The 72,089-nt window shown below is 37.2% G+C and overlaps 1 protein-coding gene across 2 annotated transcripts; it reads left to right on the top strand.

Annotated features, from left to right (window-relative positions):
• The first annotated feature begins 6,234 nt into the window (after window positions 1–6,234).
• On the top strand, window positions 6,235–56,920 carry LOC111374022 (transformation/transcription domain-associated protein-like). 2 transcript variants are annotated; one of them, XM_022996628.1, is made up of 35 exons: window positions 6,235–6,493; window positions 6,611–7,380; window positions 8,003–8,128; window positions 8,211–8,296; window positions 18,870–18,978; window positions 19,494–19,589; window positions 19,728–19,790; window positions 19,893–19,952; window positions 26,282–26,350; window positions 27,681–27,765; window positions 27,924–27,976; window positions 28,053–28,151; window positions 28,232–29,464; window positions 29,949–30,944; window positions 31,024–31,359; window positions 32,348–32,606; window positions 32,727–32,949; window positions 33,036–33,423; window positions 40,873–41,022; window positions 41,145–41,366; window positions 41,476–41,697; window positions 42,383–43,036; window positions 45,719–45,979; window positions 46,071–46,418; window positions 47,440–47,852; window positions 47,931–48,360; window positions 48,757–50,055; window positions 50,214–50,474; window positions 52,683–52,973; window positions 53,057–53,536; window positions 53,810–54,241; window positions 54,938–55,216; window positions 55,555–56,106; window positions 56,192–56,404; window positions 56,673–56,920. In XM_022996628.1, exons 1-35 carry the CDS (start codon window positions 6,436–6,438, stop codon window positions 56,790–56,792), a joined length of 11,736 nt encoding a protein of 3,911 aa, XP_022852396.1. In that variant the 5' UTR covers window positions 6,235–6,435; the 3' UTR covers window positions 56,793–56,920. The 2 variants fall into 2 exon arrangements, with proteins under 2 accessions (XP_022852396.1, XP_022852397.1); XM_022996629.1 differs by having other exon boundaries at window positions 27,684–27,765.
• The last annotated feature ends 15,169 nt before the right edge of the window (window positions 56,921–72,089 follow it).

Raw genomic sequence — 72,089 nt, forward strand, 5'->3', positions numbered from 1 at the left:
TCCACATTTGCTCCACTTAGTTAATGGATTATTAGATTTGGATTTTGATCGAGTTGTTGAACTGAGATCTTGAATCTATCTCTGTAATTTCATTAGATTCATATCGAATCGGATTAAAATCCAATCTATTGACAGCTTACTGTCACCGTATATCTTCGACAGTCGACCTCCACCATCTACACCCAAACTTCATGGCCCATTCCACCACAAACTTGTAATGGTGACTCCACAATCACCCTATAGCCATCCTTATTAAAAACTCCAAAAATCAATTAAAAAATTTAACAAATAATTGTGAAGAAATTATTAGATTGGCTACTTAATACCGATGCTACAAAAAATTCGAACCTATAAAATCCCGCGCTTGACGATGGAAGATGAACCCGAACAGAATCTCTGATACCCGATTGTACGTCCTTGTCGTCCCTCCGATACTTAAGTTAGAGATAGAATTTATACGTGAGGCTACGCACTAAAATTATGGAAAAAGTGTACCTAAATAATGATCAAAGTCCTTGTATTTATAAAGGTAGATGGTACAATCTTAGTAGGATTGTGCCACCTCTACTCTTATCTTGTGGAAGATGTTAGAGTTCTCTTGTATCTAGGAGTTATAGATTGAATAGAACTTTGAGATTGAAGTGTTAGGATAAGAATGGGATTTAGAAGGTGGAGTTTTTTTAGGTCATGTAATTGGTTTATGAATTAGGCCAAGGAAACAACCCGAAGACACAAATGTCTGTTGTATGAGTTTATGGCCAACCACTCTTTAGCTCGATCATTTTTCAACCAATTGTTATCAAATTATAATCCTAGTAGTCGAGCAAGTTGGATTTGAATATAGAGTCTTGATTTTGTGGAGATAGAATTCTACAAGGTCACGTATCCTTAGTTAGAGATGAACGAACGCATCAAGCCAAGGTGTAATAGAGTTGATATGGAGGATGAAGACTAATGACCCAACTCGACTAGTGCAATTTGGGTACCCATAACTCGACCGTATCAATCGGGCATGCACTTCCTCGAGGTAGACCAATTTTTACCATATCAATGGCTCCATGCGTTCGTGTAAGAGGCTTGCGCCCAATGGTACTATTGCGTGAACATCTGGGGACGAGATGGACTAATGAGTTGAGATCAGTGCTTGAAATGACAATTGCTCAAGCTTGACTTTTGTTAGTATCTTTTAAATTGTTCTATACGAGACTCATTTATGCTTTTTTAAAAAAATATTTCTTTTCTATTTGTTTATTTAAAGATGAGGGAAAATTAGTTATTTTACAATGCTCTAATGAAAAAATAGATGGCAAGGACCTTTTTATGCAAAGAAATATCAATCTCAGGCTCTAAATGTAAAAATTAAAATGATGGGAGAACTTTGAGCAATGAAGGAAAACGATAAATATGTTTTACACCAATTATCCATATTTGACGGAAGATATTGATGAAAATAAACAACTAGCCAAAAAATGTCAAAATAACAATAGAGAAGATTTGAGCAGTGAGTACAAAACTATGAGAACATTTTTTTGTTAATTACCCCAAATCCAAAATATTATTATTAAATATAACTCTAATCTATTCAATTATATATACGAAACAATTGATATAACACCTTAATTCAGGTGTGAAATGCTCTATAGGATCCTTTAACACATGCATACTTTATGAGTCTCCCGTTTATACCCCGTTGAACAATTTTTATTTTTAAATTTTTTTTAAATTATTAATTTTAAAATGAATAAATAACTTAAATATGGGAAAAATTCATAATTAAGAATTTTAGAGGTTAACTATAACCTATTTCAAAAGTAAGAATAAATGTTTCAAATTTCAAAAATTAGATTTTTTTTAAATTTTATTTATGATTTAATTAATTAATTATATATTAGTTAATTAAATATATTACGATCACAAATCAACAATTTAATTAGTTACACATTATTTTTCGATACAACCACATAAAACACCACTTCGTGCGCTCTAGTAGTAGATCTACTTTGCAATCTGCCACTGTCTGATCAACCACCACGGCTACCTCCACAACATCGCTACCACACTAACATCATCACCACAATCACATAAAACACCATTTTCGCACACTCTGGTAGTAGATCTGCTTTGCAAATATAGTCACCAGCGATTCGCTCCTTTTGGGGTGAAATGGTTAGAGGCTGGGTGATGGGGTCGGGCGACGACGACAGAAAGGTGAGGAGTTTGAGATTGTTGGAGGTGAAAATGTAGAGAGAGTGGATGGGTGATGTGTTGTGTATAGAGAGAATGGAGGGAGGCGATGTATTGGTGTAGAGTGGATAAATGTAGAGAAAGATAGGAGAGTGAGAATTAATTAGGATTTGTGATGTGTGTATATTGGAGTATATATATTTAGTAAAACTATTTATCTTATAAAAATATTGGTAAAAAATAAAATTTCTGATTTTTGAATAATGAAACATCCAACTTGAGTTTGGAATACCAAATTTTAAAGTAGGGTGTGATACAATTTCTACTTGAAATATTAAAAGGATAATAGCAATGGACATTATATTTGAATGGGCCATGAAAATGAATATGTGGCCTTTTAATTTGTAGCCCATTAGTGCACTTAAGACCAAGGCTTTATACTGTCCCCACCCCATTTCCCAATGGGAAAAGTTCAAAAATCAGGTGTCAAGTATGACACAATTCAATTCTCAAGTCTCAAATTTAAAAATGCAGAACTCAGATATTGATTAATTAATTAAATATATTTATTATTTAAATATAATAAGATCACAGTTGCACAACTAATGGTCATAGATACACAATTATAGGTCACAAATAAAAAATTCTATAGGTTACAGACTGTTTCGTTGGTCACAGATAAAAAAAATTATAGGTCACAATTTATCCATCGGTCACATATTTACAATTTTGTTGGTCACAAATTATTTTTTAGTCACATATTATCGAATTTTAAGGTCACAGTGGAATAGTCACAAATTTTATGGTCACAGTTTATCACACCCTACCTCGTCGTGACACGACACATCACCACCCACAGATCTGCCACCGCCACTTGCAACCACCCTTGCCTTGTGACCGTCCCCAAAATCACAAGACCACCACCTGCACCACCGCCACCGCCATCACCATCACCATCGTCTGCCGTCACCACTAGCATCTTGTTCCAACTTCCAACAACCACCAACAACCACCCACAGCACCCAACCAGATCTGCAGTGCCATGGAGAAATGCCGCCGGTGCACACTGCCAACACCACGCCATCGCTGTTGCGAACACCCACCCACCCACGCACCCGCATACACACACCCCACACCACGCACACACACAACCGCAACCACACCATTACCGTCGCGATCTGAACATTGAACCTAAATTTCGGTCGATTGGGGGCATTGGAGGATGAATTAAAAGCATGGCTATGATCGTCTGGGCAAGGGCTATTGGCCGACAGTGGTCTGCGACCATGGGTGTCACCGGAGCCACCAGAATTGGAAGAAAAAGGCTGCGTTTCGGGGGATAGCGCAGGCGGACAAGAGATCTGCAATTCTGATTGATTGGGTGGCTTATAGGATGAATTGTGACCATGTTTGGGATCGTCTGGATGTGGGCTATTGGACGGCAGTGGTCTGTGACCATGGGTGTCGCCGGAACAGGAGAATCCGGCTGAAATAAATGCGGCAGTTCGAAACTTTGGCCACGATTTTCTGCAAATTTCGGCGAGTTGGTGGCCGGTGGTTAGGTGGAGGTTGTAGAGGGCAGTGAGGTGAGTCTATTGGTGGTTGGGTCCGGTGGCCAAGGTCGCAGGAAAGTGGTCGGTGGCGCTGGAGTTGTGGTGAAGTGGAGAGAGAAATGGAGAGAAATGAATGAGAAAGGAAGTGACGAGATTGATTTGGGGAATTGATTAGGATTTTTAATTGAATTGGTTCAATTAACTATATATAATACCTGATGTTTGCATTGATAAAATTTATCCCTGAACTTTGAATTTGAACTTTTAAATACCTGGTTTTATGTAATTCCCCTGTCCTCTTTCCCAATTAGTCGATAAATTCTAGTCTCGTTTAGGATTGGTCCCTATAGGGAATGGATATTCTCTGCCTCTAATTAAATCACTACAATATATTAGCATTATTAATTTTTAATTTAGAAAAAATTAAATTCTCGTAATTTAATACAAGCATATGTTACTATGAATAATTCTTGGTGTAAATTATGAACACCATCGGGCCCACCCGGCACCCCTCCAATGGGGGGGCGCCATGTGTGCATTATGGGCCCCATTATGGTGTCCATAATGTACACCAAGCATGGCCCATGTTACTATAGTTTTTATAACTAGCCTCAATAGTAAGGACCACCTTTACCTGATGTAGAAGATCGGCCTAGGCCCTGTGATGGTCCTATGTATGGCCCTTACAAGGCTAGAAAAAGTGAAGGTACAAAAGTTTTAAATTTTTTGGCAGTTTGAAAACACAACAAAATTATAAGGTCATTCCTACTTTGACACTATATTTGATGAGGCAAAGGGTCCAATCTTTGAAACCCTTCACCATATTGTCTTTGACTAAGCAAACCTAGGGAAAAGGTCTCTCGATGAGAAGAAAGCTTTAGCCATCAAAGCATTTTACGATAGGAAAGCAAGTTTGTAGATTTAAATACTTTTTTCTTGTTTTGATGTCATGTACATTCATACAGTAAAGCTCCAGACACAATCAAACCTTGTCCTTGAGTTCCTTCAAACTATATTGTAAAATGAGTCATAGTAGCATTGACTCAACCTTTTCAACGAGTCAATTTTGACTTGTGCTCGGGGGTCAATATGCCGAGCAAAATTGATATTCCACCTCTTGATGGGCCAATATTGTGGACAAGCCAAGCACTTGATGGTCTAGCGGTCTTCACACTTAAGATTAGGGATTTTAATTGGATGTTCGGGTTTGGTTCTAGAAAAAATATATTAGGAATTGAAATCGAGAACTAAGGACCAACTGGGTTTGGTTTGATCCTTGGTTCTTGAATCAAAATTGTGGGTATTTAAATGGAGCTGATTTTTTATATAATAATTTATTTATTTTTATTATTTTTACAATTTATATACTGGGTAAAAAAAAAAAAAAAATTCAAAACCTAAAAATCCTACTTTGAGCATTAATTTTCTAAAACTCTAGATTCTAGCCGTAAGAAATCAAAACTGGCCATACTTTTTTGTCTCTTACCTTACATCAGATTGTTGTATTTCAAATGTTAGTCGTGTTAATCTTTGCAATTTTGGCTTTTCATAAATCAAAAAGTTCAAGCTAAGTTTTAGCATAAATTGATAAATCAAATCATTCATTCTTTGCAACTAGAGCTTTTTTCTCTCTTACATTATTTACAAACTTAAGTGCATTTTAGTTTTTTGTAATGGTTGACAACTCAACCTGATATGCCTTTTCAGTTATTTTGGGTTCATAGTTGTCTTTTGAATTATGATTTTCCCTTATTATTGAAACAGAGCAAGTTCAATATCTGAACTGTATTTCCTTGATATTATATAATTATGTATCTAATTAGTATTTTTTTTTAAAATTTCGGTTCATTTTAAGAATAGAGAATTTAAACATTGTTTGTAACTAAATTATAGGCTCTAGCATGTCTTGCTTATGGATTGAATAAATTTATTAAGAAAAAAGAAAATTTTCTCGAACTATAATTTAAGTTTTGATGCTTTAATTTTCTCCTCTTTTTACGGTTTTTAGTTTCCACCATTTTGCTTGTTGAATGTTTCTTAATTGAATTTTCTTCCTTGCACAAAATATTGTCAAGTATTATTGTGGGAGATACATGTATTGAAAAGATCTATATGAAAATATTTATAAATGTATATAATGAAAATCATTGGGTACAACCAAACACGAATTAAAATTGACGGTTCAGGTTTGAGTTTGATTTCAATAATTACAAGAATTTGAATTGTTCTATTTATGAAATATTATAAGTATAATGGATGGTTTGTAAGTACACCTATGTAGCATTAAGCCTTTGTTTGGGTTCTATTTTTCAAATTATAATAAAAAAAACAGTAATTTTTTAAAAAATGTGTGGTTGAAAAAAAAGATTTTTTTTTTAAAATTTACGTGTAATATTATTTTATTGAAAAAGTGTGTACGAGGAAAAAGATTGAAAAATAAATTTTAATTTATTGGGGCAAAATACTTATAAATGTGTAAATGAGGAAGAAACTGAATCCGATGGAGCATCCCTTCCAAAGGGTGAAAACCTGAGCTCTACATACCATCCTTCCCAATTAGGTTGCTCGATCATCAATTAAAACCTTCGGCAATTTTTCACTCTATATACTGAAACCCTAATCCCAATTCCTCCCCAAATTCCCAAATCACCTCTACTGCAGGTCCTTTTTTAAGCTTGATTTTAAAAATTCATCCACCATGAGGCCCGTGCAGAATTTCGAGCAGCACGCTCGCCACCTGATCGAACCAGAACTCCGTAAAATACACTCTTTCGCTCTCTTTATAATTGTGTATGCGCTTGTGCATAAAGGCGCATGTATATTTTATTTGTGTTATTGATGCTATGCCGTTTTGTTTTGGGGTTTTGGAACAGCAATTCAGGCGAGGCTACAATTGGCGATGGAGGTGCGGGACAGTCTAGAGATATGTCACACCGGGGAGTATTTAAATTTCTTGAAATGCTATTTTCGCGCGTTTTCAGTGATTTTATATCAGATAACCAAGCCCCAGTTCGTAGATAATTCCGAGCACAAGCTCCGTAACATTATAATTGAAATTCTCAATCGTCTGCCCCACAGTGAGGTTCTCAGGCCCTTCGTGCAGGAGCTCCTGAAAGTTGCGATGCATGTACTGACGACCGATAATGAGGAAAATGGTTTAATTTGCATTAGGATTATCTTTGACTTGCTTAGGAACTTTAGGCCCGCGTTAGAGAATGAAGTTCAGCCCTTTTTGGATTTTGTTTGCAAAATTTACCAGAATTTTCGGGCAACTGTTAGTTACTTTTTCGAGAGTGGGGCTTTGGTGGCTCCACCGCCAGTGCCAGCATCTACCTCTGGGTCTGTTGGGTCCTCGTTCGGTGGTGATGATGTGAAGCCCATGGAGGTAGATCAAATGGGTCTGCCAAGTAGTTCTGCTGGAGGGGCTGCAGTGCAGCTCAACCCAAGTATAAGGTCATTTAAGGTTGTTACAGAGAGCCCTCTGGTTGGTATGTTTTTGTTTCAGTTGTATGGCCGGCTTGTTCAGACTAATATCCCACATCTGTTGCCATTGATGGTGGCTGCAATTTCGGTCCAAGGTCCAGAGAAGGTCCCAGCTCATCTAAAGACTCATTTTATTGAGCTGAAGGGTGCACAAGTTAAGGTGGTTATAGATTTTATTGTTGCGAGGTTTGGGGATTATGATCTTCAATTGTTTTCCTATATTTAATGTTTATATTCAGAAAGTACAATGGTGCAAGTTGCTTTCTTGTCATGATAAACGTGCATATGCTCCAAACATGATGTAGAATGGACTTTACCCACAGAATATTTTTCTTCTACCATCTTCAAATTCTACTTAGCTATGGGTTAGTCGCTACATTGCTGGATTGCTAACACTTATATCTTCTCGTTGTCTTTGCATTTGAAGATAAGACTTGCCTGTATTCCTCTTTTCTTGTGTGTTTCTCTCTCTCCTTCTATCATTACTATGAGAAGAATTCATTCATATAATCTGCTATTTTCCTACCCCAACTCTCAGGCACGACCTGGACTAATCTCCTACCATCCAAAACCAAGAAAAAAAGTAAAAGAAGTAGAAATAAAAAAAAAAATCTCAATACCTAGAGTAGCCATTATTTTGGTTTCTCTGGAAAATCTCATGACTTGTTCTGTGCTTTACTCTGCATGCAAACTGGGAAAAATGATAAACTCTTCCATGACCACCATCTCTACAACTATTGTTTCTTTTTCACTTCTTAGTGATATTTTGTGGATATCTGCAGACTGTTTCTTTCTTAACATATCTGCTGAAGAGCTTTGCTGATTACATCAAGCCACACGAAGAAAGCATATGCAAAAGCATTATTAATCTGCTTGTGACATGTTCTGACTTGGTTTCTATTCGAAAGGTTAGTGCATTTCTTGCACTTTTTGGTTCTCATCGTCATTCTTTATTCACTAGAAAGTGATATAAGAAGTTTTTGGCTCCAGGAATTATTGGTAGCCTTAAAACATGTTCTTGGGACAGATTTCAGGCGGGGTTTATTTCCTCTAATTGATACGCTCTTGGATGAGAGGTACATTTTTTTAGTGAACAGAGTTTTTGCAAACATTTCGATAGTTTTTAGCGTTTCTCGGTAATTGGGAGTAAGATTCAACCATCTATGCAGTGGCATGCTCATTTGGCCTAATTTTACACAAAAAGTATCTTCATTTGCAGCGTGAGACAAATTGCAGTATCTGTGATGGATTTCACGAGCAGCTACTGCATTTTTGTGTTGGATGTTTTTTCCCCTGTATTTATGTATTTGTATAGATTGCTGAGAGGTTATTGTAGCACAGTCAAGTTACTGCAATTATTGACAGGTCTTTGGATAAGTGAAGTTATAGCCCTGCCCAGGCACCCATAAATTAAGTATCCGTAATTCTTATTTCTATTTTCTTTGGGATCTCTATGGCTTCACCCAACTACTAAACTTTTGCACAAGAAACCTAGTCATGACTTCACATCTCAGTTCGCCAACATACATAATATATCATGATGAAGTGAAGCCCCTTTTATCCTTCCAAGATCATTTGGGATATCCAGTCCTCGTTACCCTGTGATACCTCCAGGAAGGCATCCACAACATTTTCTTACGATTTCATCAAACACATTATGTGCATGTCATTATGCTCTTGTTGCCAAAGCCATGGTTAAATAAAACCTCTCTTGAAAATTTGTGCATACCTACTTGCCCATTATTGACCATGTTAAGATTCTTAATAGTTGTGGGTAATCAAGGATCAAGGAGTCATTCCACTCGCACCAATAGCTTCATTTGTACGAGTTCAACTATGTCATGCTTTAAATTCTTCTCTTATCTGAAATCTCTCACCAGCATTTTTTTTAGTGATGATTGAATAAGGATTCCCTCTTTTGTTATAGATTAGAAGAGTTCTACAAAATCTTGTAAAATCAAAAAATGAAATTTCTGTTAATCTTCAAAGGATGCTGCTTGAACTTTGTGAGACAACATTTTAGTTGCTTCCTAAAGAATGGTTGGATCAAATAACTTTCTTGTTGAAACCTTTGAGTCTATGTTAGTTTTGACTGTGCGAAATCTCTGTGGTCAATTTCCATTTTCGATAGAAGTTGTATTATTATTATTTTACGCACTCCTGGAACTTCCATAACATTGGCGTGATTTGGTTTGGGTCACATGAATGTATGCTCGATCATTTTGGTCCCATGAATGCAGGGATGGCATACATGTTAAAGAGGTTTCATCATGTTGCATATTCTTGGTCACATGTTGGCAATGTTGGGTTCAGATGCCAATATGTGACATAGATGTCATTGTAACACATAACCTCCTTGATAGTTGCAATGCATATTTAGTTACCACAAATATAGATTAAAAGGAATGGGTAAATATGATAGTCCTATGGAGTCACGATGAATAAGCATCACATTCCTGACAAGTTATTAATCATCTCTTTAAATAACCCTTAAAATTCATGTAATAATCCTTCGATATCAGCAACAGAAATTCCCAAGACTGGGGCATCAAATCAACAATTTGGGGCTGTAGGGAGTAGATATTTATTGTGTATATGGTTTATATAGAGTGAAACATAGGTTTCCTGGATCCGCTCTGGCATCAGCCTTGGGTGGGTTTAATTCATTGTCTAGTTGTTAGGGATGCTAAATAGGTTGGGGATGCGAGGGCAACGTCCCAGCGGTACGGTACAGGGGGATTTTCTTGTATGGACCTTAAAGTCTTGAATGGGATTGGGCTAGGGTTCGTATAAATAGCAATGTTGTAGCCCTATTTTTCATACTGAATAAAATTATCTTCGCTTTGCACTCGTTGACGTAGGCAAAATATCAAATCACGTAAATACTTATGTTGATTTCTCTCTTTTATCTCTTTATTATTGCGTATAAAATCCAACAATATTGATATAAACGAGTTTTCTGCTGCGATTCCCATGCATGAGGATTGATATATAGTAGGCAAAGCTTGGCAATTGATATCTAATGTTTTCTTTTTAGAAAAAATGATATAAGTATACTTGCAGTTAAGATCTATAAAACATACCCAAACCTATATCCACGATTTAACTTCTTAATAATTAATTAAACCTTTCAAACACCATTTAATAAGAGATTGAAGGTTAACTCTTAATTTAACACCATGGACCCACTTTAGGGATGACAATGGGGCGGGTATGGGATGGGTTGGCCATTCCCAACCACCCATCCCGTTGGGTATTTTTGTCACCCTGCCCTATCCCATACCCGGTTAAAGCGGGATGGGATGGGTTTGGGGTGGGGCAAATCCCCTGCCCCATTTATCACCTCGTTTATTTTTTGTTTTTGTTTTTTATTTATTTTATTTTTTGCTTTTATTTTTTATATCTTTAGCTAGTAAATATTATTTTTTTTTTCAATTTGTTAAGCACAACTTATATTTTCTTTATAAATGATTTTTTTTGATAGGTAATCAGAGAATTTTATTTCTTAAAAGAGAGTACACGATAAGTATACAATCACTTTAAGCATGAAAGGAACAACATGAAATTAGGCAACCTTACAATAGGATTTTTAGCCATTGCATTAAATCAAGTATATAAAGTCAAGTAAAATAATTTTTTTATCTGCTTTGTTGTCTTTGTTTGGTCTTCGAAACATCGATCGTTCCGTTCTCTCTATATGCACCATACAATGCATCCCGGAATAAGATTTCAAAGAAGTTTGCTATCCTTATCGCGAAGTTTTCTCCTCCATGCTCGCACCACGTCTTCTATACGCCTAGGTAGCACCTAATCCATTGATTGAGAAGCCAGAATATTGTTCCAAAGCCAACGTACACCATCACAATGAATGAATAAATGATCAATCGTCTCTCCATCCTTTTTGCACATATAACACCACTCGGTTACATCAAATCCTTTTCGTCGAAGATTATCCACCGTTGACACCTGCCTCCTCATGACCGTCCACAATAGAAATGCTACCCGTTGAGGCAATTTGCTTTGCCAAACCATCTTCCAAGGTAATGAACTCTCCACAAATCCCAAAAGGGATTGAAAGTATGAGCGGACTGAAAAAATACCATCTCGAGCCAACCTTCACATGCTATAATTACCCTCTCCTACCCGAATTTGTATCTCATGCAGGGCAGTAAAAAACAATGAATAATCTTCCAATTCCCAATCTTGTAAACCCTTCCCAAAAGTAATATTTCAACTATAGCCTCCATTATGAATGTCTAATACATCACCCACCATAGCAGCAGGCTCTAACGCAATGCGGTATAATGAAGGAAATCCCTCCTTTAACGGTTGATCACCACACCAACTATCATCCCAAAATCTAATATCAGTGTCATTTTCCACCACAAAATTCAGTGTGTTGCTAAAATCACTCCATCCCCGTCGGATATACCTCCATAAGCTCACCCCATAGGAGCCACGACCCTCAACCGTACACCAACCCCCTCCATCATATCATACTTTGCCCCAATGATTTCTCTCCAAAAGCTCTCCCTCTCCATTCCAAATCGCCATAGCCACTTGCCCAATAAAGCCTTATTAAACAAAACAAGGCTCCTCACTCCAAGCCCCCCATCCTCATAGGCAAACAAATAGTACCCCAATTAACCAAATGCATTTTCCTCTCCTTCCCTAACCCTGCCCACAAGAATTCTCTTTGAAGTCTCTCTAATCTATTTGCCACTGCAACCGAAATAGGAAACAATGACAAAAAGTGGGGAGATTTGAGAGAGTGGATTTAATAAGAGTAAGTCGGCCTCCCTTAGAAAGATACATACACTTCCACCCTGCTAATCTCTTCTCCATTCTTTTCATAATACCTTTCCAAATATGTGTACTTTTAAACCGTGCCCCTAGCGGTAGCCCTAAATATGACATGAGCAATTGTGTAACCCTATATCCCAATATGCCAGCCAACTCCTCCACGTTAGTGACCTCGCGTACTGGAATAACCTCAGATATCCCCAAATTGATTTTTAATCCAGACACCGCTTCAAAACATAGGGGCAAACGATGCAGGTTCCTGAATTGTTCATCATCCGCATCATAAGATCAACGTTTCATCTGCAAATAGCAAATGAGACACCTGCAATTGGCCAACCATAAAGCCCCTTACCAAACCCTCTCCCACAGCTTTTTCAAACATCCTTCTGAAAGCCTCCATCACAATAACAAATAGTAATGGGGATAGTGGATCTCCTTGTCGCAATCCTCTACTACTCCGAAAATAACCCTCCGACGTTCTGTTGACTATAACTGAGAACGAAACAGTAGAAATACAGAACTGAATCCATTTACACCACTTATCCCGAAGCCGCACCTCCTAAGCATATATAAAAGGAACTCTCAGTTCACATGATCATATGCCTTATGAATATCGAGCTTACATAGCATCCCGGGAATTCCCAAACGCAATCTTGATTCAATGCATTCATTTGCTATAAGCACAGAGTCCAAAATCTGGCGACCTTTTACGAAAGCATTCTGAAATTTGGACACTACTTTCCTGAGCACCTCCTTTAATCCGTTCGTCAGGACTTTCGCAATAATTTTATACACCCCACAGACTAGGCTAATAGGACGAAAGTCCTTATTGTCGGTCGCTCCCAGTTTCTTAGTGATCAGCACAATAAATGTAGCATTAGAACTTTTTTGGAACCTGCCACGTTCAAAAAAATATGTAAACACATCCAAGATTTCTGATCGCACCACCCCCTAACAAGCCTTGTAAAATGAGAATGAGAAACCTTCCGGTCCAGGGGCCTTATCCTCGTTCATGCTAAACACTACCTCTTTGATTTCGTCCTCCTCAAAAGGTCGCTCTAACCAATCAGCATCATCCTCCGTGATAGTAGAAAAATCCAATCCTTCCAACTCTGGCCTCCACTCAAACTGCTCCCAATATAGATTCTGATAGAAATTCACCAGTTGGCTTCCAATTTCGAGTGGTTCTTCATAAGTTATCCCATCCACTTCCAACACTGTGATAGAATTTTTGCGCCTATTAGAATTAGCGATCCTGTGAAAAAACTTAGTACATTTATCTCATTTTTTCAACCAATTGACCCTAGATTTCTGACGCCAAGCAATCTCCTCCATCTCCACCAACCTCTCCAATTCTTCCCTTAACGCTCTACGTTTCTCCTTCTCCTCTCCAGCCAACCTTCAACTCTCCTCCCACCTATCCAACTGATTTATCTCCGAAAGGCACTGAATTTTACGACAGTTCACATTACCCACAACCTCCTCATTCCATTTCTTTAAATCCCTTTTCAAAGACTTTAACTTCTGATCCAACACAAAACTAGGAGACCCTCTGACATCGTAAGATGTCCACCAAGTTTGTACTTGCTCCCCAAAACCTTCAACTTTCAACCACATTTTCTCGAACCTAAAAGGCCTTCGTCCTCCACCCGTCCTGTTCCCAGTTAACATAATGGGGAAATGATCAGAGTACACCCTCCCCAATCTTCTCTAAATGACATCTGAATACTTAGCCTCCCACTCTCTGCATATCAAGAACCTGTCTATACGAGAAAGAACCGATTTGTCCCGATTAGAAGACCAGGTAAAATCTCCTCCAATCATAAGCAAATCCGCCAACATATTCTCCTTTATAAAGTCTGAAAACTCCTCCATAGCCCCCGTGAGTCTCCCACGGCTCGACCTCTCAATAGGAAATTGAACCACATTATAGTCACCTCCTATACACGTTGGTAGATTCCACTAAGCCATCATTCCAGCTAGTTCATCCCACAAGTCCCGTCTACTGTCATCAGTATTAGACCCATAAACACCTACGACCATCCATTGAAATCCATCCCCAATGTTTCTGAACGACATCGATATTGAGAACAATCCTACACTCACCTCCTCCATCTCAAGCACTCTTGTGTCCCACATGACTAATATGCCTCCAGAAACCCCAGATGGTCCCATAAACTGATACCCTACATGCTGTTCCCCCTATAAGCTACTGACCACCGCGCTCGAGTTAACCTCCATCTTGGTTTCTCGTGAGCATACAAGATCCGCTCTCCAGTCCCTTAGCAGATGGTGAACACCCATCCTTTTCCCAACTTCATTAAGTACCCTTACATTCCAGCTAATGATTCGTGGTATCATTTTAATAGTCCGGCATCACTCCCTAGTACTCCATTCTTGGACTCACCACCCTTGCCATCATAATTAATTGACAATTCGAGCCTCTTAAGTTCACGATCGCCCTTACTTCTTAGTTTGCCTTCTTGTTTACTCATCTCCTGTCCCCTATAGGCCTCCAAATCCTCAAATAATTGTAGTAATCTGTTTTCGTAATCATCGCAAGACACGCCTATTAACTTATTGAAATCCTGAATTTTCTGTAGAACCCAGTTCGAAGGTGGGTGTCCAGTTTCGAATCCAATCAAATCCCCTGTTTCCTCCACCTGTATAACATCACTTTCTATTTCTCCCTTCTTGGCTCCATCTACCCACACCACCAGTGCTTTTTCCGTCCCCAAGTCACTTACCTTCATTGACTTAGAGTTCCTTCTATTATATGCATTCGCAACCCTTGTTGTCAAAGGTGTCGCGTTGTGCTCTATCACTCTTGAGGTAACTAGATCCTCCGACAGTACATGCCTCGTCCCTTGGTCACCTAGTAAAAGCCCGTCATCGTGTGGGACTGTGTCCATTGCATCCATCGTTACTGTCTCCAAGTTCACCATATTCGGCTCCCCTTCTTTAGACAAAGGTACAACCTCTTGGTCTACATCGGTCCCCGTGTCTACATCATCCATATCCATCCCCTCTAAGACATTACCTTTGTCATGTTTAGAGTGTCCCTCATCCGTTTCAATCCGATCAATCGACTCACATGTGATTTCGAATCTTCCCTGCTTAACTTGATTATGTGCCGATTCCTTCTTATTCAAGCCCGATGCTTGTTTTCCAACAGCTGGATACTCATCGATACCCACCCCACACTTGTGGCAACATAACAACTTCTTGGGACCCATTTCATACCCACTTCCCACTAGCCTAATCAATTCCTCGAACGCTCCTTTCAATTCCTCGACACGGGCCATAATTTCAGCCTTATTCAAACAACAATCCTGACCTTCGTTTACACTGACATTGACAGTCATCTCCTTTTGCTGTTGCCTCCGTTGGTCAACATGCTTCGAGGCATGTAAATTTGTTGTTACGTCTGCATAAGTCAATTTTTGTCGATTACGTTCATTCACCGGTCGACGTTTGGCTTTATCCGTAGCAACAAAAGAATCAACAACAGTTTGAAACACCTGCGAGATTGATGCCCATCCTTCTCCATTCGCACCTTCTGGCGCCATGACAACTCCATTCCGACGTCTATCCCAATACTGCGCTATCATCAAGTATCTACCACGGCGGTTCGCACAACGCTGTGCTAAGAAGGCTCTTGATGACTTATTGAACCTAGAAACGAAATCCTCATGCTTACTAGTCACCCTCAACTTGTCTACCATATTCACCATCCAAAGTGCACCGAACCTTCCCATGCTAATTGCATTCGATATCTTCGAGCCCCATTTGGTCAATCTAACAGCACCAAGATTGGTAATAGAAATTGCAAACTCCTTCGCCTCAACTCGAAAACTGCGATTGAAGGCCACATCGAATTCATCCACTAGCTTCCTTCCCTGATTGTGTGTGAACGGCATATTAGACGGCAAAACAGGCATCGTTATTGGACTGGGGACATTTTGCCCGTCATTCTGGTTTTTCGGCCCCGACGCGTGACTGCCACGGCGGCGCGTGGGTCCCTTAATGCCGCCCCCTCGTCGGAATTGCCTGCGCAGCACGCCGGTCAGGCGTGTTTGCCAGGCAGGTGGCCGGATTTTGCTGAATCTGGATTGGGCATCCCTGTGTTCCGGCCTCTACTCCGATCTCGGCGTCGGTGTCTCCAGCTAGGGCGGCGGTGCTACGGTTTCCACCTAGGGCTGCCGCCTGATTATGTGGCTTATTAAGTGGCGTAAGGCTGGTGAATGGGGATTGGCCGATCGACGTGATGTTGCGGTCGCCGGCGACTGTAGCGATCGGTGGTCATGGGGTGTTCGGAGGCTGGCTAAGGGTGTGGTGTTTGGATGGTAGGGAAGAGAGATCCATTTCTGGAAATGGAGAAGAGAGACGGGTTTATAAATGATTTTTGTTTGATAAAAAACTTAAATTTGAAGTTAATATTAAACGGGATGGGTTGGTTGGGGATTATGTTTCCCGTTCCTGTCCCATACACGCTTCGAGGCAATGACTCGCCTCCTTTACCTGGTTAGATAGTTAATTTCGCCCCATTTGGGGAGGGGCATGGTCCGCGAGCATTGGGTTGAATGAGTTTTTTTGGCATCTCTTAACCTTTTGTGCCATTTTTACATCTAAAAACAATCAATTACAGATCTTTGTTTTAGAAGTCATAAAGTGATCTAAATTCGCTTTAAAATCATAATGAGTATGGTTTTATATAATAAAGAATCAAATCTGAGAACCCCAACAATGTTGAGAAAGCTCATTAAATTTAAGTGTTAATGCAGTAATGAAATTCCCTTCATCTCCAAGTACATTGCCCAAGTAAAATCTTCAATTCCAAAAGAAATGACTTGGAGTTGTTAAAGACCATACTGAGTAGCAACATTGGCAAATTTTCTCATAGAAGTCTGACTTGTGTAATTTGCTGGTTTGCCGTTTAATCTCCAACAGTTGCTTCTTACATGTCCTTGCTCTCACAATAATAACAACCACGAGAACTACTAGAGATTCTATCTTGACTACCTCCTTTCCTCCTCCTTCGATACTGTGATTGCAATTTATCTTTGAATTTGTGCTGACTAGAGCTACTGTCTCATTTAGTGTTACCCTATGTTCCTTGTTATTGTCCTTGCATACCCGAAGGAGACGAGCATATATCTCACCTAACGAAGGTAGTGCCTCACTGGTAAATAACTAAATATTAGCCAAATCTGCAAGAAAATACTTGACCACAATATGTTCTTGTTCATGCATTGTCTTCACATAATTAGTAATAGTAATCATGGCCCGCTTTCTTCAAATGCCTGTTTTACTTTAGTATAGTATTGAAACATATTTTGCCCCTTCTGCTCAGTCCGATAAATCTTTAACATCATTTCATGAACATGCGATACATATTGTTTACTCGCATATAAAAATTTTAGATAGTCTCACAATTCTTTAATAGCATCATAATGATTAATGACATTGTCAACTGTCGGGTCAAGGGTGTATTGAATTTGATTAAAAAGTTTATCATCATCCATCATCCATTTTTTTTGAATCCCAAGATTAGTATCAGATTGTGGAGGTGGGTCATAAGTCAAGTGATCGCCCAAATCTACACTTGATGCATACCTGTGAACAATTCTCTTCCATTGAGCATAATTCCTACTACTCGTTAACTTTCTATTTGTGATTTTAGAGGATGGGGTTACCGTGATTTCATTCACCACTTTCTTATCACTTTCAGTCATGATTAAAAGATGACCAGAAAAGACACAAAAGAAAGCAACTCAAATTATCCAATAATAATGCAAGTCTAATAAAGCAGCAGCCCAAACATAATAATCCAATCCAAATAAAAGAAAACGGACCCACTAATCAAGGCCTAAAAGGATGATAGCCCAAACAAACTGACCCACTGGATAAAGGCCCAAACACAGACCGATGAAATCTGAATCCAAATTGACCCAAGCCTGGTAGACTTCCTAGACAGCCAAGTTCCACCGGTTTCTCTCAATTGATTCACCCACAGTAGGAGAAAGATGACATGATGAAGCCAACGTGCCTTTCACGAACTCCTTTCATTGATCGCCACACATATCGACAGCGAGAGGTGGCGACTGTCACATGAAGTAGACCAACTTGCTCAAACCCAATGGAACCCAAAGCAGACGATGCTCGTTGCAAAGTAAGAAGAAGACGCTCGTTGCACCACCATTGAAGCTTCTTCCGATCTTTCCCGCCAACGAGTGACCTAGGTAAGTGTTGGTTTTCTTCCACCAAAATTACCGACCCAAAGTCTTGCCATCACTACCTAGAACAATCCACAAATTTTCAAAACTCTCAAACCCTAGCTCTGATACCATGTTGATTAATTTGGGAAAATCTCTTTTTTCTTATTATTAATTCACCAGCGGATATGTAGGGAATATTTCTCAAAAGGAAATAATCATATCAGGCACATCATTGCTTCTGAACAAACATTTTTAGGGTGCCAGCTTCTGTTTTTGTTTAATATGTATTATTCTTTGCATAAAGGGTAGATTGATTGGTATTCATTTGTCTAGTTCTTTTGGCATCCTTGAATTATTTCCTATAGCTGCTTTGTCAATTGTCAAGGTTGGCTGACGTAAAGTGCTTTAACTTTGTAGTCATGATGACGAAAATCAAATAGCTAAGATTGGAATTTGCTTATCAGTTTCTATGTTCTCTTGACATTTATTTTGCTTATATCTGCAGCTGTAGTTTTTAATGTTGATTTAGTTTATACCATACAAAAGTTTGTGTGTATTTTTTCGGGTTTTTGTTTTTAAATTTCTCATTTTGAAGTAATTGTAAAATTGATGAATTGAACTCCATCAGGGTCCTTGTTGGAACTGGCCGGGCCTGCTTTGAGACATTAAGGCCTTTAGCATATAGTCTTCTGGCAGAGATTGTGCATCATGTCAGGGGAGATCTTTCTTTGTCTCAGGTATTCGTCTTTATGTAATTACATTGATGCTTTTTATCTCTTGGACCACGTAGCTTGCTTGTATTTTGCCTCTTTTGTGCCTCATGCTGTACAATTTCATTTGGTAAAATATTTGGTGGGTCTAACTTGGATCAGTTTTCAGGGGAGGTTTTTGAGTTGTATCATTTTCTAAATTATAACTTTTGCTCGAGCGTGCCATTTTAAAAAACAAAAGAAAGCAAACACAAAAGAGAAACATATAAACATTTAAGTTTCTCTCTGCGCCTATAGTAAAGAGCAATCTGCCACCATATTATCATTACCCCCACCACCGAGGGAGGGAGGCTCGAATAAGGGAAAACAGTAATTCAACCTGAAATGGAGATAAGTACTTGCCGACAATTGGCACATCATGTATTCTGGATATTTTGTTGACTTACAAATTGCACTGATGAAAGAAAATTAATATGGACCCTATCAATTCCTCGTCTAATTATCATTATACTTTATTGATCTACTGTATCACTGAGGTGCAGCTATCACGGATTATTTACCTGTTCTCAAGCAACATGCATGATGCTTCATTGTCTCTCAGCATTCATACCACTTGTGCTCGGTTAATGTTGAATCTGGTGAGCTTTTCAAATTATCTTCTAGAACCTTGAGTTAATCAATCTTATTTTGCCTTCCAGTAGCACAGCCAATCTTAGATAAAGGTATTTCTAGAGTTGTTCATTATTGATTAGCATATTTATTCATCATGCATATAGGTGGAACCGATTTTTGAGAAAGGCATAGACCAGACAACGATGGATGAAGCACGAATTTTATTGGTATGTGTCTCTTGATGCTCTTATTACAGTTCCTGAAGGGCACCTGCTTTCTTGTGCCAGAGGAGTATTCTTCTGGTAGTTACTCATTTCCCCATTTTACAGGGCCGGATTTTGGATGCTTTTGTCGGTAAATTTAATACTTTTAAGCGCACCATTCCTCAGGTACTTCAACTTTACATTAGATGCTGTAATTGTGTGCTTAATAGACATTTGGATCCTTTTTGTCCGTTCTTTCACTTTTGAGATAGTTTCAGCATTTCTTAGTTTTGTTTTTGTATGGTTTTGAGATAGTTTCAGCATTTCTTAGTTTTGTTTTTGTATGGTTCTATGCTCCTATTGGTTGACATTCTTTTACCATTATTTTAGAGAATTTCTGAACCCTTTTCTTTAAGCAAAAATATGTGTGACAAGAGAGCTTATATATATAGTGTGACAAAATAGTCTACTGTATGTTCCAATTTGATTCTGAAGCTACTAGTGTTTGCTGGTAGAAAGTAACATTCTAAACATTCTACTTTTCTCTCTGTGCGATATTCTTTAAAAAAAAAAAAAGAAAAGGAAACTGAACTGAGAAACAAATTGCAAAAGTAGAACTACTAGAATGATCAGGAATAAAATAGAGAAGTAGATAAAGTTGGAAATTAAGATAAAGTGATAGAGTTGGAAAATAGTAGCTTGTCATGTATACGAGAGTTGAACTTTATAGTACACGACAAAGTCCACAAAGGACTATTAACGAAGCTTTGTGCCACTAGATTGGCGGTTTCAGTGTTGTGAGTGTACTTTATGTGACACGATCCATCTTGAATTATCCTAGTGGACTCGATATGTCGATGTTAGATACCAGTTAAGTGCCGGATCCACCACCAAGGCAATTTTGACCTTCTTTGACTATGATTTATAGAAAATTTGACAGAATTTCTTTTCTAATATGGACTAAAGCCACTTGAAAAGCAATTGATTTCCTCAAACATGTACATATAATATTATAGTAGGATATACCAGCCCTTCAAAAAACGCAAGCTATTCAAAATAAAATGTTGGCAAATTGACATTTACTATTCTTTCCAAACAAAAGCTAAATGCCCTAAATATACAACATATGCGGCGAGCCCATAATATTAAAACCCAAAATGATTTATCCAACGTCACAAGCATATGCTCTAAAAGAAATATGGACTGCGTAAACTAGCAAAACGAGTCATACTCGACTCGATGGATCGACAGGCTCCAATAGGGGTGTAAACGAGCCGAGCCGAAACTTCCGGCTCGTGCTCGGCTCGAGCTTTTTCAATACGGGCTTTTTTGGGCCCGAGCCGAGCCAAGCCGGCTCGACTCAAAAAAAATAAAGCTCGACCCGAGCTTTTGGCTCGGGCATTATCGAGCCGAGCCGGGGTCGAGCCGAGCAGGCTCGTGTTTTGATATCTTTTTTTTTTTTTTTTCTCCTAATTGCTGCCAAATAGGCAGCTTTAATTATAAAGCTGCCTGTTGGCAGCTAGACTACCTGCTGCCGGCAGCCTATTTTTTTTATTTTTTTTTATTTTTTGTTTTAAATTAAACGGGCCGGCCCGTCAATCCACGGGCCGGCCCGGGCTCGGGCCATTGCCCCTTTTTGGGGCTCGGCCCGAGCTTTGGCTCTGTTGGTCCGAGCCACGAGCCGGGCCGGCTCGGGCTTTCCCCGAGCCAAGCCACGGGCCGCCCGAGCCACCGAGCTTTTTTGACATCCCTAGTTCTGTGTGATAACTTCGCCTATACAATTGCTGGAATTGGAGACATAAAGATAAAATTTAACACAGGCTTTGTGTACATGTTAAAGGAAGTTAGATACATTCCGGAATTATCTAGGAATTTAATTTCAGTAGGAAGACTTGAGAAAGACAACTTCACCGGTAAAACTGAAAACGGTATGTTTAAAATGATGAAGGGTGCGTTAATCTCTATTAAGGGAATCAAGAAAAATGACATTTACATCACTACTGGGGAAGTGATTAGAGGATTAAACTCCTCTATTTCTTCCGCCAAAATCGATCACAACATACGTGGCATAGTAGGCTTGCACACGTAAGCATTAAAGGACTTAAGCTACTTAATGAAAAAGGTGCATTTGGTAATAATGACTGTGTGTCTGACCTATCGTTCTGTGATCACTGTATGCTTAGAAAGCACCATAGAGTGTCGTTCTCCACTAGTACGCATAAGGCTAAAAGCATGCTTGAATATGTGCATTCTGATCTGTGGGGTCCTGCTAGTAATCCCACATCGGGTGGGAATAGGTATTTCCTATCTATCATCTCGGGCTTTCCCCGAGCCGAGCAACGGGCCGCCCGAGCCACCGAGCTTTTTTGACATCCCTAGGCTCCAAAGCTACTTAACTCAGCTACTATTTGATAATAAAAAAGGTGAAAAATATATGAGCTTGTAAGCCTATGAGTGGATAGTTCGAAAATAAGTATACTTTTTTTTTCCCCATTTATACATATTTATTGAAAGCTCTTGCTTATTCTAGTACAACTTTAAAATATTTTGAAATCTGATAATACTTTAAAGACTAAAGCGTAATAGAATCATTAAATTTTTATTCTTTATTCTAAATAAATAATTGTAAGGTATAATGGAGATAAGAAATCTGGTATCAATATATGAGTAAAAATATCCTTTCATAGGGGTATAAGTTGAAATCTTTATTCTGTAAACTGAATAAACTAAATTCTGTAGTCTGAATTTTGATAAGTTGTATAATACTAAAAAATCACATGAAAAAGGTACCCGTAATAACCATTCTCATATATCGATGAATTATCAATATACATGACAAAGCTAATCAATTTTGTAATTCTGAAACATGCAAAGATGCCCAAAGGCTATAATATGGTCAAACATTATAAAAATACATTCACAATAGTGCAGAGCTCATAAAATCACCATACTGGTCATGCAATGTGGAAACACATTCACACCGATGAAGAGCGGATAAAATCATTTGGGTACTTTCTAGTGGTTTTTAAATTAACTTTAAATGCACTGAAACATAATACAAATATTGTTGTCAATGAAATGATTTAACTGACCTGAATTTAATTTTTAAAAGGAACTGATTATAAAATTCATTTTATTGTGAAAATCATGCTGTCAAATCAACTATATGAAATCAATAACTCTCGGTTCTAATATAAATTTAATAAATACTTATTTCTGAAAAATAAGTTCTTACACTCTCTTAATACAAGCGACATATTAGTAGGGGTGGGCGTGGGTCGAGTCGGGTTAATTTTTCCCCAACCCAAGGTGATCGGTTGATGGAAATCTAACCCAACCCGTGTAGAGGTTGAAATCCAACCCAACCCAACCCAATCAAGTATCGGTCGGGTTGGATTAGGTTGGTCGGTTTGGGCAACTTGTTAATGCAGATTAAAGTTATCCAATTTTTGGGTCTTGATGTCTTCTTTATACTTAATTTAAATAATGGAATTTTGTTTGTCCATCCATTGATCAAAATGCAAAGAAAATGAGGAAGACAGTTAGATAATTACACACTAAGACCAAATCAAGAAATCATATAAAATGTTTAAAATAATATAGATGATAAAAGAGCAAGAAGCTGGCATAAAAGATAAAATAAATTCCACCAACCTGTTATACGCCACATTCAAAGTTGGGGATTGTGTGTTGAGTGAGGAGAGGAAAAGTCTTTGAAGCATCGTTGACTTTGAAAAGAATATCCTATATTGAGAAAGAATAGCACAGTTTAGAAGAATGTATCCTCCAAAAGTAGATTTTTATTCCAAATAGAAGCAACATAAATTAAAAAGATAAACTTTTTTTTATTAATATCCAAACATAGACCGTGTTTCTTCATTTTTTGAAGGGAAAGTAAGCAAAATCAAGCATAAACTTCAATTTTGGTCTTCTAAGAACCATAAAATTGAAATGGAACTATGATTATCAATAAATACCCAAACTTACTAAATAATAAACCATAATCAATTGGTAATTTTTCTACAAGTTCTTTAAAATCTACAGATTAATAATGCTTAGAAGAAACTTTGAATTTTATTTATTTATTTTTTATTTTTTAAATTATGTTTTCCATCTTTTTTCCACTACCCAATTCCTTAACAAATCAAACATTGCACAACCGTAGAAATTCATCGGCATAGGTCAGAAAAATATTTCAAAACATATGAATTAACAAAAACAAGAATAAAAGTCATAACCTCATTTTCAAATACTATATAAAGAATTTAATCCGCGTTTAAAAAAAAAAAAATAAAATAAAATAAACTCACCTTGGTTAAAAACCGATCTATTGTTAGGTGCTTAGGTCCCCTAGCCGTGGATGGTGGTGTGGGAGACTGACGGTGTCTACAACGACGAGAAAGGCAGAAGAAAAAAGCTGCGTTTGGGATTTCTTGTGCTGGATTAGAGGAGGCTAGGGTTTTCATTAAGGGGAAATGGAAATGGGATGAAGGAAATACACGTTTTTTGTTTTCACTTTTCAAGACCTTATTGTAAATTAATTTTCCATACGGGTCGGGTTGGGATCGAGTTTAAAGGGTAACCCATAACCCAACCCAACCCGACAAAAAATAGCAAATAATAACTCGAACCCAACCCATTTCATTGCAAAAATCGACCCAAACCGCTCGGTTTGGGGTTTAGGTCGGGTCAGTCAGTTTGGGTCGGTTTTTGCCCACCTCTATATACTAGGATGGTCGGTGAGCTTTTCCAATCTCTTCCTCACCACCTGAAATACGATACAAAATAACCAATTCAACACTTAACATACCAAGTACCCTTAATATTTAAATATGGAGCAAAATTCGATTCCTTAGTACTTTGAATAGATTCTCCAATTTCCTTTGACAATTATGCTTTCTATTCCTTTCGCTAATCTTTACCTTATCCAAATTTACCTTCATCCTAATCATAAAAATATTAACACCTTTCAATCTAGTGAAAACTAGCACCAACAACTCAACCAATTTAATTTTCCTCCTGTTCCCTAAATTTATGTTTTCATGTGAGTAATTCCATCAGCATAATCATTTTCACCAAATATTCTTACTTAAGAACCCAATTATAAATTCTAGGGTTTGCTAAAAATGATATCACTTACCTTGATACAAATGGAAACAAATCAATTGAGAATCTTGAGCTAGAAATTGTACTCCTTTCCCTTAATTTGAAAATTAAACCAACAAATTAATCCTAGCAACTTTAACATAAAATTTTCCTCTGCCTCTTGAAGAAAATAAAGAGAGGGAAGAATGAAAATGAAGCTTGAAATACCTCTTTTCCCCTCTTCTTTTTCTTTCTTCCTCTTTTTTCCACAGTTTTCTCCTCTCTGGTTCGGTGCTCAGCATCCTGTTTGTATATAGTGAGAAATGGGCTCCAAAAATGATACTTAATGCCCTACTAACTTCCAAAATTGCAACCAAGTCCTTCAACCTTCATATAATATGACATTGAATACTTAACTTCTAATAATAGAAAAGTAAATTCCCAAATTTATATTTTATCTATCTTAAAGTATTGCCAATTGCAAAATAAATCCCAATAAAATGACTTAATTCAATTTAAGTCCCGAATTGGCTTTGAATTTAGCTAGTTGAACCTTTGACTTAAAATAAGAAATCTTGACGTTTGACACGTATAAAATGGGGTGTAACATTAAGCCCTTGCTTGGCCCTCGTTATAATGAGAATTTGGGAAAAATATATTTTGGAATGATAATTTTTTGAAGAATGTGTGGTTGAAAAAGAAGCAAAAGTTTTAAGGTTACGTGTAATATCATTTTATTGGAGAATATGTGGTTGATAAGAGGGAAAAAATGGATTATACTTTTAATGGGGGCCAACAGGGGCTAAGTAATGCTGAGTGTATAGAAGAGAATGAGTGAGAGTAAGGGACATCAACCCATATACATAGTGAGCTGTTGGAAGTGCAGAAATCCATTGAGGAAGAATAGAGATGCTACCACCGCACATATACAGCATGGCGGTTGTTTGTAAGTTTATGATGTAAATTTAAGTTTGGGCATTGCAGTCATTTTCCATGGTCACATGGACAGCCTAACAGCAGTGATAATTTTGGGTGATTTCAATATTTGAGGGGGTTAAGTGAAATAATTTAATCATGAGAGAGTCGCTGTCCAGATTGGAGGAAGTGAGTAGGGCAAAGTGAAACTGTGTGTGATGGAACATTGGAAAATGTAAGATTTTTCATTTTATATCTCCAATAATTTAATTATTAGACATTTGTGTGGATTTTTATGAACTAATACTGTGTTTACCTGACTTTTAGAGTTACTGGATTTATCAGCTTTTTGGCAAATTTCTTTTCAGCCCTGCTTGTTCTTCACATCTTTTCTTGCTTGTGATGCCAAATGTCGGCAAGCTGTGCTCTTTCTCCTGTTTTCTAGAATTAAGTTAACTTGCCAAAAAATGATTATATATTTGTTTGACGGATAGTGCATTTCTCTGTTGTCATAGCTACTGGAAGAGGCAGATGAGGGAAAAAGCCGTTCTACCTTGAGGTCAAAACTTGAAATTCCAGTACAGGTAAGTTGGCACTTGTAGTTTTATTCTTCTGTTTAATCATCAAATTTCTCTAGTTTGTTAATAAGCTGTTTGTTTCAGAAGGGGAAAAAAGGAGCTGTTTGTGTTTTTATCTTTATCATTCCAGTTTTTATTAGATTTGGGTTTCACTCGAGCAGTTAATTTTTCCTTCCTTATTGCCATTAGAATAGTGATGCTAAAACAATTTATCCAACTATTCTCAGTCTCAATCTTCCGGATAATACGGAAGTCCACGCGACTAGAAGAGCAGATCCTTCGAGACAGCAGTCTATGAAGTTGAATTGTTCATTGTTTTGGACGTTTTATTCTTCCTCATGAATTATCATCAATACATATTTTACCATGGAAAATAAATTGGTTGTACATCTTGTACTTGATTTCATGGATTAAGTTCTGCTGTTTGTGAGCTTTGATAAAAAGATATGCACCTTTGGCATTGCCACTGCTTTAATTTTTTGACAACATTATTTTTATTAAAAAACTTCTTGTTGGTAGGATGTTTCTGGGGAGTAATTTTCTCATAGTTAATAAAACATCCTGGCATGGTCCATTTGGACAGTAAGTTCATTCAATGAACCAGACATTAGCTGGACCTGTTCTGAGTAATCTATTGATCTAGTCACATCTATGACCTGACCTCGCTTTCATAAAATTTTGTGCCATCTGGGTTTGAAGAACCTGTCTGTGCTTGTTATGCTGCAAAATATTGATGAAAAGCTCTAATGAAGCCATGAATCCCTGACTGAGATTATCCAGACTGTTCGAACCACATGGTTCATGCAGTATCATTGTCCATTGTTGCTACTTCATATTGTTTTGCTTTCCCAATCTCTTCTTATCACTTCCAACTTTTCCAAAAATTCAATGTTATTTTGACCATGCCTAATTTTCCAGGAATACTTACTACTTGAATCAAAAGTGATGATCATTCACATCTTAGTAATTAGTCTCTAAAATGTTATTATAGATACTTCTATTTTTATAAATGTTTCATTTTTTCACATTAAAAGGTCTTCTATCTCAATCATGTTCATAATGTGATCAGTATGCTCCTTGCCTGTGGATATAGATGGGGCCATGCTTTCATAGGTTTGATATTATTTGCCAACTTTTAACGTCCGAAACGCTGTTTTTGGGCCATGACCTGTAGGCTTGGCCCCTGCACTAGGTCTATGACCTAGGTCAGGTTTAATAACTATGCTTTTGCTTACCTGGATATCAATCAGTATATGCTCTTAGTTTAAATTTGTTATTTATTTATTTATTTATTTTTAATTTTTTGCTCCTTTGTTTATCATGGGCTACATTGCAGCAGGCAGTTCTTAATGTATCGGGCCCTGTGGAGAACTCCAAGGAAGTTAGTGATTGCAAGCATCTGATAAAGACCTTAGTTATGGGTAATTATTATTCCTTCTCCAGATACAATGAAATACCACTTCTTTTATTAGTGAAGAATTTATAGGGCATTCTACATGGACCACCAGACTTAATTCTGTTTCTTTTAATTTTCATTTAGTAAATTCTTACTATAATTTGGTTGTGATGCTTTTTTCAGGAATGAAGACAATTATCTGGAGCATCACACATGCACATATACCCCGGTCACAGGTTTGCGAGAATGTGTAATGCTATAATTTACCTGCAGAGTCTACTATTATTTTATACTGCTATTTCAATGATATAGGTTTCACCATCCACACATGGGACCCCTCAGCAAGTTCTTGCTTCAGCATCATCAGGTTCTTCTATGTCGCAAGCTTTTAAAGGGATGAGGGAAGATGAGGTATCATTTAGTATAAATACCAGCTTATGCTTTTATTAGTTTCATATATGTCAAAATGACTTATTTTTTGAGTTTAATAGGTCTGCAAAGCCTCTGGTGTTTTGAAGAGTGGTGTACATTGCTTGGCATTGTTTAAGGATAAGGATGAAGAGAGGGATATGATTCATCTTTTTTCTAATATTTTGGCCATCATGGAGCCTCGAGACTTAATGGACATGTTTTCTTTGTGCATGCCCGAGCTTTTTGAGTGTATGATTTCCAACAATCAGCTAGTCCACATGTTTTCTGCTCTTTTGCAGGCCCCCAAAGTATTTCGTCCGTTCGCAGATGTTTTAGTTAATTTTCTTGTGAACAGCAAACTTGATGTTCTGAAGCATCCAGATTCACCTGCTGCAAAACTTGTCTTGCATCTCTTCAGGTTTCTATTTAGTGCCGTAGTGAAGGCTCCCTCTGAATGTGAACGTATTCTTCAACCTCATGTGCCTGTTATTATGGAAACTTGCATGAAAAATGCTACCGAAATTGAGAAACCAATTGGTTATTTGCAACTTCTCCATACAATGTTTCATGCACTTGCTGGAGGTAAATTTGAACTTCTACTGCGCGACTTGATTCCCACACTGCAGCCATGTTTGAATATTCTGGAGGCAATGCTTGAGGGACCTACTGGTGAAGAAATGCAGGAACTTCTGCTTGAGCTTTGCTTGACATTGCCTGCGCGGTTAAGTTCATTGTTACCTCACCTCCCACGTCTAATGAAGCCTCTTGTTATGTGTCTTAAAGGAAGTGATGACCTTGTCAGTCTTGGTTTGAGGACACTTGAGTTTTGGATTGATAGCTTGAATCCTGATTTTCTGGAACCTAGTATGGCAAATGTCATGTCTGAGGTGATTTTGGCACTGTGGTCTCATTTAAAGCCTGCACCCTATCCTTGGGGAGGGAAATCATTGCAACTTCTAGGCAAATTAGGTGGTCGAAACAGACGTTTTCTCAAAGAGCCTCTTGCACTCGAATGCAAAGAAAATCCTGAGCATGGGCTTCGGTTAATTCTCACATTTGAGCCTTCCACACCATTTTTAGTACCCCTAGATCGCTGTATTAATCTTGCTGTGGCTGCTGTCATGCACAGAAAGGGTTGCATGGAAGCTTTTTACCGAAAACAAGCACTTAAATTTCTTCGTGCATGCTTATCATCCCAGCTCAATTTGCCTGGACTTGTTACTGATGACAGATCAACATCTAGACAGCTGTCTGCTTTTCTAGTATCTTCTATTGATCCATCATGGAGAAGATCGGAGACATCTGATATAAAGGTAGGCTGGATGATAAATTTGTTTCAGTGTTCCCTTTGTATTTTTTTAGGATTTTAATGATTCCTTTAATCTTCCACTATAGTTTACTTCTCAACAAGAGCTTGTTGATCATGGCTTTTTTATTTTTGTTCTCTTTTGCTATATATGCTTACTTATTAAGTTGATAGGCATTCCTTTTCTGTTTATTCTCTAGTTTCTAGATTTTTCTGCAAACAAACGCCTTTATAGTCTGTGAGTTTTCTGAAGCTCATACTTCATATCTTCTTTCTGCTCTAAGCATGCTTCATATGATTATAAGGTGTTCCCTAATTTCGGTTCAAGTCATCTTCACCAAGATCTCGTAAAACGTTCTCTTAACTGAAGAGACAGATCTTTCTTTTCTTTTTCTTTTTTTTTTTTTACTATTGTGATATCTTCGTACATTATGACTGGAATTTGTGGATAATACTTATTTTGTTTGTACTGTCAAAATCATTTTATTCAGGCTGAATTAGGTGTCAAGACAAAGACCCAACTTATGGCTGAAAAATCTGTGTTCAAGATTCTCTTGATGACAATAATTGCTGCAAATGTGGAACCTGAGTTGTGCGACTCCAAGGATGAATATGTTGCCCATGTTTGCCGCCATTTTGCTATGATATTTCACATGGAGTGTCAAACTTCTCATCCTTCAACTTCGGCCTCATCACTTAGTGGTTCTGTTCTTTCATCTAATACCAATATGAGTTCAAAGTCAAGAAATGTTACTTCACTGAAAGAGTTGGATTCCTTAATCTTTTTAGATGCTTTGGTTGAAGTGATGGCAGATGAAAATAGACTGCATGCTAAAGCTGCTCTAAATGCATTGAATGTTTTTGCTGAGACACTTTTGTTTCTTGCTCACTCTAAACATTCTGATATGTTGATGACAAGGGGTGGTCCTGGTACTCCAATGATTGTCTCCAGCCCCTCAATGAGCCCTTTATATTCGCCTCCTCCAAGTGTGAGCGTTCCTGTATTTGAACAACTTTTACCACGTCTTTTGCACTGTTGCTATGGAAGTACTTGGCAAGCACAAATGGGGGGAGTTCTGGGGCTCAGTGCTTTGATTGGAAAGGTCACTGTTGAAATATTGTGTCTTTTTCAAGTAAGAATTGTTCGTGGACTGGTTTATGTTCTCAAAAGGCTTCCTATATATGCTACTAAAGAACAGGAAGAGACAAGTCAGGTTCTCACTCAAGTTCTTCGCGTGGTTAATAATGTTGACGAAGGAAACAGTGAAGCACGTAGGCAAAGTTTTCAAGGAGTTGTGGAGTATCTAGCAGTAGAATTATTTAATGCCAACTCATCGATTAATTTGAGGAAGATTGTGCAGTCTTCTTTAGCTCTTTTGGCAAGTAGGACTGGGAGTGAGGTTTCTGAGTTGCTCGAACCCTTGTACCAACCTTTGCTACAGCCTCTTATTATGCGGCAATTACGGTCTAAAACTGTTGATCAACAGGTAATACGAATATCAGATTCTAGTTGTTGTATACCGTGGTGCCCCACGTGGTCTCTAACTTCTTTTATGCAACATTCAGGTTGGGACTGTTACTGCTTTGAATTTCTGCCTGGCATTGAGGCCTCCTCTTCTTAAATTAACTCCAGAGCTTATTACCTTCTTTCAAGAAGCTCTGCAAATAGCAGAGTCCGATGAAACTGTGTGGGTTGTGAAATTTATGAATCCAAGAGTTGCTACGTCTTTGAATAAACTCCGCACGGCTTGCATCGAACTATTGTGCACTGCCATGGCATGGGCGGACTTCAAAACTCAAAATCACTCGGAGTTACGGGCTAAAATAATTTCCATGTTTTTCAAGTCCTTGACGAGCAGGACACCAGAAATAGTAACTGTTGCTAAGGATGGGCTACGCCAGGTTAGTCAGCTTATTTGTTTATATCCATATAATGTTTTCTGGATACCACCTATTCTCTCATCTTGAAAGCAGTCAATATTTATTTACAATATCAGCGTTACAAAATGTCCTCTCCAATTGTTATGCTTATCAAATCTTATTTTGTTGGTGGACTTTTGCTGTAATTTACTCCTTCAAGTTATTCAAAGTTGGAAGTTTGGGATCTTGTTTCAGAGAAATGGTTCTCTGCAGTTGCTTTTTTATTGAATGAACTATCAAGACTATATGCCCAATATTTTATTGTATTTTGGATATGGTGTACAAATTATTGCTTTCAGCAGTTGCCTTATGGGTGTTTCAGCTTAACTTTACTTACTCTGTAGAAAACGTTTTACGCATGTGCTTTCACTTGAAAGTCAAGTGTTTGGTTTAAATTATTCTGTGCTCTTACATATGTTTCTTTCTGTAAAGTTTATAATTTTAAGTTCCAACTGTCATGGATTTTGGTTAGGTAATGACTGACTTTACTAATTTGGTCCTGTGATTGCAAATTAGAATCACATGAAAGGAAAAAAAATGAAGATAGGGTGTCTTTGACATGCATATTCGGTGATGCACTAAGATAAGCTGTTACTGTTCTGGCTACTTGATGATTTCACAATCATATATTTCTGGTGACGAGAGATTCTTTCATATCGATTATTTTCCTTATCATAATGTCATTTATGATATTCCTTTGATACTTCTATTCATGATTTTTCTAGTGCGATTTTGTTCTCCATAAATTCCATCCTAATCAAATGTGATTACTAGGTCCCTAGGATTACAGCTTACTCTATTTTAAATAAATGAGCGTTAGACACTATGTTTGATGTTGATTGCTGTGAATATGAATCTCAGTTTTGATTATTAATCATCTATAGTTTTAATAGAAGATGTTTCTTTTTAATTTTTCTAATATATGCTCTGATGATCTTCTAAAATGAATTCTTTATCAATCATCTTTTAGGTTATTCTACAGCAAAGGATGCCAAAAGAACTTCTTCAGAGCAGTTTGAGGCCTATATTAGTCAACTTGGCGCACACCAAAAATCTCAGCATGCCTCTCTTGCAAGGTCTAGCTCGTTTGCTTGAACTTCTGTCCAACTGGTTCAATGTTACTTTAGGCGGTAAATTGCTAGAGCATCTTAAGAAATGGTTGGATCCTGAGAAACTTGCTCAGAGCCAGAAGTCTTGGAAGGCTGGTGAGGAACCAAAAATAGCAGCTGGTGAGTTCACTATTTTACATGATCAGTGACACACACACACACACACAAAATAGTACATTCTTCTATCATGCATAAATATCTATCCCTCATTCTATTGATCCTAGTTGATCTTTTTTGCAGCTATCATCGAGCTTTTCCACCTGCTTCCTTCTGCAGCTGGGAAATTTCTTGATGAGCTTGTAACTTTGACTATTGATCTTGAAGCTACCCTTTCCCCTGGACAGTTTTATAGTCAGATCAACAGTCCATATCGCCTTCCACTTTCGAAATTTCTTAATCGCTATCCCACAGCTGCTGTTGATTATTTCCTTGCTCGATTGTCTCAACCCAAGTATTTCAGGAGGTAAGTTGAACACACGACTTTGATCCATCCTAGTTGAAATCACCAACGATAGTTTCTCCTCCTTATTTACTTATTTTTTAATCCAGGTTTATGTATATAGTACGGTCAGATGCTGGCCAACCTTTGAGAGAGGAACTTGCAAAGACACCAGAAAAGATAATAGAAAGTGCTTTCCCTGAACATTTGCAAAAATCTGATGCATCAACTGCCCAGGCATCTTTCAATCATTCTTCTATAATGAGTGAAGAAGGCCTTGTTACTCCTAAAAGCGAGAATTCTATTCAATCGGTTCCAACTTCTGGTGCCACATCGGATGCTTATTTCCATGGTCTTGCTTTAGTAAAAACTCTGGTTAAGTTGATGCCTGGTTGGTTGCACAGTAACCGTGTCGTTTTCGATACCTTGGTTCTATTATGGAAGTCCCCAGCTAGAATTTCCCGATTGCAAAATGAGCAGGGATTGAACTTAACGCAAGTAAGTTAAATTGCAATCTCCCCAAGTATAATTGAATATATATACTAATTTTTTTGTTAGTACTTTTCATCACTCTTAAATAAACTCTATACCTATTCGGGATCTTTCTCTGATCCCACCCAGGTAAGCTAGTATTTATCTGTTTATTTATACTCTTTTATTTCCTAAACCTGTTCTGAGCCTTGTGATGATTGCCACCCTCATGATCTTTTACATAAATAAAAAATATTACATTATGACCTCCCTAATATCCAAACCTAAAACCCAAACCCATGACCAGCGACCCAACGCCAATCCACCTCCGACCATTCCTCTGACTGGCGACTGCAATATCGCGTCGGACGGAAACCCTAACCCATACGGCCCCACACCACATATAAAAGCCACACCAATCTGGGATGCAAACCTAGAACACACCAAATCTAGCCACCATTCAGGCAGACGCGGCTGACCGGAGCACAGTGCAGGCGGTTCCGATGCCGGAGGTAGGTCGGGGAGGAGCACGGGCCGCCGGAGCGGCACGTCCGGCGGTGCGTGGTAGTCACGCGCCGGCGCCGGAGAACCAGAATGTCAGGCAGAATATCCCCAGTCCAGTAACGATGCCTGTTTTGCCGTCTAATATGCCGTTCACACACAATCAGGGAAGGAAGCTTGTGGATGAATTCGATGTGGCCTTCAATCATCGTTTTCGAGTTGAGGCGAACGAGTTTGCAATTTCTGTTACCAATCTTGTTGCTGTTAGATTGACCGAATGGGGCTCGAAGATATCGAATGCAATTAGCATGGTAAGGTTCTGTGCACTTTGGATGGTGAATATGGTGGACAAGTTGAGGGTGACTAGTAAGCATGAGGAATTCATTTCTAGGTTCAATGAGTCATCAAGAACCTTCTTGGCACAGCGTTGTGCGAATAGCCGTGGTAGGTACTTGATGATAGCACAGTATGGGGATAGGCGTAGGAAAGGAGTTATGATGGTGCCGGAAGGTGCTAATGGAGAAGGATGAGCATCATTCTCGCGGGTATTTCAAACTGTTGTTGATTTTTTTGTTGCTGGGGATAAGGCCAAACGTCGATCGGTGAATGAACGTAATCGACAAAGATTGACTTATGCAGACGTAACAGCAAACTTACACACCTCGAAGCATGCTGACTAGCAGATGTAACAGCAAAAGGAGATGACTGTCAATGTCAGTGTAAACGAATGTCAGGATTGTTGTTTGAATAGGGCTGAAATTATGGCCCGTGTCCAGGAATTAAAAGGAGCGTTGGAGGAATTGATTAGGCTAGTGGGAAGTGGGTATGAAATGGGTCCCAAGAAGTTATTATGTTGTCACAAGTGTGGAGTAGGCATGGATGAGTATCCAGCTGTTGGAAAACAAGCATCGGGACTGAATAAGAAGGAATCGACACATAATCAAGTAAAGCGGGGAAGACCCGAAATCACTTGCGAGTCTATTGATCGGATTGAAACGGACGAGGGACAATCCAAATATGACAAAGGTGATGTTTTAGAGGGGTTGGATATGGTTGAGGTCGACGCGGGGACCGATATAGATCGAAAGGTGGTACCTTTGTCTAAAGAAGGGGAGCCAAGTATGGTGAACTTGGAGACAGTAATGATAAGTGCAATGGACACAGTCCCACGCGATGATGGGCTTTTGCTAGGTGACCAAGGGACGAGGCATGTAGTGTCAGGGGTGATAGAGCACGACGTGACACCTTTGACAATAAGGGTTGCGAACACATATAATAGAAGGAACTCTAAGTCAATGAAGGTAAGTGACTTGGGGATGGAAAAAGCACTGGTGTTGTGGGTAGATGGAGCCAAGAAAGGAGAAATAGAAAGTGATGTTATACAGGTGGAGGAAACAGGGGAATTGTTTGGATTCGAAGCTGGACACCCACCTTCGAACTGGGTTCTACAGAAAATTCAGGATTTGAGTAAGTTAATGGGCGTGTCTTGTGATGGATACGAAAACAGATTACTACAATTGTTTGAGAATTTGGAGGCCAATAGGGGACAGAAGATCAGTAAACAAGAAGGTAAATTAAGAAGAAAGGGCGATCGTGAACATAAGAGGCTCGAATGGTTAGTTAATTATGATGGCAAGGGTGGTGAATCCAAGAATGGAGTACTGGGGAGGGATGCTGGACTGTTGAAATGATACCACAAATCATTAGCTGGAATGTAAGGGGACTTAATGAAGTTGGGAAAAGGATGGGTGTTCGACATCTGCTAAGGGGCTGGGGAGCGAATCTTGTATGCTTACAAGAAACTAGGGGTGGGCGCGGGTCGGTTCGGTTCTTAAGAGAACCGAACCGAACCGAACCAAAATTTTCGGATATATAGTAAATGAAACCGTCGGGTTCAAATATAATTATGGAACAATTCGGGTTCGGTTCCGTTCGGTTCTGCTCGGCTCTGTACTATAATTAAATTTTTTAAAATTTATAACATTATATAAAAACAACTAATGATACATTCAATGATTTTGAAATGTTAGAGACTAGTAAATTACCTTGTTCAAATGATTACTACAGTCAAAGTTTCGGTCGGCGGAGGTCACAGCTTCGATCGGAGGTCACAGTGTCGGTCGACGATTGTATAAATTTTGGAATATTAGCGAGGCTGCGAGAGTGAGTACGAGAGTCGAGACAATGTTATGCACTTTAGTGTAGGTGTTTAAGGTTATTTAGTGGATTTGATCTTGTTGGGCTAAGAAATGAAACAATAAAAAGGGTAATTGGGCCAAAAATTAAAAAAATTAGAAATGAAACAAATTATTGGGCCAAAAATTTGGATTTAGGATTTTATTAATTTGTTTAGAAAAATTAAAATAATTTAATTTACTCAATATAAAAAAAATTAGAAAGATTCGGTTCTTCGGTTCTTGGTCTAGAACCGAGAACCGAACCATACCTGTCGGTTCTCAATTCAGATACCTGTTCGGGTATTTAATTTGACAAGAACTGTCGAGTTCGGTTCGATTCGGGAGATTTGCCCAGCCCTACAAGAAACCAAGATGGAGGTCATCTTGAGGGCGGTGGTTAGTAGCTTATGGGGGGGACAGCATGTAGGGTATCAGTTTATGGGATCATCAAGGGTTTCTAGAGGCATATTAGTCATGTGGGACACCAGAGTGCTTGAGATGGAGGAGGTTAGTGTTGGATTGTTCTCAATTTCGATGTTGTTCAGAAACATTGGGAATGGATTTTAGTGGATGTTCATAGGTGTTTATGGGCCTAATACTGATGACAGTAGACGGGGTTTGTGGGATGAACTGGCTGGAATGATGGCTTGGTGGAATCTACCAACGTGTATAGGAGGTGACTTTAATGTGGTTCGATTTCCTATTGAGAGGTCGAACTGTGGGAGACTCACGGGGGCTATGGAGGATTTTTCAAACTTTATAAGGGAGAATATGTTTGTGGATTTGCCTATGATTGGAGGAGATTTTACCTGGTCATCCAATCGGGATGAACCTGTTCTTTCTCGTATTGACAGATTCTTGATATGCGGAGAGTGGGAGGCTAAGTATTCAGATATCATTCAGAGAAGATTGGGGAGGGTGTACTCTGATCATTTCCCCATTATGTTAACTGGGAACAGGATGGGTGGAGGACGAAGGCCTTTTAGGGTTGAGAAAATGTGGTTGAAAGTTGAAGGTTTTTGGGAGCAATTACAGACTTGGTGGACATCTTACGATGTCAGGGGGTCTTCTAGTTTTGTGTTGGATCAGAAGTTGAAGTCTTTGAAAAGGGATTTAAAGAAATGGAATGAGGAGGTTGTGGGCAATGTGAACTGTCGTAAAATTCAGTGTCTTTCCAAGATTGATGAGTCGGTGAATCCAAGAATGGAGTACTGGGGAGGAGAAGGAGAAACGTAGAGCATTAAGGGAAGAATTGGAGAGGTTGGTGGAGATGGAGGAGATTGCTTGTCGTCAGAAATCTAGGGTCAATTGGTTGAAAGAAGGAGATAAATGTACTAAATTTTTTCACAGGATCGCTAATTCTAATAGGCGCAAAAACTCGATCACAGTGTTGGAAGTGGATGGGATAACTTATGAAGAACCACTCGAAATTGGAAGCCAATTGGTGAATTTCTATCAGAATCTATTTCAGGAGCAGTTTGAGTGGAGGCCAGAGTTGGAAGGATTGGATTTTTCTACTATCATGGAGGATGATGCCGGGTGGTTAGAGCGACCTTTTGAGGAGGATGAAATCAAGGAGTTAGTGTTTAGCATGAACGAGGATAAGGCCCCTGGACCGAACGGTTTCTCGTTCTCATTTTACAAGGCTTGTTGGGAGGTGGTGCGATCGGAAATTTTGGATGTGTTTACATTTTTTTTGAACGTGGTAGGTTCCAAAAAAGTTCTAATGCTAGATTTGTTGTGCTGATCCCTAAGAAACCGGGAGCAACCGACATTAAGGACTTTTGCCCTATTAGCCTAATCTGTGGGGTGTATAAGATTATTGCGAAAGTCTTGGCGAACAGATTAAAGAAGGTGCTCGGGAAAGTAGTGTCCAAGTTTCAGAATGCTTTCGTAAAAGATCGCCAGATTTTAGACTCTGTGCTTATAGCGAATGAATGCATTGATTCAAGATTGCGTTTGGGAATTCCCGGGATGCTATGTAAGCTCGATATTTAGAAGGTATATGATCATGTGAACTGGGGGTTCCTTTTATATATGCTTAGGAGGTGCGGCTTTAGGGATAAGTGGTGTAAATGGATTCAGTTCTGTATTTCTACTGTTTCGTTCTCAGTTATGGTCAACGGAACGCCGGAGGGTTATTTTCGGAGTAGTAGAGGATTGCGGCAAGGAGATCCACCATCTCCATTGCTTTTTGTTATTGTGATGGAGGCTTTCAGTAGGATGTTTGAAAGAGCTGCGGGAGAGGGTTTGGTAAGGGGCTTTAGGGTTGGCCAATTGTTGGTGTCTCATTTGCTATTTGCAGATGACACGTTGATCTTATGTGATGCGGATTATGAATAATTTAGGAATCTGCGTCGTTTGCTCCTATGTTTTGAAGCGGTGTTTGGATTAAAAATCAATTTGGGGAAATTTGAGGTTATTCCAGTTGGGGAGGTCACTAACGTGGAGGAGTTGGCTGGCATATTGGGATGTAGGATTGCACAATTGCCTATGTTATATTTAGGCCTCCCGCTAGGGGCACGGTTTAAAAGTACACACATCTGGAATGGTATTATGGAAAGAATGGAGAGGAGGTTAGCAGGATGGAAGCGTATGTATTTTTCTAAGGGAGGCCGACTTACCCTTATTAAATCCACTCTCTCAAATTGCCCCACTTACTTTTTGTCATTGTTTCCTTATTCCGGTTGCAGTGGCAAATAGATTAGAGAGATTTCAAAGAGAATCCTTGTGGGCAGGGTTAGGGGAGGAGAGGAAAATACATTTGGTTAATTGGGGTACTATTTGTTTGCCTATGAGGATTGGGGGGGGGGCTTGGAGTGAGGAGCTTTGTTTTGTTTAACAAGGCTTTATTGGGCAAGTGGTTGTGGCGATTTGGAGTGGAGAGGGAGAGCTTTTGGAGAGAAATCATTAGGGCAAAGTATGGTGTGATGGAGGGGGGTTGGTGTACGATTGAGGGTCGTGGCTCCTATGGGGTGAGTTTGTGGAGGTATATCCGACAGGGATGGAGTGATTTTAGGGACAAACTAAATTTTGTGGTGGGAAATGGCATTGATATTAGATTTTAGGATGATAGTTGGTGTGGCGATCAACCGCTAAAGGAGGGATTTCCCTCATTGTACTGCATTGCGTTAGAGCCTGCTGCTATGGTGAGTGATGTACTTGACATCCATAATGGGGGCTATAGTTGGAATATTACTTTTGGGAGGGGTTTACAGGATTGGGAATTGGAAGATTATTCGTTGTTTTTGACCGCTCTGCATGAGATACAAATTCGGGTAGGAGAGGGTGATTGTAGCAGGTGGAGGTTAGCTCGAGATGGTATTTTTTCAGTCCGCTCATACTTTCCATCCCTTTTGGGATTTGTGGAGAGTTCATTACCTTGGAAGATGGTGTGGCAAAGTACATTGCCTCCACGGGTAGCATTTCTATTGTGGACAGTTATGAGGGGGCAGGTGTCAAGGGTGGATAATTTTCGACGAAAATGATTTTATGTAACCGAGTGGTGCTATATGTGCAAGAAGGATGGAGAGACGATTGATCATTTATTCTTTCATTGTGATGGTGTACGTTGGTTTTGGAACAGTATTCTGGTTTCTCAATCAATGGATTGGGTGCCACCTAGGTGTATTGAAGACGTGGTGCGGGCATGAAGAAGAAAATTTCGTGATAAGGATAGTAAACTTCTCTGGAATCTTATCCCGGGATGCATTGTATGGTGCATATGGAGAGAACGGAACGATCGATGTTTCCAAAACCAAACAAAGACAACAGAGCAGATAAGAGAATTATTTTACTTGACTTTGTATACTTGGTTTAATGCAGTGGCTAAATATCCTGTTGTAGGGTTGCCTAATTTCTTGTTGTTCCTTTCATGCTTAAAGTGATTGTATACCTCCCGTGTACTCTCTTTTAAGGAATAAAATTCTCTGATTACCTATAAAAAAATAAAAATAAATAAATATTACATTATGGGTGTGTTTGAGCCACATTCTTTTTAAAGAATGTATTTTGGAGTAGTGGATTGATGGAGAATGTGTGGTTAAAAAAGAAGGAAAATTTTTTGATTTTTGTGTAATATTATTTTAATGAGGAATATGGGGTTGAAAATAAGAGAAAGCAAAATGTATTTTAGGAAAAATTGGAATCAAACATGGGCTATAAAAAATATTTAATATGACATTATAAAAATTATTTACACTTATGGTTTGCCAAGAAAAGATGTATATATAACTACTGAAAATATACAAGACATATTTGGTTTGTTGGTAACAATAGTTGTTTGTGTTAGGGACTTATTATGTGTGTCATTGCATGCTATTTCTCAAGGGTTGGACATGGGTATATCTAACAATGTTTACTGAAATAATCTTTACTTGTAGGCATAAAAAAACCTTCAATGATTTTCCATGTGATTTCTTATATTTTTACTGGACTCTGGTAATTTTATCATTCTCAGAAATTCAATATTTTTATTATCCCTTGGAATTTGTCACATGCTGAGAGGTATGTTGGGTTAAGTTATTTCTTGGTATTCTAGGTGGTTCTAGATTGGTCTGCGTCTCCATTGAAATAGTTTTCTTGTGAGGCGTGTCTCTATTCTAACAGCGCTTGAGATCTTTTAGAATTTCTGAATATGCATTCTAAGACTCAAATGAGATCTTGTGAGGTGTCTCTGTCCTTCTCTACATAGGACTTAATTCATCTATCTATATCAGTGCATTTGCACTTAATATTGATGGTTAAATTTTCTATATACTAGCTCACTCTCTCTCGAATTTATGGTAAATAAGTGCAGGTGAAAGAAAGCAAGTGGCTAATCAAATGTTACCTGAATTACTTGAGACATGATAGATCGGAGGTTAATGTTTTATTTGAAGTTCTTTCCATCTTCCTGTTTCGAACTCGCATAGATTTCACTTTCTTAAAGGAGTTCTATATTATTGAGGTATGTTCAAGATATAATGTGTTTGGGATTATTATTTTCATAATTAAAATATTTGATATTCTCTGATTGTTTAAAATTTTTTCCCTAATTTTGAGCTAATTGAATATTTTTTTCTTGCGTAGGTTGCTGAGGGTTATTCACCTAACATGAAAAAAGATTTACTTCTTCATTTTCTCAACATTTTTCAATTAAAACAATTAGGCCATGATCATATGGTAATTGTAATGCAAATGCTCATTCTACCAATGTTAGCTCATACTTTTCAAAATGGCCAAACTTGGGAGGTCATTGATGCAGCTATGATCAAGATAATTGTTGACAAACTGCTTGACGCTCCAGAAGAGGTAAACAATTTTTTCTGTGTTCAAAGGTTTGACTATTGGGGGTACTGCTAACGAGTTTATCTTGCTGTTGTTTGGGGACTGAGCATTCATTTTCTCTTTATTTTGGTAGGTTTCTGCTGATTATGATGAGCCCTTGAGGATTGAGCTTCTGCAGCTTGCTACTCTGCTTCTCAAGCACCTTCAGAATGACCTTGTTCTCCACAGGAAGGAACTAATCAAATTTGGTTGGAATCATCTCAAGCGTGAAGATAGTGCTAGCAAGCAGTGGGCATTTGTTAATGTTTGCCACTTTTTGGAGGCCTACCAAGCCCCTGAGAAAATTATACTGCAGGTAATTGCATAATTTTTTTCATCAAAACATAGCTTAAACATTTAGTTCCTGTTTGGTGTAGCTAAAAATCTGATTTTTAGTAGATTTTGATAAAAGATGAATTGTGTGGTTGAAAAGATATAAAAGTTGTGGGTTCTATGAAATGTATGATTGAAATTAATTGTTGATTTTGACTGAAATTTTAATCAAAATTTGATCCAACCGAACAGGGGCTTAATATACTCCCTCCAAACATGTTGTCATAATCCCATTAAAAAGCTTTGTGATGTGACATAAGTAGGCTTCAATTATCATACACATTGAAGTTCTGAATATCAGCTTCAGTTCCTAGTTTATACGCAGATTTTTCTTAATTTCTTGTTTCTGGTTTGCTTCTGTTACATATTTTCAAGAGCATAATTTTTTCTTTTACTCTTGTTTGTCGCTGTGTCATCTGCCTGTGATGTGTGCTTTTTAGTCGGTGTTACACAATGGAAACAGCTTACCTTGGACTACTAACTAAGGTGATTGAAAGTCCTAGCTGCCCAATTTCCCAATAAAACCTTAGTGGAGTATAAAACTCAATGGGCTTCTGCAGAATCTGGTTGACTGATCATTTGATGCATTTAATTTCATTAGTTTATGCCCTCATGTATTGTTTCCTTCAGTCAATCACAACACATTTAACAACAGTTTGGAAATATAGGTTTTTGTCGCACTATTAAGGACTTGCCAACCAGAAAATAAACTGTTGGTCAGACAAGCCCTTGACATACTAATGCCAGCACTTCCACGAAGATTGCCTCTTGGTGATTCCCGTATGCCAATATGGATACGTTACACGAAGAAAATCCTGGTTGAGGAAGGTCACTCAGTTCCCAATCTTATCCACATATTCCAGCTCATTGTCCGCCACTCAGATCTCTTTTACAGCTGTAGAGCTCAATTTGTCCCTCAGATGGTAAATGCTCTCAGTCGCCTTGGATTACCATATAATACTGCTGCAGAAAATAGGCGTCTTGCTATCGAACTTGCTGGGTTGGTTGTCAATTGGGAAAAACAAAGGCAAAGTGACTTGAAGAAAGGGTCTAATAATGATGGCATGGGTCATAATACCGATGTACTGAGTCATGCTTCAGCTGGAGTGGATCCACGGCCTTCCCTTGATGGATCTACACTTCCTGAAGATTCAACTAAGCAAATAAAGGTTGAACCTGGTCTGCAATCCATTTGTATCACGTCTCCCGGTGGTGCCTCTTCGATTCCTAACATCGAAACCCCTGGATCTGCTGGGCAGCCTGATGAAGAGTTCAAACCTAATGCAGCTATGGAAGAGATGATAATCAATTTCCTCATAAGAGTATGACTTTCTATCTGGCTTCTCTTTTGATTTTAAATTCATAAATTGAAGTACAGTCACTGCTACGCTTAAACTTTTTATCCTATAATATTCTTCAAATTGGATTCATATTGGCTAATTATCGCAAAGTATAGCTACCTATTTCACTTTAGTAATTCTTAAGCCTATTTCACTTTAGTAATTCTCAAGTTTCCACCTTGAATTTTTCTGTCTACTGGTAGAATCTTTTGATTGATGAATCTATCATGCAGTTCACCCTTATGAATACTGGACGACGTCTTGTAAGTAAGTCTTTGGAGCTCAACAATTCAAATATATACCTTGTATTTTTATCAGTTCCATACACCTTTGTAACACTTGTTCCTACAAACAGTTTAGACCATATTAATGGAGTTATGAATTAATTCTAAGTTGAATTTTGCTGCATAGAAGTGGTTTCTCTGTTTTTCTATCGATCCTTGGCTATGGCTCTATGGTATTGTTCGTGATACCTTTTCCCACATTTTTGGAGCTGTTACAACTTTTGGATCCACCATATCATTGTGCCAAGTTTATTATAGTTAGCTTATTGAACTACTAAGGTTTCGTCACCCTCCTCTGTACCCACTGCTTTCCCTTTGCTGAAGAAATTAAAATTCTATAGCTGCAAGTTAAATAAACAGAAGAAATTTATCACTCTTCTTTAAGTTTTTTTAATTATTTTTTTATTTTGGACAAATGTCAGAGAAGAAAGGGGTACTTTTGAGCTTAGTGGTTAATCATTGAGCACGAAAGGATTTTCATTGATGAGTGATGTACACGTGGGCTTAGAATTTTGCTTCATTTTCCTGATGTAGTGAAAGCATGCTAAAACGATTAAAAAGCCTACTATTCGTTGGTTCTATGAATACCTGAATATTTAGAGTCAATAATCTGTTGATTTGTAAAAATGAATATCGGAAGATCGATAAAGAATTGGAATAACACCAAACTCTTAATATTTCATTTAAACAACCACCACTCAGCTACATTCATTGACCATCATTTGTCAGTATAAAAAGCAACTGATTAGAATAATTGTACTGCATTGATGTTCTTTCCTAACATAAATAAGGAAAGTAATAAATCAAGAAAAAATTATAGAAACAAAGTTTAAGGAAAACAATCACATTAATTTCCACTTAAAAGAAATCAATAAAAATTGCAAATTAGCTGTGTCCCTATGTTGCTGCACATAATCTGCCTTGTGTCATGCTAATGCTTCATCATCTTCCCCCGCAAGAGAGATTCATCCTTGAATCTGTAGCCACTTCTCATTCGATGCCTCGTAAAATTTCTGTATCATTTTCTACACCAATGGACCAATTATTAGTTGCATTCATTGGGTATCCACCAGCTAAATATCACTCAAAATGGTTGCCTTATCAAGAGTAGAAGGCCCCTCTTACTGATTATTAGGAAATGTTAGGCCTTCAAAGTCACTCTTATACATTCGTTGGTGTGCTTGCACAAGGAAGGTAATGTAGTAAACTGGGAGATCAAAGTCACTCTTATACATTTGTTGGTGTGCTTGAACAAGGAAGACAATGTAGTAAACTGGGAGATCCTTAGGCAACTGAATTAATCCATCTAGCAGCCCCTGTTTGATTCTCATTATTTCAAAACTTATTTTATCTCAAATTCATTTTCAATCACATTCTCACAATAAAATATTTTGCACGTAGATCCAATTTTTTTTGTACTTTTTAAATACACATTTTCCAAAAATTCAGGATTTTATAACTCATTTTGATAAAATAATGGGAACCAAATAGAGCCTAATATCATTAACCATTGAACAACCAAATTTTTTTCGAGTGTAGATTCAATTGATTCTACTTTAGTAGCCGGGCGGCTCAAATACACTAGCCATATTGGTACCTATAATTTCAGTTTAATCCCCCACTCCTAGGACACCTTCGTTAGTTTCGATGGAAAAATGGGTTGTAACCCTCCTTTGAATTAACGTCCATTCGCCTCTAAGATTGAAATGAATGAAAATATTTCATTAGCCTTTGGAGTCCTCTGTTGAGGACTACAAGACCACTACATCCGTGCATCGTTGGAGTAGTCTTCAACCTTCTTTGAAGACACTGAGATTTGTTGATGAAGTTGTTTTATCTCTATGTAATATCATTCTGGCAATCAGCGATTCATGGACCCTAAGAGCGTCCTGATCTTTGATCTCTGATACCCACCAGATATAGCAGAAGCATACAGAAACGATGAACAAGCCTAAATATTCATTGATTTGTTGAAATGAATACCGAAAGATCGACAAAGAATTGAAATAATAGCCAACTCTTAATACTCTATTTAAACAACTACCACTCGGCTACATGCTTTGACCGCCATTTATAGGAATAAAAAGCTACTAATTAGGATGATTGTACAGCATTGATGTTATTTCCTTAACATAACTAAGTAAAATAATAAACAAAGACGAGTATAGAAACAAGGTTTAAGGAAAACAATCAAATTAATTCCCTCCCAGATGAAATAATAAACAAAGACGAGTATAGAAACAAGGTTTAAGGAAAACAATCAAATTAATTCCCTCCCAGATGCAAATCAATCAAATTGCAAATCAGCTGTGTCCCTATGTTGCTGGGTATAGTCTTCCTGGTGTCTTGCTAATGCTTCATTTTATTTTTCTGCATTCAGGTGGCCTTAGTGATAGAGCCAAAAGATAAGGAGGCAAGTCTTATGTACAAACAAGCTCTGGAGCTTCTATCACAAGCCTTGGAAGTGTGGCCTAATGCTAATGTTAAATTCAGTTATTTAGAAAAGCTGCTAAACAGTACTCCGTCATCTCAGGCGAAGGATCCATCTACAGCCCTAGCCCAGGGTCTAGATGTTATGAACAGAGTCCTAGAGAAGCAACCTCATTTGTTTGTTCGAAATAATATCAACCAGATTTCTCAAGTATGTATTTTTGGGGAATCATGATTTTGGTTGCCAACTCTTTAATATGCCAATGCATGAAAGTTACCTTTTATTGGAATGTATTTTGCAGATTCTAGAACCATGTTTCAAGTTCAAGCTGCTAGATACTGGAAACTTGTTGTGCTCACTATTGAAAATGGTTTCTGCTGCATTTCCTCCAGAAGCAGTCAGCACGCCACAAGAAGTGAAGATGCTGTATCAAAAAGTTGAGGAGCTTGTGAAGAAGCACTGTTCTGCTGTTGCAGCTCCTCAGGCTTCTGGAGAAGATAATTCTGCTAGCATGATTAGCTTTGTGCTTTATGTTGTTACAACCTTAGCAGATGTGCACAGAAAATTGATTGATCCTGTTAATCTAGTTCATGTCCTTCAACGCCTTGCACGAGATCTTGGATCATCGAGTGGATCTTATGCAAAACAAGTATGTCTTTGCTTCTGGTGATACACATTCCATATATTTGCATGGTTTCATAGTTGGTGAATCTCTGGGTTCTCAAATCGTTCATGCATCTGTCATTTACAGTGAAAAAGACTTGTCACCAAAAAGTGTCCCTTTTTATTTTTTATTTATTTATTTTTGCCTTTCTCTGAATATATTATCATTAGCTTGTCACCAAAAATATACAGTGGTCCAGTTATGGCGGGATTTGGAAGACAAAAAAATAGCCTGTCATATTTTTCCAGACCTTGTGATATGAGTTTGGGACCTGCATGGTATTTTTTGGATAAGATATCTACACGTCAAATCTCCTATAACTACTATATTCTTTAAGCTTAAGTTTGCTTTTTGAAGCATTATGTGTATTTTATAATTCTTTGAATTTTTGTGTAATGAGACCTAATGATCAGCAGATTTTATTTTGGACTTCTATTGAACACATACATCAATATACGTAACATGTATTACCTACATGTATGTACTAATGCATGCAAGTAGAGGAATTGAATCTTTATTACAGTGTAAAAAACTCTCATGTCGGGAACTTTCCTCATAATAGGTCTTCACTAATCTTTTATTAAATGTTGTGGCAGTAAAATACTAAACTAATAAATGACTAAGCTTTTACTTAATCTTGTATTTATTTTTCCATATGTAACATACAAACCTGTATGACATCACACAATTTTTATGTCTCCTATTTATGTCCAATTATTTGTTGTAATTTTTTTTTGTAAAAATTCAAGTGGTAGTGCTTGTAGATATAGTCTACCATAGTTTTTCTGTCCCATAGTGCACTAAATTTTCCCAATTTAGATTATAGTTGGATTCTAGCTAAATAGTTAGGATAGAGCTCTATTGTTTCTGCTGAGGATAAATTTCTGTCATTGACAGTGGCAGTTAAGTTTTAATGTTAGTAGAATACAATATTATTCTTTATATATTTAACTTCATTCTCACATGCTTTTCGGGACCAACACTTCTAGTTTTATTCTTCATCCAGGGTCTGAGAACAGATGCAGATTCTTCTGTCACTTCCTCTCGTCAAGGTGCTGATGTCGGCGTTGTCATTGCTAATTTAAAATCTGTCTTGAAACTGACCGGTGAGAGGGTCATGATTGTATCAGAATGCAAAAGATCAGTGACGCAAATTCTGACCTCCTTGCTCTTTGAGAAGGGCACTGATCCTTCTGTACTTCTCTGCATACTAGATGTAATAAAGGGTTGGGTTGACAATGAATTTAGTAAACCAGGAATTCCCGTTGCATCTAGTAGTTTTCTTACTCCTAAGGAAGTTGTTTCTTTACTCCAAAAGTTGTCACAAGTTGATAAGCATAACTTTTCTCCAAGCACCATGGAAGAGTGGGACAGGAAATATCTCGAGCTTCTTTATGGACTTTGTGCTGATGCAAATAAGTAAGTTACATCCTCTGCATCTCTCTTTTTATAACCACCTTCATCAGTATATTCACATCTAAATAAGTTGACTTCCAGGTATCCTCTTTCTCTACGTAAAGAAGTGTTTCAGAATGTAGAGAGGAGGTTCTTGCTTGGATTGCGTGCTAAGGATCCTGAAATTCGGATGAAATTCTTCTCGCTTTATCACGATTCCCTCGAGAAAACATTATTCACAAGACTGCAGTACATTATTGAAGTACAGGACTGGGAGGCTTTAAGTGATGTATTCTGGCTAAAGCAAGGCCTTGATCTTCTTTTGGCTATACTAGTTGAGGATAAACCCATTACTCTTGCTCCAAACTCTGCCAAAGTTCCACCTCTTCTTGTTACAGGTGCAATTCCTGATTCTACTGGCTTGCAGCCTATGCCTATGGACATTCCTGAAGGTTCAGATATTGCTCATCTTACACTTGAAAGCCTCGTCTTGAAGCATGCACAGTTTCTTAGTGAAATGAGCAAACTTCAGGTATAATTACATTTTTTTTTCTCTAAAAGAATTTCAATCTCTGCCGTTCTTCATTCTGTTAATGAATAAATTCGCGTTCAAAATATGTGGTAATTTATTTATAATAAATAAGGGGAATACTTATGATATGAAGAGCATGTGGCATAGCCATGATGACATATGCTGCCATTATGCCACCAGGTTCTTCCTTTTCTTGGCTTATGATATTTCTGGGGCAAATATCCCCATTGGATGGATTTATGCTTTAGAATTTGGTTTGGCGTGGGGGTGTCTATTGATAGGAGCAGACCATCTTGAAATTGCTTTAAATTTATTGAAAACTCAAATACTGGTTGTCCTTCTTGCTCTTTGTATAAAAGGTAATTGTAATTGCTTTTAAATCTGGCCTCACTGTAGGTATTGGACCTTATCATCCCACTTAGAGAGCTGGCACATGCAGATGCAAATGTTGCGTATCATTTGTGGGTCTTGGTGTTTCCTATTGTTTGGGTGACCTTGCACAAGGATGAACAGGTAACACTAGCTAAGCCCATGATAGCCCTCTTGTCAAAGGACTATCATAAGAAGCAGCAAGCACATAGGCCAAATGTTGTGCAAGCTCTTTCGGAAGGACTTCAATTATGTCATCCTCAGCCACGGATGCCTAGTGAACTAATCAAATACATTGGAAAGACTTATAATGCATGGCACATTGCATTGACACTACTGGAAAGTCGTGTAATGTTGTCCTTGAATGACATGAAGTGCTCTGAGTCTCTGGCAGAGCTTTATCGATTGCTTAACGAAGAAGATATGAGGTGTGGTTTATGGAAGAAGAGAACAATTACGGCAGAAACTAGGTCTGGACTGTCTCTAGTTCAGCATGGTTATTGGCAACAGGCACAAAGCCTTTTCTACCATGGCATGGTGAAAGCAACTCAAGGTACTTACAACAATACTGTACCAAAAGCTGAGATGTGTCTTTGGGAAGAACAGTGGCTCCATTGTGCTACTCAACTGAGTCAGTGGGAAGCTTTGGTGGAGTTTGGCAAACAGATTGAAAATTATGAGATACTACTAGATAGTCTGTGGAAACAGCCTGATTGGGCATATCTGAAAGATCATGTTGTTTCAAAGGCTCAAGTAGAAGAAACTGCAAAGCTCTGTATAATCCAAGCATATTTTTATCTTCATGAGAAAAATACAAATGGAGTAGCAGAGGCTGAAAGCATAGTGGGAAAAGGCGTTGATCTAGCTTTGGAACACTGGTGGCAATTGCCCGAAATGTCCATTAATGCTAGAATTCCCCTACTGCAGCAGTTTCAGCAACTAGTTGAAGTTCAAGAGTCAGCACGGATTATTGTGGATATTGCAAATGGGAACAAACTTCCTGCTAATTCTGTTGTTGGTGTTCATGGGGGCTTGTATGCAGATCTCAAGGATATCCTCGAGACATGGAGATTGAGGACACCGAATGAATGGGACAATACATCTGTTTGGTATGATTTGCTTCAGTGGAGGAATGAGATGTATAATGTAGTTATAGATGCATTTAAGGATTTTGGTAATACAAATTCACAGTTGCATCATCTTGGATTCCGTGACAAGGCATGGAATGTCAATAAACTTGCTCACATTGCCCGAAAGCATGGCTTGGATGATGTTTGTGTGTCTATACTGGAGAAAATGTACGGCCACTCTACAATGGAAGTTCAGGTGGTGTGGATTTGCCTTTACATTTTATCTCAACCTCCTTTACCTGCATTTACAGTCCTACTCTTACATCTGCCTCTTGGCAGGTAGGGGAGAGAGTGGATTATTACTTTGGGTTTAGGGGTGACATATGACAATTTTTTGAATTATTGCTTTTGCAGGAAGCTTTTGTTAAAATAAGAGAACAAGCGAAGGCGTACTTGGAAATGAAAGGAGAGCTAATCAGTGGTCTTAATTTGATTAATAGTACTAACCTGGAACATTTTCCTGTTAAAAACAAGGCTGAAATTTTTCGCCTGAAGGGTGATTTTCTGTTGAAGCTTAGTGACGGTGAAGGTGCAAATCTTGCTTATTCAAATGCCATCAGTCTCTTCAAGAACTTGCCTAAAGGATGGATCAGTTGGGGCAATTATTGTGACATGGTATGCATTATTCGTTTTTGGTAATAAAAATTTCTATACACTAATAGTGTTAATGCTTATTATGTCTGTTTTCTCAGGCTTACAGAGAAACCCATGAGGAAATTTGGTTAGAATTTTATAATAAATAAGGGGAATACTTATGATATGAAGAGCATGTGGCATAGCCATGATGACATATGCTGCCATTATGCCACCAGGTTCTTCCTTTTCTTGGCTTATGATATTTCTGGGGCAAATATCCCCATTGGATGGATTTATGCTTTAGAATTTGGTTTGGCGTGGGGGTGTCTATTGATAGGAGCAGACCATCTTGAAATTGCTTTAAATTTATTGAAAACTCAAATACTGGTTGTCCTTCTTGCTCTTTGTATAAAAGGTAATTGTAATTGCTTTTAAATCTGGCCTCACTGTAGGTATTGGACCTTATCATCCCACTTAGAGAGCTGGCACATGCAGATGCAAATGTTGCGTATCATTTGTGGGTCTTGGTGTTTCCTATTGTTTGGGTGACCTTGCACAAGGATGAACAGGTAACACTAGCTAAGCCCATGATAGCCCTCTTGTCAAAGGACTATCATAAGAAGCAGCAAGCACATAGGCCAAATGTTGTGCAAGCTCTTTCGGAAGGACTTCAATTATGTCATCCTCAGCCACGGATGCCTAGTGAACTAATCAAATACATTGGAAAGACTTATAATGCATGGCACATTGCACTGACACTACTGGAAAGTCGTGTAATGTTGTCCTGGAATGACATGAAGTGCTCTGAGTCTCTGGCAGAGCTTTATCGATTGCTTAACGAAGAAGATATGAGGTGTGGTTTATGGAAGAAGAGAACAATTACGGCAGAAACTAGGTCTGGACTGTCTCTAGTTCAGCATGGTTATTGGCAACAGGCACAAAGCCTTTTCTACCATGGCATGGTGAAAGCAACTCAAGGTACTTACAACAATACTGTACCAAAAGCTGAGATGTGTCTTTGGGAAGAACAGTGGCTCCATTGTGCTACTCAACTGAGTCAGTGGGAAGCTTTGGTGGAGTTTGGCAAACAGATTGAAAATTATGAGATACTACTAGATAGTCTGTGGAAACAGCCTGATTGGGCATATCTGAAAGATCATGTTGTTTCAAAGGCTCAAGTAGAAGAAACTGCAAAGCTCTGTATAATCCAAGCATATTTTTATCTTCATGAGAAAAATACAAATGGAGTAGCAGAGGCTGAAAGCATAGTGGGAAAAGGCGTTGATCTAGCTTTGGAACACTGGTGGCAATTGCCCGAAATGTCCATTAATGCTAGAATTCCCCTACTGCAGCAGTTTCAGCAACTAGTTGAAGTTCAAGAGTCAGCACGGATTATTGTGGATATTGCAAATGGGAACAAACTTCCTGCTAATTCTGTTGTTGGTGTTCATGGGGGCTTGTATGCAGATCTCAAGGATATCCTCGAGACATGGAGATTGAGGACACCGAATGAATGGGACAATACATCTGTTTGGTATGATTTGCTTCAGTGGAGGAATGAGATGTATAATGTAGTTATAGATGCATTTAAGGATTTTGGTAATACAAATTCACAGTTGCATCATCTTGGATTCCGTGACAAGGCATGGAATGTCAATAAACTTGCTCACATTGCCCGAAAGCATGGCTTGGATGATGTTTGTGTGTCTATACTGGAGAAAATGTACGGCCACTCTACAATGGAAGTTCAGGTGGTGTGGATTTGCCTTTACATTTTATCTCAACCTCCTTTACCTGCATTTACAGTCCTACTCTTACATCTGCCTCTTGGCAGGTAGGGGAGAGAGTGGATTATTACTTTGGGTTTAGGGGTGACATATGACAATTTTTTGAATTATTGCTTTTGCAGGAAGCTTTTGTTAAAATAAGAGAACAAGCGAAGGCGTACTTGGAAATGAAAGGAGAGCTAATCAGTGGTCTTAATTTGATTAATAGTACTAACCTGGAACATTTTCCTGTTAAAAACAAGGCTGAAATTTTTCGCCTGAAGGGTGATTTTCTGTTGAAGCTTAGTGACGGTGAAGGTGCAAATCTTGCTTATTCAAATGCCATCAGTCTCTTCAAGAACTTGCCTAAAGGATGGATCAGTTGGGGCAATTATTGTGACATGGTATGCATTATTCGTTTTTGGTAATAAAAATTTCTATACACTAATAGTGTTAATGCTTATTATGTCTGTTTTCTCAGGCTTACAGAGAAACCCATGAGGAAATTTGGTTAGAATATGCCGTAAGCTGCTTTCTTCAGGGGATCAAATTTGGTATTCCAAATTCCAGAAGCCACCTAGCTCGCGTTCTTTATCTTCTTACCTTTGACACCCCTGGGGAACCTGTGGGAAGGGCATTTGATAAGTATTTGGACCAAATACCTCACTGGGTTTGGCTTTCTTGGATTCCCCAGCTTTTATTATCCTTGCAAAGGACTGAAGCTACACATTGCAAACTTGTTCTGCTCAAAGTTGCCACTGTATATCCTCAGGTAGTCATATTGCTTGTCGAAACAAGTGTGTCTTTTGGCATTTATCTTCCTAGTGTAATGCCTCTCTTCCTTTTAAAATGTAGGCATTGTATTACTGGCTTCGCACATATTTACTTGAGCGCCGTGATGTGGCAAATAAATCTGAATTTGGTAGAATGGTAATGGCTCAGCAAAGAATGCAACAAAATGTATCAGGTGCTGGTACTCCTGGTTCTATTAGCTTGGCCAGTGGAGGTGCAAGAGTGGCTGGTCTTGGGGCTTCATTGACCTCTGACAATCAACTTCATCAGGATACTCAATCTGCTGGAGTTGGTGGATCGCATGACGGCAGTAGCTCTCAGGTACAAGAATCTGGGAGATCAGCTACTGCTGAAAGCAGCGTGCCTTCTGTCAATGACCAATCATTACCTCAGGGTTCATCTAACAATGATGGTGGCCAGAATGCTTTAAGGCGTAATAGTGCTCTGGGACTGGCTGCCTCTGCTGCCAGTGCTTTTGATGCTGCAAAAGACGTAATGGAGACTCTTAGAAGCAAACACACCAATCTGGCTAGTGAACTAGAGGTAATTTATATTTAATATTTTTAAGCTAGGTAAATTTTTTTTCATTTTTTCTTTTATAACAGCATATGCTAGGTTGTTTCTTTTCATTAGAGTAAATATTTTACGTTGTGATGTGCTCATGAAGTACTTTGTTAATGTCAGAAGTAGAATTTCTTTTACTGTTTCATATCTTTTTGTATTTAGTTTAGCTGATATGGCTTTCAGTGATCCTAAGAAATTCATTTATGTTGAGAATAAATTGATTAGCATTTTCATGGGACATTTACTTTCCAGATTTTGCTGACGGAGATTGGCTCAAGGTTTGTTACATTGCCAGAGGAGAGGTTGCTGGCAGTAGTTAATGCCCTGCTGCACCGATGTTATAAGTACCCAACTGCAACTACGGGAGAAGTTCCCCAGTCTCTCAAAAAGGAGCTTTCTGGGGTTTGCAGGGCTTGTTTTTCAGCTGATGCTGTGAACAAGCATGTTGAATTTGTGGAAGAATACAAGCCGAATTTTGAACGTGATCTTGATCCAGAAAGTGCTGCCACATTTCCAGGCACACTTGCGGAACTAACTGAACGGTTGAAGCACTGGAAAAATATTCTTCAGAGCAATGTTGAGGATCGGTTTCCAGCTGTTTTGAAACTAGAGGAGGAAAGTAGGGTGTTACGAGACTTCCACGTTGTTGATGTGGAAGTTCCTGGACAGTATTTTGTTGATCAGGTTATTTTAATAATTTGATTAACTAATATTTATCATAGTACGAAATCTGTGGATATAATATTTGCTTACTGTGCTTTTAACATTATGCATTGTTTCAAACTAAATTATAGATCTGATTTCAAGCACAATTTAGTACAGCTATATTTTGGTTTTAACTGTGCTAGAATTATGCTATATGATGGTATGGTGCTAATTTCAATATCCCACCTTCTGCATGGCTTTTTTATGATGTATGGATGTAACTCATTCTTGAGAAACCAGGTAGTTTCATAAATTCATCGAGCGTTACTACATTAACCGTTTTCTGATGATAATAGAAAAATTAGATCCTTTAAAATCAAGTTGGAAGAGTGTAATAACTAGAACGCTCCCTTTCAGCCTTGCTGTGTGGTCAATCTATAAGATATTATCAAGCCACTTTGTTTATCTGTGTTATGGTTGCTTCCTCTGTGAATTGAAGGATCCGGTCCAACTCTGCCTGGGCAACTAGGGGTAGGAAGCTGAGTACTAAGAATTAATACCAGTAGAGTAGGTCAGATAATAATCACTAAACACACTTTGTGTTGACTGGTGAGGCATGACGCCTCTTAACAATTGTCCACCAGGCAAGGTTTTGCATATGGGACATTCTTTTTGTCATTTTCTTTTCTAGTTGTAAAGATCATACTTAAAATGCTTTTAACTTGTTTGGTTCAGGAAGTAGCACCCGATCATACAGTAAAGTTGGACAGGGTTGGAGCTGATGTGCCAATTGTGAGAAGGCATGGAAGCAGTTTCCGGCGTCTGACTTTGATTGGCTCTGATGGCTCTGAGCGCCATTTTATAGTACAAACATCTTTGACACCCAATGCTAGAAGTGATGAAAGAATCCTGCAGCTCTTCCGTATGATGAACCGAATGTTTGATAAGCACAATGAATCAAGGCGCCGCCACATCTACATTCACACACCAATCATCATACCAGTTTGGTCTCAGGTAATAAAATTAGGCCTGTGATAATTGCGGTTCTACTTTTACTTCTTGAATAATTTTGTTATTGTTCTCCATTACTCTTTTAGTATTTTATTGTTCAATACAAATTGAGATATGTTCTTGGTTTGTGTGCGTGCATCATAATGTGCTTATAGAAGCCTTCTGCATAAACATAGCTCAAGAAATATATTTTTCTGATGTGTGGTGATGATGGCTTAATGTGTGCTTTGCTTTTTTACTGCCTAATAAATCATCAAAACTCCTAAAGGCACTTGTACATCCATTTCTGACTTGGAATCAAGTTAGAATCATCTTTTTTCATTGCTATAATTCTTATGTAGGTGCGAATGGTTGAAGATGATCTGATGTACGGCACCTTCCTTGAGGTATATGAGAACCATTGTGCTAGAAATGACCGAGAGGCAGACTTACCGATAACGTATTTCAAAGAGCAACTGAACCAAGCTATAAGCGGTCAGATATCACCAGAAGCTGTGGTAGATCTTCGCCTTCAAGCATACAATGAGATAACCAAGGGTATTGTGACAGACAACATATTCTCCCAGTACATGTATAAAACTCTATTTAGTGGAAATCACTTGTGGCTATTTAAAAAGCAATTTGCCATTCAGTTGGCTCTTTCAAGCTTTATGTCCTTCACGCTACAAATTGGAGGAAGGTCCCCGAATAAGATTCTTTTTGCTAAAAACACGGGGAAAATATTCCAGACAGATTTTCATCCAGCATATGATGCAAATGGAATGATCGAGTTTACTGAACCAGTTCCTTTCCGCTTGACAAGGAATCTGCAGACATTTTTCTCTCATTTTGGAGTGGATGGCCTTATCGTATCAGCCATGTGTGCAGCTGCTCAAGCTGTGGCTTCACAAAAAGTAAGTGTAATCCGGTTTCTCTGCTTAAAACAAACTTTCTTTGTATGCAGAATTGATAAATGCTATTTTCGAATTTGTTTTGCAGCAAAATCAGCACATATGGCATCATCTGGCCATGTTTTTCCGGGATGAGCTGATATCGTGGTCTTGGAGAAGACCACTCGGTATGCCTCCTGCTTTAGTTGTTGGGAGTGGTGCTTTGAATTCTGTGGACCTTAAACAGAAGATCATTACAAATGTGGAGCAGGTGATAGGGCGGATCAATGGAATAGCACCGCAGTACATCATCGCTGAGGAGGTATGCTTACATTTTACATACTCTTTTATGATTTTTTTGCTACAGATGCAGTCTGGTTGACATTGTGTGAGGCAGCCAACATTTTTGCTCTTGATTTTAACCCCACTTAAAAATAATCAATGGCTCAGATTTTGACAACACACACAATGTCAACAAGGATGTCACCGAGGAATGTACAAATATCATAATTCTTTATTATAATGATAAAAAAAAATTGCCAATTCTCTCAATCATGATTTTTCGTTTACTTGATGTTGATCTGCAATAGGAGGAAAATGGCATGGGTCTACCACAGTCTATGCAGAAGGGTGTTACAGAATTGGTTGAAGCTGCCCTCACTCCCAGAAATTTGTGCATGATGGATCCAACCTGGCACCCTTGGTTCTAATTTATAACAACAATCCCTGTTTTGGGTTCTAACTTCTAACTGATCTCGAGTTTTGTACATCATGATGACTAACTTTTTGCTGTTACATTTAGTTAGAGATAATTAATAAAATATTTTTTAAGTCTTGATTTTGGTGTTTTGTACCTAAACCTTTTTCTTGACGTTATTCTTCACCCTGCCATCAGTGATGGCAATTTACCCCGCCCCGCCCTGAATGGGGCAAAAAACCCGTCCCGTAGTTAGAGATAATTAATAAAATATTTTTTAAGTCTTGATTTTGGTGTTTTGTACCTAAACCTTTTTCTTGACGTTATTCTTCACCCTGCCATCAGTGATGGCAATTTACCCCGCCCCGCCCTGAATGGGGCAAAAAACCCGTCCCGTTGCGGGGCACGGGGCGGGGCATAGATGGTCGCCCGGTCACAGGGCACGGGGCGGGGATGCCCCGTCCCGAACTCGCCCTGTGATTTTTTTTTTTTTTAAAGTACTTGGAAATATGAAGATAGAGAATTTCTAATTATTTGTTCCTCCAACCCTTAATTTATCATAATTTTGTTACTAATTAGCTAATTGTTTGTTAATTATTTGTTTACATACTTAATTATAACTATTATAACATATTTAGAGTTCATCTGTGCGACATGTTTCAAAATCGTTTTTATTTAAACTTATTTTTTATCACAATTTTTTTAATAACATTATTTACATGTAGACCTATAATTTTTTAATACTCTTTATTTATAATTTACTTATTTGAAATATTATTTATTTAATTATTTCATAAATACATAAATTGCTAAATAAATAATTACGTTAAATTACGGAAAAGATTAAATTCATTAATAACTATAAAAAACATAGAACAATTAATAAAAATACAATAACAACGAAAATATGAAATCATGCCATTAGAAAATAGTACAATGCATTTCGAATTTGGATAGACGATATTACGAAGTCGCTAAATTTTTGCAATTTAATTCTCAGAATTCATATGTTCATCCCACAAATGATCGATTAATGCATTTCAAAGTGCAATGTGAGTTTCTTTATCCTTGATTCGTCTATGACGAGCAAGGAATTCCTGAAAATGTCGATTTTCGTCTTCAACCAACTCAATTTCTGGACTTAACGCTTCCGTCCATTCTTGAACTGGTGCATCAACATTACGTTCGTCCTCAATAATTATGTTATGCATTATTATGCATGTAGTCATGATATCAAGTAATACTTGGGAAATGTTAATATTAATATTAATAAAAATATCATGATATCATGTCTTTTAATTAATTTATTAATTATTAATATTAATATTAATTTATTGTATTAAAAAATATATAGCACAAATGACATAAATACTCTCAACAAATTTATTTGAAAAATGTTAAATAAAGGCAAAAGGGACATTTTACACTTTGCACCATTTTGCACCAAAATGGCGCAAAGTTTGGCGTTAGGTTGGAGCAATTTTACACCAAAAAATGGTGCAAAATGGTGTCATGGTTGGAGATGCTCTAAGAGCAAAGAACGTAGAGAGAGAACTTAGCCCCTCTTTGGGCCTTTTATTTTTTTTTATTTTTTTCAAAAATCTATTTTTAGAAAACTCATTTTCAACTATACATTATCTTATAAAATAATATTACTGGTAAATTCAAATAATTTTTCTTATTTTTTAACCACATATTATTCAAAAAATCACTATTCAAAAACATATTTGAAAAATCAACTAATAATTGCGAATTTAATTAGAAAAAATTGAATAATTACCATACTTCCAAAACATACTTTTAAATTTAACAAACTCGTGAAATCTTTCAAAAATTTATGATTGCTATCACATACTAGTCACTAAATCACACATTGTCAGCGATGGCAAACGGGTTTGTTGGCTCGAAGGCATCGAGCCAAGGCCCGAGCCGGGCCGGCCCGTATTTCACCAAAAAAAAAAAGAGGAAAAAGAGAAAAATCTGCTACCTATTTGACAGCTATTTTAGCTGCATGCTGCCTGTTGGCAACACATTTGCTGCCAACAGCAGCTATATCAATCACAAATAATTCTAGATTTGAAATAATCCCTAATCACAAATATAATTAGTTACCTATGAAATATTTACAAATAACTAACAATTTCTTACAAAACATTGATAGAAAAAGTGAAAAGAAAAACTTATTGATAAAGAAAGAAATGGTAGAAAATTCTTCAATATCAATGGGTCATGTTCTCCAAGCTAATGCACCATCTCCATGTTCCAAACTTTCCCAAAATGTTTAAGAAAATATAGGTGAAAGGAAAAGGAAAAAGAAAGAAAACAAGAGACAAGAAGAAGAAGAAGAAGAAGAACCAGCTGCTCTCCTCCAGTTCCCAGAGAAAAATCCCCTTTTCTTGTGTTTGGTTGAATGTTTTAAACTAAAACCTAAAGGAAATTGCAGCATTGGTCTCTGAAATTTTGAAAACAATTAAAAATGACCCGAGTTGCGCCTAGGAGCTGGAACAGTGGCGCTTGGGCGCTACAGTTTCTGTTTTCTGCTCGGGCTGGGCGCCTCACTGATTTTTTTTTAAGAAACATCTATCTTTCAACGTCTTTATGCTTCCTTTATCTTTTTCGTCTTTTCTGGCATAAATACCTTCTAATCATCGTTCAAAGTCGGGTTTTTACCTACACAATAAAAATAACTAAATTAAGTAATAAATCGCTAATGAAATTCACAAACATCTAAGTTTAATGTCCCGAAATAGTGCAAAAATCCGCACTTATCACCAGAAATTATCTATTATGGGTCCTTGATACTAATGTTTATCCTATCTCAAAAGATATGTGAAACAATAAAGAAGGAAACAAAAACTTCCTACAGAATTGTGCAAAAACACTTATTTTCTTTCGTCACTATATTCATAATGGATTAAAAATTGAATACCACATTGTTAAATATTCACAAATTCTTTGAAAAAAAGTTGACGAGAAGATTTGATCACTAGAGGATTGAAGTCTTCCCTACAGACCGCTATGAATGAATGTACCATCACTTGCAAGGCTTCAAAATTGTTAATAAGTACAATTATGAACTGTTTAAAATATGTTCAAAATTGACTTTATGAGAGAAAAATCATTGATAAAGAAATGTTGAAGAATTTTTTTCACATTTCATGTTTTGAATGTGCTTATGCAGTAACAATATCGTAAACATAATTTCAAAAAGTACTTGTTGTTAAACAAAATAATGAATTGCTGATGAAACTTTTTATGTCCAACTGGTTTTGTACCATTGCATAAAGCAAATGCAATATGAAGACTAGTATATGGACATAGACACATGGACACGGATATGGATATGGACGTGCACATGAGAGAAACTATTGATAAAATAATTAACAAAATTATTAGCAACGATGTAACACTTTTGAAAGGTTCAAATCAAACGAAAGTAGAAAATCCAAAAAAGGGCTCAAAGAAATTGATTTAGATGTAGAAAGAAAGGGCATTGACACGTAGCCGCCGTAACAGAAAACATCTTATGGATTTCTATCAAAAATCAATTGAGGAAAAAGAAAAGTAAAAATAAATTTTGCTGATTATGATGGTCCAATTGATTGGATTCAATTGATCATTTGATGGGAGTTGATGTGCTCGATAATATTGATTATTTTATTGTTTATTATCTTAGTAATTTATTTTGATTTAAAAGTTAGTCGCAGTTATTTTTTTCTTAAAATTTAAGACATTTCATTGTAAATTTTTTTTTTCTAGTTGATCAAAGTATTGCTTAACTCCTTTTGATTATAAACGTTTTTCAAAATATTTATTTTGTCATAAATTCAAAATGAATTGCTTAGATATATATTTAATTGATAGTGCAACTAAGCATACTATTTTCAAGATAAAAAGTATTTTTTGAATCTAATGTTAGCCGAAAATAATGTTAATATAACATCAGGTGCATAAATATTGTTGAAAGTTTTAGAAGAACTTGTATTATTTTATCAAATAATACAAATAATATGTTGACGATGCATTTTCTAGCAAATCAAGAAGAAGTTTTCTTAGGTGCTGTTTGGGAGGGATTCTTGTTAAATTATAATCAAAAATTCGTCCGTTGGCTACAGTAAATGGAGCCCAGACAATGGCAACAAACTTTGACTTCACCAACCGATTAGGTAGAAATTTAGGTGAAAATGTCATCTTGTCCCTACATTGTTATTATTTTTATCCGACACAAGGATACTTTTGACAATTCAAATGATTTCTGAAAGGCGGTTGCTGCAACTGTCCCTTTTCTGGCCACTTTTCTTGTAGATGTGGGGCCCATTAACGGTCAAAAATTTTCTAAAAAGCTGCCTAGAATCGTTACCAGACAAGCCTTTAATTTTAAAGATATCAGCTACAATGGATATCTTATTAAGACGATGCAAGAAAATAAATAATATTTTTGCATAACTTCTTTTGTATCTGATCAAAAGAAGATAAAAGAAAAACTACCTATATTTCCTTCTAGCATATATTGTATATTCATAAAAATAATCGAATCAAACATCATCATAAAACCCGAAGTTCGTTGATCCAACAGTTCTATACTTTGACATGACCAGTTAGACTATCACTAAATCAATAATGATGTGAAATGATGATTTGAATAAATATTAACTTCAATCCAAAAATTACCTACTTGAAGTTCATTCTCTTTATTGAGTCGACCGAAAATAATCACTAATTAAAGTTGGGACTAAATACCTATATTTTGAAAATCAATCGTGGTGATGAAAGGGCCCCCGTCACTCTCCATGTTGACATTCCAGATATTATTTGTATATATTAGATTTGAAAAATCAACTAAATGACTGCATGGTGTTCGCCACCTAAAATTTGTAAAATTATTGCTCAAAATTTAAATTATGAGCATAAGTTTTAGATTATACAATCAATACGACGTGTCTTGTTAATACTAATGAGCCTAAATCTCAATCATTTAATAAGTGTTAGTTGAGATTGCAATAAATGGTTTAACATTGTTTGTTAAATGCTTTCAATTAATTTTTAAACCATTACTATTTAGAACAAAGAGCTTCTCAGTTCAATCTAGGGAATGCTATTAGTATTATGCCAATATCAAAATTTTCTCCTTTAAAAAATTGAAATTAGTGTACAAATAAATCATCTATTACCTAGATCTTCGTAAAATATAATTCGAACCAGAAGTTCGAAATATAATTCATTTAGATGTATTTACCGATCAAAGAGATTAACAATATCTCTCACACTAGCTTTATAATGCTCCAACTTGAATTGATATCATACAAAGACAATTTGTTATCATTATAACTAATATATCTGTGGTACACTTGAAATGTGAATTCATTCGATTTTAAGACAAAAAGAAATCTCCAGAAGGATAGAGCAAATAAGAGAGAAGTTCAAAATTAGGAGGAGTATACTTTAGAAGCTTATATAAACATAAAAAAATGTAAAATTTGAAAGAGGTTTACATACCTAAAATGTTGAAAATTAGGATACCTCAATTTGTTATGTCATTATTAGAAAAAAAAATAGAATAAAAAAAAAAGTTGTCGACAACACTTTTGTACATGATGTATCACTACATATTATGAATAGCGACAAGTCAAAATAAATTCGTTGAAGCGAAGCAATGATTGATCATTAAAAGGACACAGTCCTTGTAAATTTATATTAATTAGAGAAATTTTAAATTCTGGACCTACAGTCTGAAAGGTGTATACTTATGTAAAAATAAACGAGAAAACAAATTCGTAACATGCAATGCATGACTCTTAAAATAATAAATTTCACAAAGACTGTGGTGGATACAATCACACGTTCATATCTTGTTATAGCGACGATGCATGAAATTTGAAATACGGTTATTGTCAACTCATCTGATATGATTATTAATAGTCTCTGAAAGATTTAATGGTCTTGAAGCATAATTTTAGTAATATTATCATGAGGGATAGTAAATGCGCATTGTATTCTTTTTTCTTGACTAAGGTTTTGTCCCTTTAGATTTTTCCTATCAATGTTTTTAACAAGGCAACTTTTGCAACTTATTCAAAAGAAAATGTACTTTTTTCCTTCAATAGAATTTTTTCCATGGAATTTTTCCTAATAAGATTTTAACGAGACATATTCTTTTTGTAATGAATATCTATAGCATACAAGATATTTACTTTCAAAATAATACCTTTGTATATATGAGACTCCTGAAGATCAACAAGAGATATTTTCAAAATTATCATCTATTATAATCATCAAATATGATAAATAGCTCATATAAAGATGGTGTTATTTGAAAATTATACAAATAAATAACATGAGACATACTTTACCAGAAATTACAATATTGAAGACATTTGTTCACAGTACATGAATCACTTGATATATGAATTTTCATTTATTGAAATCAGGAGAGTAGTTGCACTCTTTTTTTCCTTTGATCAAGTGTCCCATTGAATTTTTTGACAAAGTTTTAATGATACAACATTTCATTACTCCAAATTATGTATTCCTTTTCATTTGTTAGTATGTTTGTCCATGGAATTTTTTGCCAAACAATATTTTAGTGAAATATTTATTATATAAATAGTCATTTAGGGGGGAGTGCTGTAAATGAAATAGTATTTATGATGACAACTATAAACCAATAGCCCTGGATTTTATTATTATTGTATTCGTTGTAGCCCTGATTTTTCCTATATGTATATCCAGCTTTAGTTCTTAATGAAATACACAAAATCTATCGACTTTTCTGCTTTCTTTTTTCTCTCTCCATATTTCACTATAAAGAAAATTTTAATTTTATCTTAATGGAAGACCAATAAGAAAATAAAATATAGTTCTACATTGGCTAAAAGCACAAAATCCTACCTATTGGGCATGTTGTGAAAATTTTATACCTTTAGCAATAGCACAAAACGTCCTTATTTGAAACCTTCAGTGTTGAATATCTCCTCTAATGTCCATTTTCTCAATAAAAAAGTTGTGAAATGACGAATATACTTTTTCATTCAAATAAAACAAAAAGAAAAGAAAAAATAATGAAGAATTAATTACAACTATGGTTCCAAAATTTTCAAACAATTATAAATGAGTCCTAAATAAATAATTAAAATATCAAAACTTGAAAATTTCTCCTCCCCTCTCTCTCTCTCTCTCTCTCTTTCCTGCCACTGTTATCGTCGTCATCGTCATCGTCACCGTCACTGCTATCGCCATTGTCTAACCTAGTGATGGCAACGGGGCGGGGCGGGGCGTTGTAGGTAAAGGATAGATTTCTTGTAGTAAAGCCTTTGGCCTCTATTCAGATTCACCCAATGACGAGGAGTTGGCTTACCTAGCTGAGAAATTTTGAAAAATGTTTAGGAATAAGAAGAAGTCTCAGGAAAAACAAAGGGGTGGCCCGAGTAAACCTAGAAGAAGATCGAAATCAGTAAGATGCCATAACTATTAAGGTTTCCGTCATGTGAAGGATGAGTGCCCTAGTGCTAAGAGAGTTGAGGAAAAGGCTATGAATACTACTCTCACTGATGAAGAGTTTAGCTTAGTGATGGCCTTCGATTGGGCGGGGTGGGGTGGGGCGGGACGGGGCAATTTTCTTGCCCCGTTTCTTGCCCCATTTAATTTTCTTTTTCATTTCGAGTTTAATAAAATACGGATAACATTCAAGTTGAACTTTTAATAAAGAATGCCCTTACTTTATGTAAATTTAAGTTTTTGTTTTGGGATAAAATTATTTATAGTGTAAAATGATTTTTAGAGAATGTGTGAATAAAAAGTATGAAAAAATTATAGGTCTACATGTAAATTATGTTATTAAAAAAATTGTGATAGAAAATAAGTTTAAATAAAAAGCGATTTTGAAATATGTTGCATAGATGAACTCTATATAAAAAAAAATAATAATAATAAAAAAATAAAAATTCACGGGGTGGGGGATCCCCACCCCGCAACGGGGCGGGTTTTTTTTGCCCCATTCAGAGGGGGGCGGGGTAAATTGTCATCACTAGTCTAACCACGCAACCCACAATTTACGCGTTGCCCGCTTGCCAATTTCACTCTCCAACTCACGTATCCGCATTATGCCTTCCACTTTCACCATTCACATGCCATTGCTGTTCCACTACCATTATTCCTACGTCTTCAGTTTACTATATAACTCCACAACATTGGTAGCAAACCTGAAACCAATACTATCTATTTCTCTCCTCATTCTCTCTATCTTCGCTACATCTTTTTCTCCGTTGCCCCAACCCATATGCATTTCCTTTTCTCAACTTCAAGTCAACTCTCGACCCCTCTAAATCGTTCTTGCCACGTGGAACGCCACCTTAGACCTTTGCACCTCCACTTGGTTTGGTGTCTCTTGTCTCCACAATCGTGTGTCCCGATTTGTGTTTGTCCTAAAAAATTGTAGTCTTTGAAGCCCACTTTCACTACCCATCACGTTATTAACCAACCTCAGCGCCATCAGCTTGAAGCAATACTTTTAAAAGTGGGCTGGTCAAAGAATTAAAATTCCACTTTGACTTATTTGTTTGTTAATATTATCACAATGACCTATTAAGTGATAAAAGATAAAAATGCTCTCAAGTACATTATATAATTACAAAATATGGTCTTGTTTTAAAGACATTACTACCCTTTAGTTAACAATTAAAAATCAAATACTTTCCACTTAAAATATCAAAATCAGCAAACTTTTCTTATTTGTTTACTCCAACACAAATAAAAATATTCCCATCTTTCATCAGCTTTAATCTCAAAAACTGAAAAATTTATCGAACACAATAGTCGAATTTTTTTTTATATCAATCTCATCGGATCCTTAAGTATAAAATATGCACATTTAGCCCTCATTTGACCTCCATTAATTTCCATTCCATTATATTTCATTTTTCTCTCTCCTATTTTCAACCACACAATCTTAATAAAATAATATTACACCTAAATCAAGTTTTTTTTCATTTTTTCAACCATTTATTTTTCCCAAAAAAAATAAAAATACTATTTCATCTATTTTCATTTTTACAAAATGGGGGCAAACAACGGCATAATTTTGTTTTCATTAAATTATTGTATGTTTTAATTGACAATTTTTTTGACATATAATGTTAATGTAAATAATTTTTTTTAAAAAATATATGAAAAATTTAAGCAGTCGACAAGGAAAAATTCATCTACATATGCGAAAAAACTCATTTGTATGTTGTAGTGGTTATAATCGACTGGAGAGCCGACTTTCAACAGCCGATCGGTTGTTTGCCGGCTTCTTTTTAGACTTTTTTTTTTAATTTTTTTGTAATTTTTATTGTTGTAGATATTTTCCTTGCAATTAAAGATTCTGTTTCGCCATGCTGATATGGTTGTAGTCTTAATTTGTTACTTTGGTGATTTCGAATTGAACGAAAGAGATTGATGGGTATGGAAATGGACGAGCAATAGATGTAGTGGTATCCCAATTTCCATATCATCAAGTACATCATATGCAGAACTCTATAATATTTTACAGAATAAGCAGAATGTCGATCTCTCTCAGTATGACATGAAGCTGAAATTTAAATTCAGCGAGCATGATATTCTGATTCCACCTATGACGATTTCTTCTAATCTCGAAGTGAATTATCTGTTTGAATTGAACGATAAGCACACGACTCTTTTTTGCGTGACTTTAATGAGAAATGATATCGTCGAAGGTGAACAAATAAACTCAGATGGAGGGGAACACAATACTAATGATTTTAAGGATACGGTCCAGATAGCTCGTGAAGATGATGTAGTTAGTCCAGAGACAGTTACACATAGAATTCCCTCCGCAGTTCACGACAATGAGTATGAAAATGCAAATACTTTTACAACTGAGGAGTTGATTGTTTTATCTCGACAGACATGAACGGGTGGAACCTCAGGGGCTAGATCGAGTATACCGTCCTCTAGCTCCTTGCGTGTGGTTCTCGATAGTGATGATTCGTATGTCGAGCAATTGTTTGGAACGAAAAAGATTTGCAGGAAGTTGTGCACCTAATTGCACCGAAATACAACTTTTTGAGTTCAAAGTGAAAAATCGAACAAGCCGTCGTTGACAATTGCCTACGTAGACGACAGTTGCTGTTGATGTTTACGAGCGACGATGATGAACATGAATGAGTACTTTGTAGTTCACAAGTATACATGAAAACATACTTGTGAAATGATCACAGGCAAACTCGAGCTTGGTTTATTGGTCGACAGATAATGCAAGTATGAGGATCCATGTATGATCTACACACCATCAAGCATCATTAATGACGTCTGTCTAGAATACGAAGTAGTCTTGAGCCACCAGAAGGCCTGGAAGGTCAAAAAATACGCGTTTAGGGATTTAATGGGCTATACAGAGGAAAACTATGCTAAATTGGCCAGGTATTGCTATAACATGGAGAAAACTAATCCTGACTCATCATTTTTTATTGAGACAGTGGGTGAGAATTGCTTCAAATTCTTCTTCATGACTCTTGGACAATACATTCTAGAATTTCAAATGCTATATGACCCATAATTCTAGTTGATAGTACAACACTGAAATCTGAATATCAAGGCAAGTTAATGATTACTACATGTCAAGATGTCAATATCCAAATTTACCCTCTTGCATTTGACATAATCGATAATGAGAATGATCTGTCGATTCGATGGTGCTTCATAAAGTTAAGGAAAGTAATCAGGGAAGTCGAGGACCTTGCATTTATAACCGATCAGGGACTGTCTTCAATAAATGGTATCACTGAAATTTTTCCCGATACACATCATGAGTATTGCATGTACAATATACAAATCAACCTGAAGGCCAGGTATTGGGGCAAAGGTATCGTTTCATTGTTCAGGAGAGCAGCTGAAACTTACAGTGTTGAAGAGTATAATAAGTTCATGGTTAAAATAGAAAGTAAATCATTCGAGGCGTGAGATTATCTAACGAAAATGGGGATTGAACATTAGGCGGGCTCGTATTTTTCGGGATGTTGATACAACATGATGACGATAAACAACGCGGAGTCTCTCAATGCATTATTCAATAAGGATCGAGAATTATCCATCCTTGTACTGATTGAGAATATCCTTACAAAGTTGTAGCAATGGCTTAACGATCGACGTGTGGAATCACAGAATTACACGAGCGTGCTAGCCCTGGTGCAAGAGAAAAGACTATTCATGGCTACAGAACTTGTGAGACAGTTGAATGTCAAACCACTGTACGAGTTGCGCTTCTCTGTGGAATGTGCACGTAATACGACATACATGGTGGACTTGACTGATGACACATGTACTTGTAAAAAATTTCAATTCAAGACTTTTTCATGTGAGTGTGCAATCGCGGTAGCTATGTATCGAGCATTTGCAGCGAGAACATTGTGATCTCATTATTACATGGCTGATTATTGGAGAGCTGCGTATGCTGAGACAATATTTTCTCTGCCGAACGAAGCCGAGTGGAAAGTTTTTGACCATATTCGCCCACTCAATGTATTGTCATCACCTCTCATTGAACCGTGTAGGCCAGACGTCCAAGTACGTCTAAAATACCATTTACTGGAGAATTTTATCGTCCGCTTAGGTGAAGCAGGTGCAAATCAGTAATGTATACTCGTCAATATTGTACAAGTCGGGTTCCCCTAAATGACAATTAGACCATTTTGTAATATTGTCGATCTGAAATAAATAATATTTACATTTATTTCACGGTATTTCAAACTACAATGTAAATTAATAAGCAATTGTTTCATATGACAAAAAAAATTCAATGTGCAAAGAATAATAATTTTGAAGATTGTACATACATTAAAGAGAATAATTACAAAAAATTCAAAAAATATTTATAAAATAATTACAAATAATTACAACGAATAATTACAATAAATTTATGGATCACCATTAAAGTCGTATAAGTTGCATGCCAACTTATTTTGCCAATTTTGCATCCAGGATTGGTTGATTCTATCAATTTTATACGCTATACTCGAAAATTTAATGTATTCGATTGCAAAAATGCCACAATCACCTCTACAAATGAACAATAATGTGTTAGTTCAGTTTCAATTATGTAAAAATTAATTTATAAATTTAAAGATAAATTTACAAACACTTACGATATGGACTGTTTCATCGTCGTCATATCTTGCATGATGGCTAGTCTGTCCTGCACAGTCAAACCCGTCTGTCTAGCTATCAGGGGAACAATCACAACCATCGGCTCCAAGTTCAGCCTGAGCTGTTCCTGTATCAGACTTGAGTGATCGGGGTCGTACACATATATCTTTGAGTCAGTGAATACAATCTCCAAAGCAATGCAGTGGTGATTCACGATCACTGGAATGTACATATGCCTACAACCTTTCCGTGGCTTTTCTCTCGACACTCGACGACAGTTCGATGACCCACTCGAGCATATACTTGGGCACTGTGTACTTATTACCTATAAGTTAGAGTGAGTGGTTCTCAATGATAACGGCACGGAAGAACTTAGTGTTTAGTATTATTCCGCAAAGAATGTGAAACGATCGCAAATATCTCTCAGCTCGTTCACGCAATAAGACCATGGCCAGGTCGATGTGCTACATCAAGGAAAACAAAAAAAAAAGAGGGAATTATTTCATTTAATAAATCAAACCAAACATAATGTATAAAAAAAATTAACAATATCATTACTTACATCATCGGTGAACCAAGCCCCCAGAGTGGTAATATCATATAACCATTTGTACGCGTCAAATATCGTCCTTCGGGCTATCTCGCGGTTAGCTCTGAGAAAAATAGAGAAAATATTAAACGAAGCATATTCGGACAATATTTTTTGCCACTTAGTCTCAAATGCTTTCCATTTGGCATGGTCGACCTCCTGGAACAGATTGGGGTACGTCCCATCAATGAACCTCCTCCTCTTCATCTCAGCCGTGAAGGGAGAGACGATATACTGAGACGGCACTTTAGGCCTCTTGCCTACAACCAACTACGACATTTGAATAGTAAGGTTTTTTGCCTCAGTTGTGACAATTGTCCTTCCCTCATCCACTTTGGAGATTGCCACCTCCTTTACCCTGTGACCACCACCTCCTCTTGTACCCCGATTGGGCTATCCTTTCTTCCGTCCCTATCGCCATCCCATCCTCTACCATAGCCCCCATCCCCGATGGGGTCACCCACTCCATAGACTGCAAAAAGGATTCTAATGCATCCTTCGACCACGACTGTTGGTGACTCCCCTCTCTATCACCCTCTCATCTGTAGGCTATATCACCTCAGAGTACTGCAATCTCATCTTAAAGGTCCACACAATGGTCATGACACTCTAATATCATCGGATTTATCTTCGACCCTTCCTACCAACTAGCATCCTAGATCGTCAACCTTCTCCATCATCTCTTGACGTAATACGTCGATCTTCTCTGCTATAACTCCTATCAGCTTTCGGTGTAGTGTGTCGATCTCTTGCACCATAAATCCAGTCATGTGAGCATACAGATCGTCAGAATAATGACCCTGACTATGTGCGGAAGATCCACGATGGTCTCTGGACGGGAAAGGAGGTGATGCCTGATCAACTGGATCGCGCTCCTGCAAACAACATTGCAAATTATTAATCTAATCAATAACTGCTAATTCATACAAAATAATAATCAATAATTCACTTACCCAGTCTAGGTTGTGGATAGAATTGGACATTTGGTCGTCTTGGGTATGCAGAACGGCTAATTCATGCACAAGACCTTGAGTCTCCTCCTCCATCGATAGTGTCAAATTAGTTATTATTTCAAACTGACATATTGACATTTTAAATCATTAACAATCATGTAATGAGATTTTAAACTATATACAATATAAATATCAAATGTATAATACTCATATGATGGTCGTAGAGGAGAGCCGATAATTATTTTCCAGTGGGACATCCCTCCGCTCGAGATGCTCGCCAATGGTGCATTCGCGAGTAGCATGTCTCCCCCTCACCTCGCAAAGCAAGTACCTAATAGGGGAACGGTCTCATATGCCCAAATCTGCAACATATAAATTATTACATACAAATTCAATAGATTTTTTTTTTAAGTGCAATCTAGTGAAGATGTGTACGGTGTTCTTGAAATATATCTGGCCCCACGGATAGTTATTGAAGCAATCAATGTTGTCGACGATCTCCAAGTGGAAGATGTTGATTGCAATCTTCTTGTGGTGATACCGCACCACGCTTTCAAGGATGTAGACCAGACCTAACTTCAGTCTGTCTAACATCTGGTCACACCTCCTGATTGCGTCGATCAGTTGAGGTAGAATCACTATACCTTGTCCATGGAAGTAAGCTCATGTTGCCTGTTTTTTCTTGGAGTCTCGTCACTAGCTGCATCATCGCTCATAATCTTCAATCCAGTGAGCAGGGCAAACTTAAACATAGAGAAACTGGTGACTTTGCCCCCGAGGTTGAAGGGGCAACACGGTCGACTGGATTGAGCAACTGATATAGAAGAGCATCGATGATCTGACCTGAGTACTACACTTCTCTTAACTGGTATAGGGGCCACAGAAAGGACTGCACACAGGATATCTGGATGTTGATCATCGAGTCCAGTACAGTGCTGTCAAAACTACTATTCCAAGTAGCTTTGTCTGGTATCTGTCTCAACTCTGCGTCTAGATGATAATTCATCCTACAAAAATTCAAACAGAATATTAAAACATTGTACATGAGATAATGGAAAAAAGAATAATAACAGAAAATTACGCGAACCGAATCGTAGCTATCATACGCAATACGTAAAATAATTTGAAAGATTATTCTACAATTAATATTATTCTACAATATTATCTATAATATAAATAATATATATACAAATTTAAACAAAAATAAATTATTAAAATTAAAGAATTTTAAATTAAAAAATTAAAAGGAAAAAAAAAGAAATTTGCTCATTTGGTTAAAATAATTTAAAAAAATTATAATAAAAAAAACAATTTGAACAAAAGAAAAAAAGATAAAACAGAAAAAATAGTCGTTAAAAGAAATTTAAAAAAATTATAATAAAAACAAAAGAAATTAAAAACAAAAAAGGACAAAAATGAGTCATCAAAAACAAAAGAAATTAAAAACAAAAAAGGAAAAAAAAAAGAGTCTTTAAAAATAATTTTAGAAAATTATAATAAAAACAAAAGAAATTAAAAAAAAAGGAAAAAAAAGTGTCGTTAAAAACAATTTCAAAAAAATTATAATAAAAAAAAAATAAATAAAAAAATGGAAGAAAAAAGAGTCGTTGAAAATTTTAAAAAATTA

Source organism: Olea europaea, unplaced genomic scaffold (assembly GCF_002742605.1).
Source record: "Olea europaea var. sylvestris unplaced genomic scaffold, O_europaea_v1 scaffold1195, whole genome shotgun sequence".
Lineage (NCBI taxonomy): Eukaryota > Viridiplantae > Streptophyta > Magnoliopsida > Lamiales > Oleaceae > Olea > Olea europaea.

Coding starts and splice junctions, on each gene's coding strand:
- LOC111374022 (XM_022996628.1), top strand. CDS start 6,436: ATGAGGCCCGTGCAGAATTTCGAGCAGCACGCTCGCCACCTGATCGAA. Junction 18,979..19,493: donor GAGATCTTTCTTTGTCTCAG/GTATTCGTCTTT, acceptor ACTGAGGTGCAG/CTATCACGGATTATTTACCT. Junction 28,152..28,231: donor AAGGGATGAGGGAAGATGAG/GTATCATTTAGT, acceptor TGAGTTTAATAG/GTCTGCAAAGCCTCTGGTGT.